We start from the raw sequence: 70,655 nt of genomic DNA, 5'->3' as shown, positions 1-70,655 counted from the left end.
AAATAGAACCGAGAAAAAAAAACTTAACCGATTAGAAAACCCAAAAGAATTTTCGATTCGGTTTGGTTTTAAATGCCTAAAACCGATTGAACCGGAATAAATCGAACCGGTTCAACCACATAACTGACTAAAAAAAATAATATAAATAGTCACTAACTAAACCCTAAAGCAACACACACTCGCAGCCCCCCCTCTCTTTGCCTTCCTGCATCTTAATTATTTCTCCATCGCATATTCAGCAGCCCCTCGACCCTCATTTTTTCTCTTTACCTCCCTGCATCTTAATTATTTCTCCATCAAATTCTCTTCTCTCCCTAGCAGATCTATTTTTCTAAAACACTAATTTGAGCCCTCATTTGGATCCAACTCGCTCACTATGGACAAATCTGTTTTCCTTGCCATCTTGATTAATCTCTAGTTTCTATTTTTCTTGATATTTTGTGGGTTTTAGCTTTTTTTATTATGTTGTAATTTGCAACTTTGGTTGTAAACTGGAACAAGTTCTTTGAAGAACAAAAACAAGATTTGATTCTTGGTTTCACCGGTTTTTGAACAACAAAAACCAAACCAAAACCAGTAGGTTTGAACCGGTTTCGGTTCGGTTTTAAATTTTAAAAAATAATAATTTTGATTTGGTTAATTTTTTCAAGTGAAAACCGAACCGAACCGAAAATGATCACCCTTAGATCTAGTTGTAACGATTGACCCAAGAGTAATATTTATAATATTAATAATAATATTAAACTTACATTACTCAAGTTTAAGTGAGTCTGGCTGCAACACTAGACCCAACAGCCTTGAATGTGGGTCTGACTGCAAGGTCGTGTAATAAAAGTATGATAATTAAATAGATTAATTAAAAAAAAAAAAGAAAAAAACCAACAAGAAGAAAAAAACCAATGAAGAAAAAGGAAAAAAATCTGAATTAACTATGTTAACCCTTCAAACCAGGTTAATCCGTCAAACCTGGAATTCGCATCATAGTCCATCCACGATTAATGCCTAACACAACAGACACATCAATGAAAAAAAACAAAAAGAAGAAGCTCTGCTAATCCACCATCCCTCTCTCAAGGAGGGGAAAAGAAACAAAGCAAGACACTTCTAATTAATATTCCTTGTTTCTCTGGCAACCTTTGAAGGATGACAGGCATTGATGCTGAGGAAATGAACGCAAGCAAGGGTCTTGTGGCTAGCAGCCTTGTTGAGTGTAGAAGTGTAAGCAAACGCAAGGTTTATTCCCTCTTCAATCTTTTCGAAAAGCCAAGGTTATTGGTTTGCGTTTAGAGTTCGTGGTTCAGAAGAAATGGACGGCTCCCGGGCTTTCCTAGAAAAGAGGTAAAGTGAAGCCAGTTAGAACCACAAGATGGTAGCCTGAATGTGTGGCTATCCGTTCTTCATGCACTGAAAAAATGATAGCACAGGCGCAGAGAATGATACACCGCGTATGAAACAACACTTTTGTTTTTTTTATTTTAAAAGTATTTTAAAAAAAATTAAATTATTTATTTATTTATTTTATTACTTATAAATCATTTTGAGATGCTAATTTCATAAATAATTTTTTTAAAATAAATAATAAATATTATTTTAATATATTTCAGAACAAAAACTACATTAAAAAACAACAACTAGCATAATCTTAAACATTTCTAATCTAATTTTTATTTTTTTAACACATGGACAAGGTCATCAATATTGGATGGGCACTAAATTCAGCATGATTTGATACGTCAATTTGGTAACTCGTTGATCTAACCCTTAAATCACATTGATTTTCAAATTAAACTGGTAGGAGTTGATAAGTATAACTCAGTTAACTTAATGAGTTAATCTGCGATCTAATTAAAACTTAATTTGTTTTTTTTTTTAAGTGAGTATGCTTTATTATTTTTTAATTAAAAATTCTTCTTAAAATAATAGTTTTTTGAATCGAGTCATCAATTTATGTTAACATGAATAATTTGTTTTCTAAGTATTGCACTATACTTAGATTTAATAACTTTACTTTAAACATTTAATTTGGGGGGTTTTCAAGAGATTTAATTCTGGAAAAAGTTCTCTCTCTCTCTCTCTCTCTCTAAAAAAAAAAAAAAAGAGGATGAATGGTTGATTGAATTTGTCTCGCCGCATGTTGAATTCTACGAGGGATTGTGAGAGCTTGAAAATCACGTGATTGCGGAATCTCAACTTTAAGGCCTTGACTCCCATTATTATTTTTTAGCTTGTCGTAATTTTATTTTTTTCCAAGAAAGTTACCAGAAGGAAATTCTAAATCTATTTTATTCATGTTGCATACCTCAACTTCAAAGCTTCAATTTAGTACGTGAGATTATACTAGTGATTATTTTAAAATATTTTTATTTAAAAATATATTAAAATAATATATTTTTATTTTTTAAAATTTATTTTTATTATCAACACATCAAAACAATCCATAATTATATAAAAAAAAATTAATTTGAAGCAATAAAAAAATTTAAAAATTTTCATTTTTATTAAATATAAAAACAAATACATTCTTAAAAATTGTAGTATTGCTTTTGTCATGAAAATTGATGTGTCTTAGGATCATTACCAATTTTGTCTCCCCTCCTCAAGCTCCTTGTAATACTGAACCAAAATACCTATTTGCTGACCCGGTATGATCCGGGATAATTTCATGTCAAATCCCAGTATTAGTTTTTTTATATATACATATACATATTTTTTTTATTCTTACTGTGTATTTATTTGTGTATTTAGATTACTATAAAAAATTAGTCCATGGTACACAAGGATCTTGATATTTTTTTGCTATATTTTTTTTATGTATTAATAATCATATACTTATGTAATTTAACATTATAAAACAAATGTTTTTTTTTAATTATTTTATTATCAACAACATTTTCAACAACAAATTTAATCATATATTTTTAAACTATAATTTTAATTATACATATATTTTAATCCAATTAATAACAATTAAAAATATTTTTTAAAAACTGTAACCATAAAAGCTACGGCATATATAATCAACAATCTTGAAAGGGATAATGCTGTTCAGCCTCGGTTGGATCTAAGCTGGACTTTCGCATAATAAGAGAACAGACATCAATCAGCCCAGGTCAGCCCAAAATCCGGCCCGATCTATAAGGAGGAACCCAAGCATCGCCTGAGCCCCGATATTTTTAATCTTGGTTTCCGAAAATGAAGTGATTTTCTTTGAAAATCTTAAAAGAGAAATGAGAAAGGCGCGTCACTAGTAATAGTTTATTTTTAGAATATTTTTTATTTAAAAATATATATTTGAGTTTGTGGATATAATTTATTTTTAAAATATTTTTTATTTAAAAATATTTTAAAGTAATATTTTTTTATTTTTTCAAAAAATTAATTTTGCTTGTCAATTTGAAATCATAAAAAAATAATTTAAAAAAATAAAAAAATTAAATTTTTTAAAAAAATTTTTGAAATATAAAAATAAATAATTTTTAAACCACGCTATTACATGATTTTTAAAAAATAAATAATTTTTGAAAATATTTTCTTTCAGTGGAAACATGGTAAACATAGGAGCGCCAAGATAGCCTAAGCAAAATTTTTTATACGGAGCAATTGAATTTTTCATAATGATTTAATAACTTTATATTTTATAGAAAAGAAAGGATTAACAATGACTGCCGAAAGGAAGAAAAGAAAGTAAAGAGAATATGCGAGGATTTAATAACCCGGACCGACCCGGCGGGTCGACCCAGTACCTAGACCGGTCCGGGCAACATAAAAGACTGGTACAAGAAAAAACCCAGCCTGACCCGGTCTGAGCCGGCCTAACCCGAGTGAGACCCGGAATATATATATTAACTCACCTGTCTCGAGGAATTTGGGAAAGCAAAAGGAAAGCTAAAGTTTTTGCCCTAATTTCTTTCTTTGCAGTTCGAACAATCAAGTTATCTTCTTTTGCTGGTATCTTCTATTGGTAGCTCTGCTGGATTTCTCTGTTTTTTTTTTTTTGTCTTTGAATCTTCTAGCCCCTTACTGGATCTTGTTATGATCTTGTAGAACTATGCACTAGTGGTCCGAAAGAGAAGCTAAATTCCATTGTTATAAGCTAAGTACTTTCTCTTTCTGCTTTGCAATGTTTTATTTCGGGTTTAATTTTGTTGGCAATAATCTACCATTTTTGCTTCTGCAAGTTGATGTTCTATAATTTTATTACCGAAGTGGTTCTTTTGCAATATTGCAGCTGCCACTACTAAAAAATGTAGTAATTTGCAACGGACTACTCCGTTGCAAATAATACTAAAATCCGTTGCTAACACAATTTAGCAACGGAATCAGCAATGGCAAATCTCGGATGCAGATTTGTCGTTGCTGATTTTTGAGCAACGAAAATTCCATTGCTTACAATTAGCAACGGATAATCCGTTGCAAATAATACTAAAATCCGTTGCTAACACAATTTAGCAACGGAATCAGCAATGACAAATCTCGGATGCAGATTTGTCGTTGCTGATTTTTGAGCAACGAAAATTCCATTGCTTACAATTAGCAACGGATAATCCGTTGCAATTTTAGCAACGGATTTTTCATTGCAATTTTAGCAACGAAAATTCCGTTGCTAATTTTGGGGATCAGCAACGGAATATCCGTTGCTGAGTATATTATTTTTATTAAATTAATTTTTATTTATTTATTAAAATGACTTTTAATTTTTTTAATTAATTATTTATGGATATTTTAAAAGTTGTAGAATATATATAACCAACATAAATTAATATTAAAAATAATTGTATAACTAATAAAAAATGAAATAAAAATAATATTCATATTATAAAAATTTAGTCAAACTTGCATTAATACAATTAAGTCGAAATATAATAAAAAAAACGACAAAAGATACAATCATGGTGTTGGTTGCGAAGACGAACCATGATATTGTGGATCGACACAAGATTGATCAGTATATAGTGATCGAGGTGTAGGTCGATAAAGTGGTTGAGATGTGGGACCCATAGGTGTCATTATCTGGGGAGCCATAGGTGAAGGCATACCTTGGCCAATATTTGATGTCCCACCATGATATCCAAGATTGTTCACAAGATATTCTTGCATGGAATCCATTTGCCGTTTCATTTTAAGAATAAAATCATCTTTTTTCTTTATCTCCTCTTCTTTATCCTTTATCTCCTGTTGCAATGCTCGATACGATGAACTAGGATATGATGACTCCACCGAGTAGGAATGTGATGAAGAACTTGTACTAACTATAGATTTTGGCATACGAGGTGCACCATATACCCTACCCTTTGTAACTCCTCCTGAAGCCACACACCAAGTTGCTCCATCAAATGAAGGATGATTTTCCCGATTAGTTCCATACTTTGAAATCATCTCCATTTTATAATTTTCCTACAAATAAAATACATGCAACAATAAATTCATTTGAATGTTAAATAATACTTAAGTTATATTAAGAAATAATCAAATAAAAATACATACAACCACTTTTTTAGACTTGTTGTCGATGAAGCTACCAGACTGCTTAGTACTCTGATGCAAAGCTAAAAAGACATCATCCCATGGAGGTTCTTTTCCACCAGCTTCCTCTTGCTTTTAAGATTAATAAATATTATAAAAGATAAATATATAAAATTTAATTCATTATCTTAAGCATAATAACAAAAAAATCCTTACCATGTTAGCTCGATATGATGCAAATGACACTGTTCCTTCAGAATGAGTGCTTATTTTACCATCTGTTTTGGTTAATCGATTCCTCCTAGCAGATTCAGACCTCCTTTGAAATTCAGGGGTGAACCAAACATCTTTGATCATTTGATTCTAGTCATCATTGTTTATCCAAGCAGGACCTTTATCAAGGCAATCTATAATATTTATAGTGTTTTCTTTTGACATGGCTTTCTTGCGAGCTCGTGTCAATTGTTGATTCAAAGCTATCCTAGCCTTATCTTCAAAAATTTTACGAACAATCGACTCATCTTCCTCAGGAAAGGAATATTTTTTCTACCAAATAATATATATACCAAGTAAAAAGAGTGCACAAAATTTCAAATTATATAAATAATTAATCATATTGTGTTATTTTGTTCCGAATTTACAAGATGATGTAATAACTAAAGAAATTAAATGATATTAAAGAGTAAACAAGAAATAAGAACAAATTAGAACACAAATCAGTACTTGCTATTCAGTTAATAATTTATGGTTACAAATAACAAGACAATGACCAGCACACTTCTATAGCTATTCAGTTCATAATTTTCATAATGCTATATTAAAGTGATCAAAATTGAAAAGAATATGGCAATTAGTGTTGGTTCTTACCTTAAACTCTTTAAAGAGTTCATCGGCACATTGAATCTACTTTTTCTCAAGAGTGCCATGCTCCCTTAAAATTGGACCTCAAAATATCTCCGATTGCATGTCCACACGATGCGTTATTGAACCTGAAAATATATAATAACAAACTTATAGGAAAAAAATAATTACACTGTTGTGCCATACAAACAAAGCTCTTTTTTTCTTGTAATTGGATCTATTGGTGTGTCAAAACCCTTTCTTTTAACATTTTGATTATAATTGTATGGAGAAGATGTTGAACCGTGGATTGATGGCACACCATCTGGATCCTCATCACATACACCTCTCTCATTACTACCGTCTCCCTCATCTTCATCTCTAATGTTCACATCATTATCATCACCATCATCACCATCAACTCTCCCATAACTCCTATATGAATTATGTCCTCCATAAATAAGTTGGTTATCTCGAGGGAAACCTCCTTGAGTTTGAAGCAAATCTTGAAAGCGAAAGCCCTCACAATATTGATATGCTTCAACCCTCCCATAATCATGTTGAGGAGGATGTGTACTCCCCAAAGTAGGTATATAATACTCATTTGTGTTTTGATACACAGGTTGATGAAATGTGGATCCTTTGTTATTATGCCTTGATGTAGTTTGAAATGATTTGGATGAAGTGGACCTGTCACTCCTTGAAGTGGACCTATCACTCCTAGAATCTAATATGGATCCTCGTCGAAGCATGCTAAAAACCAGAAAAAACATATACATTATCATATGAATATATACGGCATAACAATAAATTAGCTCATAGTTAAACTATCATGAACAAAAAATTCACAGATATTTTTCCAAGACTGCCATAACTAGAATGAAAACAAACTGTTAAATCTCATTTGTTTTCCAATTCATTACAAACAATATCCAGTTTATGATGTTCAAAATCAGTATGGATTGTCCACTTAATAGCCATAACTTCAAAAAATATTATACTTCAAATAAAATAATTATTGTAACAACAACAAATATATAAATAACATCAAGACCATTTCATTAAGCATTCCTTGCAATAATAAAAATCAGCCATGAAGTTTATATTGTCAAAAGCCAATTAACATAAACAATAATAAAAATAAAAATCTAAATAATTAATTAAGCAGAAATCAAAATTATGGGTGTGCTTACCTTAATGTTTGTTCCTATAAATCAAAACATTGAGTAGAAAGAACCTTTTCATTCATGCTCCAGCATCTATCAGCAAGAAGACAAATCACAAAATAAACTATAACATCAGAATCACAATTTAAAGATTGATACTTGAAAGGTTAGAAATGGTTTCAAAAGTCAATGAAAATGATATATGTAATGTCATCCATAACACACACTTCAATAAAATAATAAAGAAAAAACATTGAAAGCCTAAACATTGTCAAATAATATGAAATCATCCATACATATATATAAAAAAATTCATTACATATACTACGAAATATAATTAACTTGTGCTACTCATTATTATCATCACTCCTTGTTGTAACCCATTTTTAGGTACCCAATAAATAAAATAAAATAAAATAAAAACCAAAACAGTTTAGCCTCTCTCTCTCTGCATGCTGCCCCCAAAACCTAAAGCCCCACGCCCCCATTGGAGACCTCACCCGACTTCCCCTTCTCCCCATGCGCGATAGCAGGCCGCTCCCCTGCTCCCCACGCACAACAGCAGAGATTGCCTTATAAATACTGCTCTCAACACTAGCATAAAAAAAAAGGAGAATGAAAGAGAGGGGCGGTTTTTGTTTGGAACGAGAGACAGGGGAAGGAAAGATAGTGAGAACAGGGGGAAAATTTTTGAACAAAAGGGAGAACAGAGGGAAGACGGGGGAAGCTTGAAACAGAGGGGGCAATTTAAGAGAACGTAAATAAGGAGTGTAGAAAGGGAAGAGGCTTGATAATGAAGAGAAGAGAAAGCAAAATGAAATACTAAGGGGAGTGAACAATCGAGTCTCGCCACTGCTTGGAGCTGTCGTCCGTGAGCCACTACACCGTCACCGGCCTCCACTGCCAGTGAAGCAGTCAGAACAGCAAGGCACCGCCTACCTTCCTCTTAGAACCACCACTTGGAAGAAGAAGCAGGGAAGCAAAGTGACAGAAATAGTGAAGCAAAGCAAACAGAAGCAAACCAAGAAGAAAAAAGCAGAGACTAGGGTCTCTGCAAGGAGGAGAAGAAGAAACATGCCTTACCCCTTGGAACCTCCGCCATTCCACCACCATCAGCGCTGCCAACAATAGCAGAACCGCCGTGAGAGGGAAGAACACCATCGAAGGAAAGGGCAGGAACTTGCGCCACGGTACAGATGGGAAAAACAACAGCAAAACACTGCCCGCCACTGTAGGGAAGAGCCACCGTCGCTCTGTCATCATCACCACCTCCAGCTGCCACCATTCTCTCAGTCGGCAACAGCACCATGAGAAATAAAAGGAGAAGACAGAAACAGAGGGAAACAGAGTAGAAGAAAAAAACACAGTGAAGAAAAGGAAGAAAAGCTAACCACTGTCCAAGCCATTCTCCGGTTAGCAACCGCCAGCAGCACTGCCTTCAGAGCCACCACAGGTCAGCCCTCTGCCCCCTATCTCGTTTTACTGTTCATCTTCTTACATGCAGAACGTGCACTGTGCACGTTCTGCAAGCAAGAAAATAATTACCCGGTATACTGTGCATGTATATAGTAACCAGCTAATTAATTAACTGGTTACTGTGCAGGTGCACAGTACCAGTCCATGCTTGTTTTGGGCTGGAACCCCAGCCCCTGCTGCTGGGCTAAGTCCAGCCCTGTAGAAATCAGGCCCCAATTTATTTTGGGCTGATTGCGGCCTAGTTTCCTTTTGGGCTGGGTCTGGCCCGTTCGAAAAAATTTTCTTCAAAGAATTATTTCAAAAAATCCGTGATTTTCCGCAAATATGTTACTGCATTTTGATCAATATCGCTTGTATTTTTATACTGTAAAGATACAAGTTCGGTATTAAAATACTCGGTTTTCGTCAAGTCATCAAAAAAATAAAATAAAAATAAAAATGTTTTGTTTTCATGCATATGGCCTAGTCTCTCCAATATATATATATATATATATATATATATATATATATATATATATTGTAACATCATATTTTCATACAACAAAGGAAATTTCAAAACAATATATGTATTAACATGCATTTTGGCTTTAATAACCAGTTTATTCAAGCCATGAGAACTAGGCCAATATTTTAAAAATTCTAAAAAAATTATTTTATTTTCTTTTATTATCTGGGGTTACGATCTTATACGTAAGACGTATTCCGGATATTAAATTCTCTTGTTAATGTCAGAATTACCCAATAAGATAAGGATCTCCTTACCGAGGAGATCCTTTTCTGGAACCATACCAACAACTAGGAAACACACACAACTAGGAAACACGAAAAGACCTTAGATTTTATCAGACAATAAAACAATGCAGCTTACCTTAGGTAGGGCGTATTTGGGGTGCTAATACCTTCCCTTTACACAACCAGTCCCCGTACCCGATCTCTGAGACCAGTTAGGGTTCCTAGTGACCAAAATACTAGGTGGCGACTCCCATTCCATTTTTCACCAATAAAAGACTAGATTTTCTTGTCCCCCATATTTGCCAAATAAAGATAGATAAGTAGGGACACACATCACATTTAGATTGAAGTGGAATCTTCGCCGCGACGTGCGGGTGACGTGCGACACTCCTAACCATGTCATCATCATCACACAAAACCATGTTTTCGTCGTCGTCATCACCACCACCATAAGAATCATCCTCATCGCCATCGCCATCGCCATCATTATCATCATCTTCTTGTTCTTCTTCTTTTTCATTGTTTCCCTAATTTATGTCAAGTTGAAGCAATTCATGTTGACTGATTTCTTCATAATAAGATGATTCAACAATTATATTTTGATCATCAAGTGTTTGGGTAGGAAGGACACGACATGGTTGATAAATCTCATCTGATTGATCAACATCAAATGATCTCACATTGTTGGCATCTTCAATAAATTCACCCATGTCAACATTAGAACGACTTCTAGCAATTGTCTTAATAACCGTCCACCATTCAGATGATTTATTACTAGGCGGATATGTATAGTAGACTTGTTGACATTGTTGTGCTAACACAAAATCTTCATTTCCGTGTAGTCGAGATGTATGCTTGATTTCAACCAAACTATTCGAACGATGCACTCTAATCCCTCGTTTTGTATCATACCAATTACATTTAAACATAAATAACTTGCACTTACTCCCCAAGTATTTGAGCCGAACAACTTCTTTAAGCATTCCATAATAATCACGTTCATTATCATCATAGCAACTTCCCTTCACACAAACTCCATACAATAAGGACAAGACAGATTTCCATGAGTACTCCACCCCGATAACATGCCATATGCTGGAAAGTCACTAATGGTCCACATCAAAGCTGCCCTTAATTGGAAATTTTCCTTTCTGTATACATCATATGTTTCAACACCAACAGACCACAAATTCTTTAACTCATCAATCAAAGGTCTTAGGAAAACATCAAGCTTTTCCCCCGGATTCTTTGGCCTAGGAATCATCATTGTCAAAAACATGAATGGTCTAGTCATGCACTTCCACGGAGGCAAATTATAAACAGTAACAATTACTGGCCAACAAGAGTATGTATTTGAAGACATGTCAAATGGACAAAACCCATCAGTGCATAACCCTAACCAAACATTTCTCGGATCTGATGCAAAGCTTAAGTGGACACGATTAAACTCCTTCCATGCCTCCCCATCAGATGGGTGCACCATAACCCCATTATCTGACGTATGAAAATGATGTCATGTCATATCTTTGGCATGATATGGAGACATGAACAGTCTCTGAAGCCTTGGTGTCAAGGGAAAGTATCGAAGTTGCCTCTCTACCTTATTGTTGCCTCTCTACCTTATTGGAACCTTTACTAGTTGGATTTCTAGGTTTGTATCGTGAACTTCCGCAAAAATCACAATTTATTTTCATAGCATCTACTCCATAGTATAGCATACAGTAATTAGGACACACATCATATTTCTCATAACCAAGTCCAAGTGGCCGCATAAATTTCTTGGCATCATAAAAATTGGATACCAAATTTTCATCATTGGGCATGCAACTTTTTGTAAAATCAATAAACTTGTTGAAAGCAGTCTGAGTCAAATTTAAAGTTGACTTCATATTAAGCAATTGTACACAAGCAGATAATTTGGATTGCTTGGTACACCTATCCCACAAAGGCTCCTCCGCAGCTTTCAAAAGCTGAAAAAATTTAGTTGCCTCCGGATTTGGAAGTTCCTCTGCTACCACAGGACTAGACATATTATCATTATAGTATGCATCACCATCCCCCCATTGCATCCATTACTAGATTCCTATATGGATTTTCTAGACAAACATCATTTACAACATGACTAATTTCAACCGATGAAGCTCCAACCAATATTGGTTGTGCGACATAAGGCTCCCCATGTACAGTCCAATTTTCATAACAAGGTAAAAAACCTTTTATCAATAGATGCTTACAAACATCATCTTTCTTTAAAAACTTTTGATTTTTGCACCTCACACAAGGACATCTAATTTCCCCCCCAGATATATTTTTATCAATTGAAAAGGCAAAATTGATAAATCTTCTAACACCTGTAATGTATTCAGGACGAAGACGACCATTCATAAGACGACGATACATCCACGATCGATCATCCATGTTAATCTAATTAACATGATAACACCAATAAGTATTTTTATAAATAAACATACTTCTTTAACTACTAGTACTTAAACAATCATTTAAAATAAAATATGTACCACTTAGCTATATGTAATTGGTATTTTATAAACATTTTCTTTTAGGGTAAGCTAGAAGATGGACAAGAAATTGCTATGAAGAGGCTGTCAAGGAATTCTAGACAAGGATTAAATGAGTTCAAAAATTTATTTGAAATATAAGAATTCTAATAGGTTATTAATTGAATCCAAATTTAAACAATATTGTTATTTATCCATTTCCTTTTTAATTATTGGAGTAAACTATTAATTTAATTTAATTTCAGATTTTTTTAATATATAAACACTATAATATTATATTTTAATTACAATGGTTTTGCCGCTAAAAAATACAGTATAAGTTTCAAAAAGCATTAATTATTATTTTTTTGGACAACCCATTAATCAGCCTTAAAAATAATTAAAGTTGGTTTTAACATGAAAGGGCTTTTTTTGAACTACCCACCCAAAGTTCTAAAATACCTTGTCATTGATTTATATTGTCTAACCAAATAATCAAAATGCGATTTGGGCCTCTAAATGCCTTCATGGTTTTGAAATTAAATAAAGAAGACAGTGGCTTATTCTTATTCTTCTTAAGAGGAAAATTACCAAAAACATGAACTTCAGGAAGCAATATGTAAAAGCAGAAATAAAAAGGACAGTACTATGCCTAGAAAAGTTAATTGAATATAATCCCAGCATCATGTTCACATAAACCTCAAAAACTAGGATCTACAAGGAAAATAAATTTAAATATGAATAATCTTATCCCAATGCAAAGCAGAGTTCCAATTAATTGAAAAGATTACAATAGGCATGCCCAGCAGACAAATTAAACATAATCTAATTAAGCAACAATAAAAAAATGGAGCAAAATAGACTTACCTAAGCCCTAATAATTAATGGCCCAAGGTGGAGATTTCCTTGTTGCAACCCAATCAGACTTAGCCAACTCTAATGATTTATATTGTGATCCAATAAGCCATTCATATTGTTGGAAAAATAAAAAACATAAACAGTATGTTAAACCCATCCAGCTATATCAATTGCTAGTCTTTAAAACAAATCTAAGTTAAACTATGAAAAACAGAAAGAATATCCAAGTTAAAGTACTGTTTAGTTTTTATATTTTCATGGCAATTGTCTTCTCATAACAATTTTTTTTCTTCTAAAATCTAACCTAAAATTTTTCAATCTTGAACAAGATTACAAAGTTATTTTGAAGTTTCAAAATAACTAACATTTAATTTATAACAAGGAACCATGAATAGACCTCACCCACTTAGCAACATTATGAAAGATACGAGAATAAATTTCATCTCAGCATATATGGTTTAGTATTGTTAAAGATCACATCATTTCTTGCTAACCAAATAGACCCCAAATTAGCATCTCATCACACTGTAAGACCTCCACTCCTGAAAGAGCACATCAATAAAGCATAGAACTACCCAAGAAACACCCACCAGCACATAATGTTAGATTTTTTTTTTTAAAAAAAAAAACATGGTTAAAAGAGCATATTTCAGAACAGATTTGAAGTGAGTTTCAGATGAAAATTAATTTTCAACATAAATCCTTTAATATGAAATATTATATCTTATGGTTTTCAAAAACATAATGACTTATAAAATCATAAAAAAAATGCATAGACTAAATTATAATTTACTCTAATTATTATTTCTTAAAACCTATAACTTAATAGGAATCTATATGGTTAGGACATAATTTTTCTACAAAACCGAGCCTTTGCATAAAATGAAATTCCAATGAGATGCTTTTAGTTCAAAGAGTAGAACAACAAGGTACAAAAAGCATAGCATAAATAACTTAGCTATAAATAAACCTAGCTAACCAAAAGTCAGATCAATAGAAAATCAATACAGGTCCAAGAATTCACAGCAAGGAACTACTGACTTCCCACCAACAATCAAAATAAATTTATAGTTAATTGATATATTATTTAGTCATCTCCAGGTTTCATTTTGGTCTCATAATTTCCATCTAAAAAGAAATTTAATATCAGATTTAATGAAAGAAAATCATTCAATTAATTTTTTTATATACAAACTAGAATTGAATAGGGAAAGGAAAAAAAAGTCTTGTGCCCTGAAAAGTTAATTGAATATAACCAATATACAAACTGGAATTGAATAAGGAAAAAAAAAACAGTCCTATGCCCTGAAAATTTAAATATGCATATTTAAATTTTGATACAAGAGAATCAATACACACCACTTAATCCGGTCTTTGGTAGCTATTGCAATATCTGAATTTTGTTTGCTAAAAACAAGAACTTCATCAACCCTCCTGCTCCCATAGCTATGTGGAATAGTCTTGAGAAGTTGGTGTGCTGCCTTGACCTGTGAGAGCATAAATCAGATAAACAAAATTATGAATCTATCACAATAAATACAACTTTGTGAATACAATGTGGTCTGAACAAATAGTACCTGCTTTTAATTTGGAACAAACTGAAATAGTTGAGGTTTCTCCTGCATAACACAACAAAATAAAAGGTGGATTATTCCAGCAAAATTTGAATTTTGTCAAGGAAAATAAGTGCGTATAAGTTTTGCAACTAAAACTAATAATTGCATATTTTGAAAAAATATCCACACGAATTAGCAACCACCACATCCTAGTAAGTTGGATTGGCTGTGACTAAAAGGCAGCACTAAAACTTTGCAAGCATGCTCAATCAAATCACAGCAAGAAAAAAAGAAACACTTTGACTGCTACAGAAGAAGAAAATGCATCACAGGTTAACCAGTTGCTAGACTCTCTAGATTTTAACAGCATCCATACGCTGCTGTAACACTAAAAAATTATAGAAGTAGAGCATTACAAGGAAAAAAGTTGAAGCAACAGGGTAGCAAGTTATAACAGCATGAAACATCTCAGTGAAAGTGAAGAAATTGAACTGATGCATAATTTCCATCGATCACTCTCTTCCAGACACATGAATTACCAGCATTAGTCCAGTAGCCTAAAGTCATTCAATTTATAAACCGTAACCCTAAAAATTAAATTGGGGGTTTTGATAAATTTTCAATTAAACATGCATAATTAGGTTATAGATCATGGTAAAAACATTTCATAAACCCTTATATTATCGAATTAATAGCCTAAAACCAATATTCAAAGTATCGAAAAAAAATGTTACCTGTGTTCTTGAGTAACAGGTGACCGAGATGGATCTACAGGACAAAAAAAGCCCTGAGATTGGGAAAGTTAGGTGAAAATTTTTTAGTGTAAGTTAAATTGCAACAAAGAAAAACAAAAACCCTAAATTAATTAACTGAACTATTGAAGAAAAACGTGAAAAACCCAACCCGTTTACAAGGAGAAGGGGTAAATCAGCATGTTCGATGGTGATAATGATGGGTCTGTGTTTTTGGTGGTTTATAGAGAAAGATTGAAACTGTTCAGATGAAGGAGAAGAAGATGAAGAAAAAAAATTAGGGCTGCTGAAGATGCGAAGAAGATGAAATGTTTGGGATAAAGGAAAATCAAATCGATGAAGAGAGGGTGATTTTTCTACAGTTATGGATCGATGTTATTAGGGACGAAGGAGACTAGGGACGAAGGAGAATGGAAGATCATTAATTTTCATCTGTTGGTTTTGTTAATTGGTCTCTGTTTGCATTTCGGTGTGGGGGGAGAGTACTGATGTAGATTTACAAAAGCCAGCGAAAAATAAACGGTTGAGATTTTATCCTAATAAGTGTAATCAACGATGTTCGTAATTTTGGTTTTATATTAAAATTTAAATAATTATTTTTTCAATTAGCAACGGAAAATCCGTTGCTAAATTCAATGTAAATTTTGCAACGGATTTTCCGTTGCTAATATTAAAAAATAATACATGTGTAATCCGTTGCAAATCTATTACTGAATTTAGCAATGGAATTATCCGTTGCTAAATTCAGATGCTAATTACCCCTGTTTTTAGTAGTCTGCTAAATTGAGAACCTACCTGCCATTTAGAATATTTGGAATTCGCTCAAGTTGTCTTTTACTATATGCTTCAAGTTTGATTAGTTATGGCCTTCGAAATTCGAGTGCTCTAGTGATTTGATCTGAATACCACTCATTGAAATTTATTCGGGAGTCGATGGTTTCTGGCTTTGTGTTAGTTTACTTTTCAACAGTTAACTCTTATGATCAGCCCCCTAACTGGTTCTTCATCTTGTTTCATGCATCATCATTAGGTTAGTGTTTTTTTTTCACACTCGGATCAATATAAAAATATAGTCAGATTCAATTACAGGATTTGTTAGAACTTGGCAAAAAACACTTTTATATTTAGCTTATAGTGGTGTATGGATAACACTACATGGCAAAACATGGACGACCCTGTCTTTCCATATGTTTCTTTCTATTTTTATTTACACTAGTTACATGACCTGCATGATACCGCGGGTTAATTGTTTTTGCATAAAAAATATGAAAAAAAACTAAAATCTAAAAGTGTTAGATCTTTTTACAAAGCTATACCCAAGAGTTTTGGTTTTGGCTGCAACGTCTGACCTAGGAGTAATATTTATAATATTAATAATAACATTAAACTTGCATGACCCAAGTTTAAGTGGGTTTGTCTACAATACCAGACCTAATAACCTTGGAAAATTATATGTAGAAAAACTGTTGCAATCCACAATGTTTTCAAGGAAAAAGCTACAAAGCTAAATTCTCAACCAGATTAATATTTAAAAAATTAAATGAACAAAGAAAATTTTGAAAAAAATCATAAAAAAAAACCGAAAGGGAAAAAAAACATGCATGGAAACACTGTAGCAATCTATAGTGTTTCATGAGAAAATCTACAGTTGTAATTCTCAATCAGCTCAATATTAAAAATAATAAAATCGATAAAGATAATTTTGAAAAAAATCATAACAAAAAAAATCATGTGGGGGAACACTATAGCAATCCACAGTGTTTTTAATAAAAAAACCACGAAGCTAAATTCTCAACCAGCTCAATATGAAAAAAAATAGAATCGACAAAGACTATTCTGGAAAAAAAAGAAAAAAATCATAAAAAAAGAAAAAAAAAACCATATGGGAAAACACTGTAGCAATCTACAATGTTTTAAAGAAAAAACTACAAAGATAAATTCTCAACTAGCTCGATATTAAAAAAATATAATAAAAAAAACAATTCTAAAAAAACACAAAAAAGAAGAAGACGACAATTTTGGGAAAAAATAAAAAAAATGAAAAAAATAGAAAAAAAACATGCGGAGAAAATTAAAGCTGAATTCTCAACCAGCTCAATATTAAAAAAACAATTCGACAAAGATAATTTTTTAAAAAAATATGAGGGGAAACACTGTAGTAAAACAAAAACAATATGGGGAAATATTATAATAATCCACAGTGTTTTAAAGAAAAAAACTACGAAGCAAAATCAACAAAGACTATTTTGGAAAAAAAAAAGAAGAAGAAAAATTCATAAAAAAGCCATGTATAGAAACATTGTAGTAATCCATAAGTTTTTCTTTAAAAAAACTAATGAAGAAAAGGAACAAAAATCTGAATGAATTGGGTTAACTTTTCAAAGCAGGTTAACCCGTCAAACCTTGGATTCGTATCGTGAAAGTTTAATAACTAAATCAGAAAAAAAAATTGATGGGTTACCCATAATTAATTGGGCTAACCCGTCAAACCAGGTTAACCCGTCAAACCTGGAATCCGTGTCATGAAAGTTTGATAACTAAATAAAAAAAATTGAACATTAACAAACTAAATTAAACGAAAAAAATTAATTAAAAAGGAAAAAAACTAAAACAAACAAAAGACATCAGCTTTTTCACTTTGGATTGCATTGTGCAGTCCACAGTCAAAGGCATAAAAATGGCAAAAATGTAAAAAAAAAAAATTCTTTCATTAGCCAAACCTAAGATAACTAAATAAAACAAAGACATCAACCAATAACTAAATAGAAAAAAATTTCATATTAATAAACTAAATTAAATAAAAAAAATATTAATTCAAAAGAAAAAATAATAGAAAAAAACTTATAAAAAGAAAAAAACTAATGAAGAAAAAGAAAAAAAAATCTAAATTAACTGGGTAACCCATAAAACCTAAGATTCGTGTCATGAAAGTTTGATAACTAAATAGAAAAACATTTAATATCAACAAACAAAATAAAAAATTAATTAAAAAAAAGAAAGGCATTAGCCTTTTCACCGTGTACTGCACTGTGCAGTCCACAGTGAAAGGCATAAAAAGAAAAAAAAGAAAAAAATAAATAAAAGCATCATCCTTTTCACTGTTGACTGCATGCAATATTAAAAGATGAAATCGGAAGAAAAAAACTAATGAGGAAAAAGAAAAAAAATCTGAATCAACTGGGTTAACCCGTCAAACCTGGGATCCGTGTCATGAAAGTGTGATAACTAAATAGAAAAAATATTTAATATTAATGAACTAAATTAAAAAAAAAAGATTAATTAAAAAAGGAAAAAGCAAAGAGAGAAAAAAAAACCTACAGGAAGAAAAAAACTAATGAAGAAAAAGAAAAAAAAATTTAAATCAACTGGGCTAAACTAATGAAGAAAAAATTTAATATTAAGAAACTATAGAAAATAAAAATAAACTAAAGGCATAAGCCTGTTTACTGTGAACTGCACTGTGCAGTCCACAATAAAAGGCTTAAAAAGGAAAAGAAAAGAAAAAACCAAAGGCATATGCCACGGGTTAATTTTTTTTTCGTGTATAAAAAATATCAAAAAGGCTAAGATCTAAGAGTGTTAGGTCTTTTTGCAAAGATATACCCAAAAGCCTTGGGTTTAGCTGCAACGCTTGACCCAAGAGTAATATTTATAATATTAATAATAATATTAAACTTACATGACTTAAGTTTAAGTGAGTGTGGCTGCAACACCGGACCCAAGAGCATTGGATGTGGGTCTGGCTATAAGGTCGTGTCATAAAAGTCTGATAACTAAATAAAAAAAATTAACATTAACAAACTAAATTAAATAAAAAAAATTCATTAAAAAAAATTAAAAACAAAAAAAAGACAGCTACATTACTTGCTAGGATATGTTATAATAGAATAGAATAATATAATATAATAATAATTATAATATAATAATTATAATAATATAATATATTAATAATGAGGAAAGTTAAAAGGCGTGGGGAAGCTGGGAAGCAACAGTGCTTTCCCCACGCCGTTTAGAATATTACTTAATTAATAATTGCTTGCACTTGGAGCAATATTATCTTCCTGTATGCAGTTTCGGTTTGATGAGATTACATGAGTAATATTTCTGCAAGTACCACTTCCAACACATAACCTTTTTATTCAATAATGTTTGTTTGTGTCAATACTCATGTGATAGATTAATTGTTCTGAAACTATTATTTTTAAATTTGGATTATTAGTTGAACATGATTAATGTATTTTTTCTTCTGAAATATGCTGTCAAGTTACTAAATATTTGTTTATTTAAAAATAAATGCACCTTCTAATCTATTAATACTAATTAATTATGCTAGTATATATGTTAATATGATATTTTCTTATTAATTATGCTAGTATATATATTAATGTGATATTTTATGTTAAAAGAACCATATTAATATATGTTTTTGTTTTTAACTCGGATTAACCCACAAAACCTGTGACCTATTAATTTTACATGTCAATTACCAAGTCACGTTATATAACTATGTAAAAAACAATTACAATCATACTCACAATCAGGCTCTAAATTCTCCATCACATGTTAGGATATGTTATAATAGAGGACAAAAAACAAAATAATATAATAGAATAGAATAATATAATATAATATAATAATTATAATATAATAATTATAATAATATAATATATTAATAATGAGGAAAGTTAAAAGGCGTGGGGAAGCTATAGTGCTTTCCCCACGCCTTTTAGAATATTACTAGATATATGACCCGCGCGATGCCGCGGGTTATTTTTTTGTATAAAAAATATTAAAAAAAATAAAAATTTAAAAATCTTGGGTTTTTCTGCAAAGCTATACTCAAGAATCTCGGGTATGGCTGCAACGCCTGACCTAAGAGTAATATTGAATTATTTTGTGTTCAACAAATAATAATTGAGATAGCCACTATCATATTTGAAGTTCAGTTTTTTAATTGTGATATGCCTTGATATCTCTGAAGAGTTTTTGAAGAACATGGCGACGATGAAAATAAAAAAGGATGCACCACTAAACTTCATAATCAAACACAAAAGGCAAAGATACTTGATGTTCAACGAAATAAAAATGTTCTTGTCAGGTGACAAATTTATGTAAACGTCGAAAATGATTGGGCATAGCCCATGCACAATAATTTAAGATGCAGACAACAACATGAACATATTTATTTGTCATAACAGAGTCTTAAAAAGCAACAGACAAAAAAATAATTTAACCTTGAAGTCATCCTCTCCTGAAAGATGATATGATAAAGGAAAAACCGAACTGCAGAGAAAAGCATAACAAATTATGGCTAGTATACACTGACAAAAACAAAAGTATATCCCACTGGAACCCTCAACAAATAAAAGTTGCACAAAAATACACCTTCAAATATTATAAGAGAGCTGGGAGCCGAGAGAATTAAATTGCTAAATAACCATTTTTGAAGAGCACTATTGCATGTAATAAAACAATTAGAAGTGCCTGCCAACTACACTAACCAAAATAGAAATGCCAACTAAAACAGAACAGGAAATAATGAAAACACAAGGGCAAGTATGTGTGCATAATGATGCCAACGTTACATTCATTTAATGCACTGTTAAAAAGACTGGCTGGCTTGACTTTGTCTAAATGAAACTTGAAGACGTGAAAGTTTATTGCCTCTTTGCATGTCCTTTTAATTATCTTGAAGCTGATGACATGTTAGATAAATCAATATTCCCTTAATTTTATAAACTTTATAGAAGGAAAAGAAGACGCAATTATAGAGAAAGAAAAAAATAACAGCGTAGTTTTTCAAAGTATTTAAAATATCAAAATCATGATGTCGCTTTTTTGAAATCTGAAAAGAAAAGTGAGATAGTTGAGAAAGCAAGCAAGGGATATGCATAATATAATAACATGTATATATATATATATACACACACCTCACTTGCTTTCCAAACTGTCTCATGATGTCGTTTTTTTGAAATCTGAAAAGAAAAGTGAGATAGTTGAGAAAGCAAGCAAGGGATATGCATAATATAATAACATATATAAAGAAAAGTGAGATAGTCCCTTGCTTGCTTTCTCAACTATCTCACTTTTCTTTATATATGTTATTATATTATGCATATCCCTTGCTTGCTTTCTCAACTATCTCACTTTTCTTTTTAGATTTCAAAAAAGCGACATCATGAGATAGTTTGGAAAGCAAGTGAGATATATGTATAATATAATAATATAATCATATATATATATATACAGGGAAAGTTTAAAAGGCGTGGGGAAAGCTACAGTGCTTTCCCACGCGTTTTAGAGTTCTTTAACTTAATAATTGCTTGCACTTGGAGCAATATTATCTTCCTGTATGCAGTTTCGGTTTGATAAGATTACATGAGCAATATTTCTGCAAGTACCACTTCCAACACATAACCTTTTTATTCAATAATGTTTGTTTGTGTCAATACTAGCTATTCATCATGTGATAGATTAATTGTTCTGGAACTGTTATTTTTAAATCTGGATTATTAGTTGAACATGATGAATGCATCCTTTCTTCTGAAATATGTTATCACGTTTGTTTATTTGAAGATAAATGCATCTTATGCACCTTCTAATCTATTGATGCTAATTAATTATGCTAGCATATATATTAATGTGATATTTTCTTATTAATTATGCTAGCATATATATTAATGTGATGTTTTATATCAAAAGAACCATATTAATATGTGTTTTTGTTTTTGATCCGGGTTAACCCACAAAAATTATGAACTAATTATTTTACCAAGTTAATTACCAAGTCATGTAAGATAACTATATTAAAAACAATTACAATCATACTCACAGTCAAGGCTCTAAATTCTCCATCACATGGGCATCAGCATTCATCCACCAGACAATATGTGCTCCAGGCGAGCTTTGCTTCAGTTATGCCAGAATAAGCATCTTACACCTGGCATCAAGAGCGATTCTCCTGTAAAATATTGGTGCCACCTTTTTCAGCCAATCAAAGCGAGGGCAACAATCCCCTGCCAACCAGTTCTGCGGAAACGTGCAGATTTTTGCTGATGTGATTGACTTCAACTTTTATTTATCCAAATATGACGTAAATAGCCCACCACCAACTAATGAAAAGTGCCTGGTCAAAATTCGATACCTCTTTGACATTTGAATATGTGGCACGCTCATGTATGATTTGTCCAAAGGGCAATTGGCCAGACAATTATAATTATTATAAGAAACTCTATTCGGTGATTCTTTTTTCATCTTGATTATCGAACCTTTTTCTCATCTATTACTTTATTTATGGCCAAATTGAACAACAATTGTTTTCATTAATTGCATTATTTTATGGCCACATTGAACATTTATTTATTTATTTATTCTTGAACTAATTTTTAATTTTTTTTATTCGAGAAAACTCCACCTCCAGAAAGCGCACTTTGTGGATCCAGGTGAGCAAGTAAAATTTCTGCTGTTCAAGGCTTTTAGAAGAGATGCATGCCCTAACTCAAACTCGAGATATGCTATACAGATCTTAAATTCTTTACCATCACACTACGTCCCTTAGGGCTAATAATTTTTAAATTATCTATAAGGCATTATCAAGTTTTTTTAAATCTTTAAGACGATAGATATAGGGTGAAAAAAATGAGTTTTCTTTGTATAAAACACCACTTCTGCTAATTTTTTCTCATTAATAATCAAATAAGCTTGTAATTAGGTCTTTGATGATTTTTCTTGCTTGTAAGGCATTATCAGTTTCTTATTTTATGATTGTGATTTTTTATGTAAAAAATATATTGAAAAAGCTGGTATATTATTTTTTAAAAAAATAATTATTTGATTGCCTGTGATATACGGGTCAAATAGCTGGTAATAATCAAACGATGAGAGGAAAAGTTAGAAATAATAAACATAAACAAAACTTATAAATTTAGTTTTTATTAAGTAGAAATATATATATATATATATATATATATATATATATATATATATATTAAAAAACATGAATAGATAGCAGCAGTACACGAGAAAATAGAATGGTCTTGTTTGTGTCCGGTCTCTCTTTCCTATATTGGCTCTATAAATAACACAAGCCCCCTGCCTCTCTCAACCCAGCCCCTTTCTCTCTCAACCAGCCCCTTTTCTTTCTCCCCACATTATTTTAATTAGCAAAGCGACGAAGCCTCAAATTTCCAAGAACTCAGGTAAGAAAATCTGAACTTGGTCTTTGTTGCTCTGTTTTCTCACTCAAAATGCCTTTGTTTTTTTTTATATATATATCAATTTAGATTAATTTATATATTAATTTAGACTAAATTCTTTGATCGAATCATTTTAAAAACACACATCCAACGTTAGTTTTATACCATTTTTTTAAATTAAATACAAAAAAATTAAAAACAAATAAAAACTCGTTAATCAATAGATGAATCTCTCGTGTCAATGAAATAAAACAAATTTGAGTATTTCACAACGTTTGGAAGAAAAAAAAAAACTAAAATTAGGGTTTGACTTGTAGGTTGGTCAACAAAATAAAATAGGGAAAAAATATCGGTATTAACTCATGGTAATTGGAATGGAATATTCAATCAAGTGAAGGTTTAATTTTCAATAAGACTAAACAACGGCGAAGGCATTTCATAAATCTAAAATTGATCGTCTACGATTAACATTCTCTCCATCCTTCATTTCAGTATTTTTTTCCCTTTATTTCTCTGCACTTCCGTTTCAATTATTGGGTATTACTTTGATCACCTGCGTGATTTGATCGTTCGATTGAGTAGTTTTTGATCAATTCTTCATTTAGTCAAAACCTAAACCTTTTTTGATTCATTGACTGACTGTGTAGGTGATTGATTGCTCGCCATGGTTTTCTTTCGAAGCGTTCCTCTTCTTTCCAGGCTTCGTTCTCATGCTGTAACTTCTGCTGTTCTCTCTCTTTACAAGCCTCCATTTTTTTATTTTTTGATAGAAGGATGATTTGATTTGATTAGATTGGATTAATGCAGCAGCATCAGGTTCAGAAACAGTCAAACCTCAGCAATTCTTTCAGATGGATTCAAACGCAGACCATCTCTTCTGATCTTGTACTCATCTTTTCTTCTCTCTCCTCCATATCTTAAAAATCATCGGGATGGTGTTTAGGGTTTTGATGTTTTTGACGCGGACCAATGTGGTTTCTGTTGCAATTTGTTATTTGATCTGCTTCGTTTTCTTTTATAGTGATTCTTTTCCTCTCTCTCTCTCTCTCTCTTGAATTTTTAGGACCTTCATTCTCAGCTGAAGGAATTGATCCCAGAACAACAGGTATGTATTTCCTCGTTTAAAAAGCAATGATAATTTCTCTTATGTCTTAACTTTTTGGTGCTTGCACCTTACACTCAATTAACTTTGTCGCAACAAGTTTTTGTACAAAATCTGATGAAGCTAGTTCTTGCAGATTGCTACAAGTATTCATAGTTTCTTATTTTTCATTTCGTTGCAGGAGCGCCTGAAGAAGCTTAAGTCAGAGTATGGAAAAGTTCAATTGGGAAATATTACTGTTGACATGGTAATTATAGTTCTGAGCTTTTGCTGTTTGTTTTTAGATCAATAAGTCACAATTCTGTTTAATTTCTATTAATATAACAGTTGTTATTTGTTGTGTAACTTCTGATTGAATTATTTGTTCACTGAATTGGTAAGGTGCTTGGGGGGATGAGAGGAATGACTGGATTACTGTGGGAGACTTCATTACTTGATCCAGATGAGGTATGGATAAATATTAATTAATCAATCATCATAAACTATTCTATTTCTCTTATTTTAAACAATTTGATTACAGCGGGTGCCGAATTGATTTAGGATGAGAGAAAAATCATCAAAACAAGAAAATTGATGTAGAATAGAAACAAAAAAATCACAAATAAGAGAGACAATCTTGATCTTAAAGGACTAAATCAAGAGCACGCCCAATCTTGTAAACAATCCAAGTCATTATTTCCAATTGAAAACTAATTGTCTCCTTAGGGTACTCATTTACTGACACCCAATAAAATAAGTCATAATAGAAATAGGAAACTAGAATAATAAGATTAAGCCCAATTTTTTTTTTCCCAAAATAAGTAGACTTGAAAAAATCTACTATAGGCCTGCATCACATTTCAGTTATTGTGCATTGTTTCTCAGGGAATTCGCTTTAGGGGCATGTCAATTCCTGAATGCCAAAAATTGTTGCCAGCTGCAAAGCCTGGTGGAGAACCTTTGCCAGAGGGTCTTCTTTGGCTTCTTTTAACAGGAAAGGTACACAACATCATAAGTTATCTTAATCTCTTGTCTCTGGAAAATTTTCTCTCACCATCATTTAGCATTTCTTCTCTTCTTTTGTTTTAGGTACCAACCAAAGAGCAAGTCGGTGCCTTATCGAAGGAATTGCGTGACCGTGCCTCTGTTCCAGGTCCATAGTTTTTTTTTTTTATGAGAAACTGCGCCGCTAATAAGTTTTTTAGCAGCTGGATGGCACAGTATATTTCTTGTGGCAGCTGGTCCTGTTTAATGCATCCCTCTCATTGATTTTCAACTGTTTATTGACCTGGAAGTATTAATTCTTTTGTTTGCATTCGTGATTAGCATGGCGAATGACCTCTTGTTCTTGGTTGCAGATTATGTCTTTAAGGCCATTGATGCCTTACCTGTCACTGCTCATCCAATGACTCAGTTTGCAACTGGTGTTATGGCCCTACAGGTAGAGAAATGCTCTGACACCCTTATATATATGTGGCCCACCTTCTGTCCTCTTTTATCATAGCTTAGATTGTATTTATCATCACAGTTCAGCTAATTCAAAATGACCATTATTGTTTTTGATTTTCTAATATGACTTTTTGAGAGCTTTTCTGTGTCATGCGTGACCAATTGAGGCTCTAAGAGATAAAATTGTGGAGTGGGGAAAGATTAACTGAATAATTTAACATATTATCTGGAAGAAGACAGATTAAATAGTGTTAGTTGACTTGTATTTTTGTATTTTTGTATTTGTTGATGGTCTTTCAGGTTCAGAGTGAATTTCAAAAAGCCTATGAAAAAGGGATTCATAAATCAAAGTAAGGTTTTTAGGATTTTTCTCCTCATTTATTAGTGTTATATGTGTTATGCTGGTGTTATAACAATGTAAATTCATAGGTACTGGGAGCCAACATATGAGGATTCTCTTAGTCTGATTGCTCGTGTGCCAATAGTAGCTTCATATATTTATCGAAGGTCAGTGAGCATTTTATACAGCATTCAACCTTGCATATTGTGCCTGATAGCATCAGAAAAGGCTGGGGCATGGTGTTGAATGTAGTGTTTTGAAAACTTTCGCTACTCCTGTATTGTGGGGATAATTTTTTTTCTTGAGCAAGAACTCTCTGTGAATATTTTCATCCTTAAGCCACTTTTACAAATCTATGAGCGTGCAAAATCTCTCTCTCTCTCTCTCTCTCTCTCTCTCTCACACACACACACACACACACACAAACACAAATTTCTGGTAGTTGGGTGTTTTATGCGGGACTTAATTCACTGTGCTTATAATATTACATTTCATGAAATTGATTTTGATTTCCTTGATCTTTTCGTGTTTCTTGAAGGATTTACAAAGATGGGAAAGTTATTCCTATGAATGACTCTTTGGATTATGGTGGAAATTTTTCACACATGTTGGGATTTGATAGTCCTGAAATGCAAGAGCTTATGAGGCTTTATGTTACAATCCATAGGTTTGTATATCTTGTTCTTTTCTTGGATTGAAGAAAATTCTAGTGACTTTCATGTGATGCATGTGGTAAACAGAGAAGCATTTTATCATGCTAATTTTTCTTTCTTTTCTTAATGTGATGCAGTGACCATGAAGGTGGGAATGTCAGTGCTCATACTGGTCACCTGGTAAGTTACTCAAGTTATGCATTTCCAGGACTTCACCTACTCACCCCCCTTTTTTTTGGTGGGAAGGGAGGGGTATTGTGTATGGCTTCTTATCCAGTTAAATGCTAATGCATATGGTTTTCCTTGAATCAATGTTGTGCTGTGTTCAGGTTGCTAGTGCACTTTCAGATCCTTATCTTTCATTTGCAGCTGCATTGAATGGTTTAGCTGGGCCACTCCATGGCTTGGCAAATCAGGTATGGCAGCTTAAGTCCTATCTTCTGATCCAGCTTACTCTCTATTCTCTCTCTCACCTAATTCTTCGTTGATGTCCTTTCTTCTTCTGTTCTGGGGCTTTGGAGTAGGATCAACATTTTAGTTTGTGCTGAAGAAGATATATTAAGAACAAGGACCAAAGGTCTTAGGTTGTCCCTTTCTGTGGGCGCTATCATATTACCCTAAAGATTTCTAATTGTTGACACTTGACAATGAGCTTGATTTCTAAATATGCAACTTGAAAGTTATGGATCTCTTAGATTATAAGGTACCCAACTTGCGTTGTATTTTTGAACTAAAGACAAGCAAAAATCTGGACTCAAGAATGCTCTCTAGAAGTTCTGATTGTTTTGGTATTGGCTATAGACACTCAAACTGTCACGTATCCTTAGTAACTGCAAAAGCAAAGATGCCCGAACATTGTCACATATCTATGCAAATGGGTGGGAAACCATGTCTGGCAATAAGAGTTTCTCATTTATAGGCAATACTTCACTGAAAACCATTGAATGGAGCAATTCATATATAAAAATAGAAATAAAAAAAACCTTTTTGCAAATTGTGAGTACAAAGTCCATGAGTGATATTGAGACTAAATCACTTGTTAATATAAAAATGAGGAGATCTTATAAAACTTAACCAATATATCAGGCATTTGTTGCTCTTGTTTGCCCCTCTTTTCTTTGTACCATAAATAGATTTATAAACCAAAATGTTTCTCTTGCTATCTGTGTAGGGTTTTTCACATTTATTTCTAACATCAAGATCACCAACTGTGTAATCTATTACAAAAAACAAGTTCCTTTGAATGCTGGCATCACTTTCTTTCTGCCGTAGATGATTGTTATTGCTTCTCTTCTTGCTCATCAGAATTTTGTGGTTGCAGGAAGTTCTCCTTTGGATCAAATCCGTGGTAGAAGAGTGTGGAGAGAATATAACCACAGAACAACTTAAAGACTATGTTTGGAAAACATTAAATAGCGGAAAGGTAGTTTATGACTTTATGTCATTTTGAAATAAGAACAGTTGGCTGATGCTTTTCAAAATCTATAAATATCTTAGTTCCTCTCACATTGTTACTTCACAATAGTCCTGCTTCTGCTTTTGTTGTGTTTAATTCACACATTTCTCTTCATTCACCACTCCCTTATTTTGCAGGTTGTTCCTGGATTTGGTCATGGAGTTCTACGCAAAACTGATCCAAGATATACATGTCAAAGGGAGTTTGCATTGAAGCATTTACCTGATGATCCATTGTTCCAGCTGGTTGTCACTTTATCCTGATCATGTTACATTAACAAGGCCATGCCTTTTTAATACACATGGTTTTTTTTAATCCCGTGGACAATTCTTTCACTAGCTAACCTAGTTTTGACCTTACAGGTCTCTAAGCTATATGAAGTTGTACCTCCAGTTCTTACCCAGCTGGGCAAGGCAAGTTGTTTATCCTTTTGCTCTAGGCTGAAAACATAAATAACATAGAATAATGCTCGTCTTTTAGGTAGTAAAAATATCGTCTGTATTTTTGTCCATGGATCCAATTGCTTGCAAATTCTGATGGTCCTGCAATCCTATCTGGGAGTGGCTTCTTATTCTAATATGGATTTTATTTCTGCTTTTAGGTTAAAAACCCATGGCCTAATGTTGATGCTCACAGTGGGGTGTTGCTGAACTACTACGGTTTAACTGAAGCTAGGTATTCCATTTATGTTTCTTTGAATAATATATTACCACATTGACTTTTCAATAGCAACTACATAACTTATGAGGAAAGATGATAACACTCCTTTAAATTGCTTTTTGATAGGTACTATACTGTACTTTTCGGTGTATCAAGGAGTATTGGCATTTGCTCTCAGGTTTGTTCTACAGTCATTATCATTTTCTGTGATCCTGTTTGATGCCTTAGATTTTACTGATACACTTTTGTTCATTCAGCTGATATGGGATCGAGCTCTTGGATTGCCGCTGGAGAGGCCAAAGAGTGTTACAATGGAATTGCTTGAGAATCACTGCAAGAAAGCTCCTGCCAACTGAAGAAGAATGCCATACTGTTTTCCTCAGTAATAATTTATCAGAAACACGAGTTTCGTGTTGGATAGAGGACTGGTGTAAAGTTAATGAGTTCCATTGTAGTCAAATTTCCAGGCGTTTTCAAACTCAGGTGTTGAGTTTTTTCCGCAAAATTTGCAGTGACAACTAGGTGACAACCCCAAATTTCATTTTGATCGATACCAACTTTTTATAGTGAAGCTTGTTGAGAGTAAAGTTATGAACATGAATCAAAGCTTCATGGAGCCCATTGAATAAAATAGTGCTGTGTTGCTCATTTCCTTTTGACTCACATGACACTCCTTTTCGTCCTAGTTTTCCGTGTCCGCTCACCTGGCCTTCTGGCTGGATTTGTTGTTAGCCTAATCCTATCTATTTTCGATTTTAAATCAGCCCCCACAGATTCAAGCCTCTTTCGTCAACACCTTTTTTGGATTTTTGGACGTGATAAAATCTGACTTTCTCATTTCTCCTGATATGATCGTTGGTCATTTCATGTCTCTGATCGTGTTGAAGCTTTTGCTTAATATATAATGCTGGTGCACTTGAAACACAATCAAAGAGGAGAAATGGAGAAATGAGTTGCGTTGGTTCTCATGTCGATCTAATGCAAGCTACCATGTTTAGAACTATCTGCAATCATCTGCATGGGTTCCTCATGAAATATGAACCTGTCCTTTCGAGGTTTCTATTAGCAGTCATGTATTAGGTGGAATGCTCTCCTTGGTTAAAAGGTGTAATGGGGAAACACTTTGCCAGTGTAGATTAGAACTAATGGAAAGGACAGGAGTGCTCAACATCGAGCCATAACCTCTCCGCCGCCACATTTCATGACCCATTCAAGACGGTGAAAAAAAATCCCCTGCTTTTGAGCTGATTGGCAACTCTTACCCTCCTACATACATCAAGTTAGCTGGCCATGGAGACTCTAACATTGATGCACACCTCATCAATGGTTGGAATCCAGCCTGTGTTTTGCTGCAAGTTGAATAAAATAATAATAATAATAATATTCAGTCGACAAAATCACATCTTAAAGAATAATAATATTCAGTCGACAAAACCACATCTTAAAGCAAAAAAATAACAGTGTCGAACAATGAAAACAAAAAGAAAAATAAGTAAAAAAATTATGTTGAAGGATTAAATTTGAAAAAAATTAAACATATAAAAAAATAGTAATTATAAGTTAAAAAAAAATGAAACTACTCGGGTCAACCCGTTTAACCTATAAATCAGGTTATGAGACCGAAATAATCTGACAAAAAGTAAAATGAAGAAAATAATGAGATCTATTTTTAAAAAAAATAAAAAAACAATGCTGAATGTTGAATCATGACATGGAAAAGATTAGAAAAATAGCAATTATAACTTATAAGCCAAAAAAAACTTGAGCCCATCTCGGGTCAAGTTATGAGATCGAGATAACACTACAGTGAAACGAAAATAAAAAAAATCATGAAACCTAATTTTAAAAAAAACCAATGTCAAATTATGATATGGGATAAAAATAAGTAAAAAAAAAAAACACGATGCCAACCCTTGTTAGCTTATAAAACCCGTGTCTCGGGCTATTTGATCGAAAACACTAGATATGAGAAAACCACAAAGATCAATTCTCAATAAATTAAATATTGAAAGATGAAATAAAAAATTAATAACACAAAATGATCCAAAAAAAATAGTTATTAAAAGGCAAAAAAAAAAAGAGCGTGAACCACCTAGGTTAACTCGTCAAACCAACGGGCCAGCTCATAAGATCCGGATAAATCTATAAAAAAGATAAAGAAGAATACCATGAAGCCTATTCTTTTTAAAACCAACATCGAGTAATGATACTAAAAAAGAAAAAAAGTCTATAAGAAAATATGGGAACCATGTCAATTTACAAAACTCATGACCCGGGTTATATGATTGGAACTTGGAAGTATCATATTCGAAAAAATCACAATTCTTAATTTAAAAAAAACTAATTGTTAAAGGGTAAAATTAAAAAGAAAATCAATCACAAAAAAATTCAAAGGAAAATAGAACGATACAATAAGTTCCAAGATAAAGGTTAATTTTGTGATTTTACTATGCTAAGAATAATGAAAACACACAAATGCCCCTGCAGCAAGGATTAATTAATTATGACATAAAGTGTAAGGTAGTAATTAAATTATGCAAAAAACATGAAATCTCAAAAAGCCTCCTCTGAGAACGAAATATGTGAGTGTTTTCTTTTAAAAGCAGAGAAGGTTTTTTACTTTTAAGAAAAAAAGATAAAATACGTTTGTATTCTCATTAAAAATAAGAACAACAAATGAATCACATGGAAAATATTATTTAACCCATGAACTTAATCTTCTGACTTGATTTGGGGAAGGACAAAAAAATATATAATTTTACTATTACAATCCATCCACAGTAAATTATCTCTTGTACTGTCGCGTGATATCTCATCAGCATCCCCTGTATATTTTTTATATCTACTATGAACTCCAAGCAACAGAAGCAACAAAAGCCACGAGATCCAATCAGACCAAATTAATTGATATATAGCATCTCATGACGCCTTAATCAGCACATTCTCAGTCCTCAATCTCAGCACGATGATTTGTTAACGTATAAGAGCATCACCTTCAAAACCATAATTTCTTTGCCCTGCCCTGTTAAGAACAACGGTTGTCCAGAACCTCAGTCAGCTTATCGGTTATGGTAAGCGCATCAGCACTCGATCCTCCGTTAATCTGCCAAGCAATTCAAAGTACATTCGCAACATAAGCAGACCAAGTTAAATTTCATAATAACAATAAATGCAGTTATGGCAAATTAATGTTCGTCCAGACCTTGGTTTTCAACTGAAAACAATAGTTATCGCAGCCAATGTAGTGACCGGAAACAAACCGGAGATCTAAATGAAGCTTATCAAGAACCTTGGACGCAGACAGCAAGCAACTTCTTCTTCTTTCGGTGAAGGACTAAATGATAACTTCATCAACTATATAATGTGAACATCGATCTATCTCTGTATCGTCAGTAAGCTTCTTAGAAAATGATATTGATCCATTATTAATATTATTGCACGAGTGATTATACCGTGATCCAAGAACAGTAGGCTTTGTATTAACGTCGACAACCCCACATTTCTTCATTTTCGTTCTCCCCACCAGTTGTTTGAGTTCATCGGCTGTTCGGACAAGTTGTTTGATGTAATAAACAGCGTCTCCGGCCACAGCTGCTCTATCCTTCTGTATAGTAAAATAAATAAACGAGTCAAGTCTAATTCAAACAAGAATATTTAATGATATGGCATGGCAAGAACCTTTCTGGAACGATTTTCAATAAAATTGCTGTCTTCTTTGACCCTCCGTAGGAAAGGAGATGAGCAAAGTAGGGTCTTGTATCAGATCGGAAGACAACGTCAATCCAAGTCGAGGATCAGGTACTTCTTCCATGGAGGGCTTAATTTGCTGTTAAGTATCTGTTCAAGCTAGGAAGAGGAAAATATTGAAAACCAAGATATAGAACTTAGTTAATCATTCAACTTATAAAAAATCAAAAGAATAAATTAGAGAGTGATTAGGAGTTGCATGCATTCATATGCATGAGATTGTGGCAGCTGATTTACTAGTACTCCCCCATTGATCACACTTTCAGTTTAACGGGCATCCTAAGCTTCATTAATCAATTGAGTGTCAATTTTATTTTTATTTTTTTTATCTTTGTGTATTTTAATTCAATCAATTATTATTTTTTATTTTTTTCTTAAATTCTTTAATTTATCTCTTGTGCTCTTAAAATTGTTTAATCAACCCAGTAAATAATATTTATTAAATCTGAATGTTAACTATATATGCTATTTAAATAGCATTATTAAATATTATTTTTATTTATTTATGAGAAGAGTTTTTGTATTTGTGTTATCTAGGAAGATCTATAAAAAAAAAACTAGAGGAAATAAAAGTCTATGAGTACATTATTTTTTAACCAATTTGGCTTAGTTTCATAAGAAATATAGTTATGGGTTTGCAAATATGAGGTAGTAAGATATAATCACACTTGAAATATAGGGACTAAAGAATAATTTATTCTACCTTCATCAAATCTCTCGAATATTTTTTTTTATGGCACTGAATAATTCCATTATCATATTTCCATCGGAAATAGTAAGAAGAGAAGAAAAATGGCTTCTTCCTTTTCTTCTCCCAAACTGATTCATGGGTTTCATGGTCCAAATAGTTGCAGTTGCATACCTCATTTTCACTCTATCAAACTTGGCAGCAACCGCTCTCAAACCCCTCTCAGTTTCAGGTGTTCATAATCTCCAAAAGTTTGCTTCTTTTTTTGTTTCGTTCTTTTATTAGTCATCATGCCTATCAATGCTTTTGCAGCTGTTTCTTTGTTTTATAGTATTTTATATTTCCTGGGTTTTCTTCTTTTGCTCATTAGATAAATAAGAGAGTGAGTAGTTTGGTGCTTCTGAAGTAGAAACCCACTTGTGGGCATGCATTATTTCTTGGATTTAGGCACTTGGTTTAAGCAGTGAAGAGTTATATTCTGTATATCAGTTTATATCCTGGTGGTTCAAAAAAAGAAAAAAAAAAAGGAACATGATTTCATTTTCAGGGACGAAAGCTCAGATCTTTGAAATTTATATTGGTGCTTTCGAATGACAACATTGTCATTTTCTAAAGCTACACTGAATGTTTTGCAAGTGCTTATAAAGGATTTGGGAATGGTGAGTGCTGGATTATAAAAAAGGAATGGTAGTGAAAAGTACTAGTTCTTATTGATTGAGTTTGAAAGGTAGCATTGGAATCAATGTGATTTTGATGACTCATTTTGTTGAACAATTATTGAATGAATTGCGAATACACAATTCATTTCTGTAAGTGTGAGATCTGATCCTGGTACTTTTAGAGGTGCATTTAACCATTTGAAATTGATAGGAAATGTTAGCAATTTAGGACACATACATTGGCAGCATGAGTGGATCAGATCTTGGCTTCCTTATTCTTTTGCTTTTTTTTATATATATATATATAATTGATTAATTAGTGGTGTTCTTAAAATACAAATACATATTGCTAAATAAGCAAGTAATGCTCTGAACAATTTCTTTTCCCCATTACAATTTGAAATCTAATATTATTAGCAATTGGAAGAGAATTTCAGAAAGTTGGATGTGTTTACTACCATAGTTTGAATATTGAAAAAAATCATTCGAAAACCTCAAAGATTTGGTCATGTACTCTTGCAAGATGTCGATCAGGGCAAAGCATGAACAGAGCATAGTCGCAATGTCAGATCCAAATTGTCCTTTGACAGAGGTAGCTCAACTTTGTTTGATTCTCGATGATTAGAGCTTGAAGCTACGTCACAGTCCTTCTCTGGTGGTTTTTTATTCAGATCAAAAGCTTTTCCTTTCTTACTTTTAGGACATATGTTGGCACATTTCTTGCTGTCATTAGCATTAATCAGACTGATAAAATCTTTCGTCATTGGTTCCTTCAATTCTTCCCACATTCGAATTTTGGTTGCAATCATTTGGGGTTGCTTACCTCGTGCACGCTGATACTAACAATAAGCAAAACATATTAAGAAGTAGCAAACTCTATTGAGGATTCTGAAAATTATTTAAATTTCATTTAGGCATAGTAATCACTTACCTTGAAAAGGGCGCTCTCATGTTGTTTCTTTTCCATTGAGAAAGAAGCAAATGTCTAGGATGAAAATGGAACAAGGTGCGTTTGGTGGCCTTGAGCGAGAGCTTATATAGAAAACTTATTTGAAGGTTTATGATTATTATTTTGACATCTCTAGAGATTACAAAATCTTGCATCTTTGGAAAGGTGATCCTAGAAAATCACGCATTCAACCCCGTGGATTGAATGTGTATTTATCACAAACTCTGGATTTAGTTTTATATTTTATTTGAAAATTGCATAATAGATTAATTAATGTTACTATAAGCATACTTCTTTTAGGCATCTCGCCTAGTATTATTTGGAGCAACTGATAATTATCACAATATAATGCTGATTCTAAGATGCATGAGAAGAAAATTTTCAAGTAAATTTATTTGTTAACTGTTGTGGAATTACTATGCTTTGTGTCAATTCATGGATGATGTGCTTGTGAACATGAAATCCACATCATGGCTCTAAATGTCCCAATAAATTGTTACACCACCCTTCCTCTACACTTTTTCTCCTAAATACGTGTCGAATAATTAATATTTTTTTATGTATAATGTTTGCTATGGTCATGGATAACTTTCCATATGAGTTTCTCCACCTACTCTTTCCACGTTATTAGTTGTGCGGTGGCTAAATTGTGGGGCCAAATGGCCGCGTAAACTCTTGGATTGTATATCCTTGCTTGGTATGAGAATGATATTTGTCACTGTCTCCTCTGCATTGATACCATGTATTAGGCTAACTCATTAGTTCTTGTTATCAAGTATGTGCTTCAGCTGATACCGATTAAATTTGGCACTGATTAAGTGCTGAGGTCTTCAATGGCCCTTATATCTCTGTGCTTGCTGGGTTATACGTTTGTGTTGAATATTGTAACAATACTAATGTGCTCTTTTGGCTTGCTCTTTACAACATTACAAATTTCTCAAGCTCCTCCGAAGTTCTATTTGATTATACTTTTTTGTTCCGTATGCTAATTATGCTTTGGGTTAACCAATAGAGTTGGTTTATAGTCACACAGTTTGGTTGCCGGAAGATACAGTAAAGAGAAGAAAAATGGAAGTGTTGATTGGATTGCGTCTATATCTCTGACCTTTTGGATGTTGTCTATGTGGATATAGTTTTTTTTTTTTAATGGCATGTTAACTCCTTTTGGAGAAGGCCTATTTGGTTGATCAAGGGGTATGAACTCATTTGTTAAAATGCCCAATGACATTTGATTATTTTAATATCTTCATGAAGACTTACTTTGATATGGTTTGGTATGTTGTTGAATGGATTATATCATCATCCCATATGTATGAAGTGATGAATTTCAAATTCATTTGGATTAGTGTTTAATTACAAAATGATGGAACCACATGGTAGCTGCATAAAGAAAGCAGCAGTGAGGCTAAAGATGTTGATTATAGCTTGAAAAGTTAGCAAACTGTCCGAATTGTATCCAAGACTTGATATCTTATGCTCGTAGCTTTTTCAAATGAGATATTTGTTTTACATGTTTGTGTACACATCTGTTGGTGAAGTACTTGTGTGCTGTTGCTCAAACCAATGCCTTTGCACTTTATATCAAGTATTTTAATTTCTTTTGGGTCCAGGTTCAGAAATGCCGCAAGATTGCAGTTAAGGACAAGGTTATATACTGTGTTTGCTTCAAACTCCAGCCCTTCTGATGGAGATTCCAGCGAAGAGAAATCCGGCGGGACAATATCCAGCGATGATGCCCAAGGTCCTCCATTCCTAACTATTTTGGCAGGATTCCTAGTTTTTTCCCTCTTATGTTGGGTTTTTGGGTCTATCATCATGTGGCTGTTTGGTCTAATTGTTAAGGTGCCGCTTTCCAAGTAGATCGAATATTGTACTGTTCATTTTCGGAGTAGAAGCTTGACCTCTACTCAACAAGGACACAAGAAACCACGTATGTCAGATGTCTGGACATGTAAATGGAGAACTAGGTTGACCCAAAAAAGTTTGTACTTGTAACTGCAAGTCTGCAATCACTCCACCTGGATTCAAACAACCGCTCTAGTTTTTTTTTTTTTTTTTTAAAGCAAACAATTAGTTGAAACTTGAAAAAAAACCCCAATAACAGAATAATACAGTCGATGCATTTAGTGCCAATTAGCTGTTAAGAACTAGCCTGAGACTTCTTTTTCCTCCTGTCAAGGCACTAGCTTGCAACCCCAGCTAAGTTGATGTACAGAGAACAATCAATGAGAAGCTTTAATTTATCTAGCATCTTATATAGGGGCCTCATGTTGAGACACAATGGACTTATAGGAGAACAAAAGAGAAACGGGTGTCATGGCACCGATTTAAGGAGGAAGACGACCAAGCAACAAGACGATATTTCTGCACAATGTGATAATCCAGAGAGCTAACTTGTCCTTCCGGTACCAGTGACCTGCTCCACGGTACATTAGCTAATGCATGGTATTTTATTGTTAAAAGGGAAGGTTAAGCGAGTATTTAAAAATGTGTTAGTTTTTGTTTTTTGTTTTTTTGTGTTTAAAAAGTATATTTTGATTAAAAAGATATCAAATTAATATTATTTTTTATTGTTTTTCAATGGTTTTGACATTAAAAATTAAAAAATATATTTTTTTAATACATTTTAAAACAAAAAATACTTTTGAAAAAATCTTCCACAAAAAATACAAAAATTATTACCAAAATGTATTAGAAATATTGGGAAGACATAAGAGGTTATACAACAGTGTCATTTCAGAACTCGAAGCAGAAACTAAATCATAAGAACAGGCCTGCAAGAATTATTTGGGATTTTCTCCTTTCTCTTCGGATTTATCATTGCCAACTGATGCAGTAAAATTCCGACGTTCATCAGCGTTAGCAGTAATAACTGGCATCCATACATCAGCAGTGTCACTTAAGAGTGACTGCACCTGTGGATCTGAAGCCAGAGCCGAGGATATCATTTCATCCACATCATCTAACTTGGCTGATAATTTATCCAACTCTCTCGCTATTTCCAGCTATTGATAAAATCAAAGCACCCACATTAAGCAAACTCTTGAAAGATTTATGGTTACACTCTGAAAGGGGAACATTGCTTTTGGGGGTGGGGGTTTTTAACATCTGAAAAAAGTAAAGCAAGGACTTTATTGTACCTCATCAAGATTATTTGTCGACTTTGATGGAAGTTTTGCAACCTCCAATCCAAGTGCTTCAATTTTGGAGCGCAGCTCAACTTCTTCCTCGTTTGATTGCGCTTCCACCTAGATTAACGAGACCAGTGAATGAAAAGAAACACTGACAAAAGATCAAAGATTCATAGGACCGAGAGATAAATATTAAGCAATTAAGTTATGCCCTGTGTCCTATTTGTAACTGGGGATCAGCCCATAGAGAGATTCCCCTTCAGCCTGTCATGATTATGCATTGCGTCTTCAACTCCATCACAAAAACGAAGCTTCTCCTTATATAGGCATCTCTCGAATTAACAAGAGAAAACAATGCCAAGTTGCATGAGGAAAATTGGACTTTCTGATCAGTTAACTTAAATAAGACAGCTGGTCCTTCGAGGAGAATTTCAGAGCCAAAAACTTTTCAGCTGCAGGTGGAAGGGGTAAGACAGTCATGCTCAATGAGGCTAATAAAGCACGCTTCCCACCACAATACAACCCACACAGTGTGTGCAAAATACAAACTCCTGAATTGCAAAAACAAGTTCACATCATTGGTACATTCCATGGAGCATATCAAATGCAGCTTCTTATTGCATAATAAGCATCAACTGCTGCTACCCCATGTACTTATGAACATTCCACGGAATCCTGCTCCTATGTAAGGCTTCGTTCTATGACGTTCCTTGAGCACTTTTTTGCTCTCTGAAGGCAATTCAGTTGCGTAAACCTCCAAGAGATCCTTGGATAAAAGCATATTTGTAACTATAATAACACGATTTACAGATCATTTCTTCAAGTACATGTACAAAACTAAACCAAAATCAAATTTTGCACATGTCTCTAAAACGAGAACTTGGGATAATTCTCAAATAATTCCTGAATCCAATAGGTGAGAAATGTAATGAGATTAACAATATTTAGTGATTTTCTTCTTCTTTTTCGTAATCAAGAATTAGAATACACCTTGTGAATGTCAACAAACTCAAGCAAATACCATCAAATCAGAAAAAAAAGACATAACTTGAGAAAACCCAGATCAGAAATTTCACTAGATCATAAAAAAAAACCCAATTTCATTGGTCCCCAGATGCTCAATCATATGTCAAATTCCCATTCTTCAACACCCCAAATCAAACAATTATCAACACAAGACTTAAGAAAAGTAAAACATATAATTAAATTAATTAATAGAAGAAATAAGGAAAAAAATCACTGTGAAAAAGAAAAGAAACCTACTTGTTGGAGGAGATTGGAGAGGAGCTGAAAGAGCTGTGCATCTGATTTCCCTTCTTCTGCCATCTTTTGGATTTCTTCTATCTCTCTCTCTCTCTCTCTCTGCTTTCTTCAGTATAATTTGTTTTTTTTTTTTGGGAAACCTCAAATTTAGTACCTGATGTATACAATAATTATCAATTAGGTCCGAAAGCAATAGGGTTGTGTTCGGTTATTATTTCTACACTGAAGAGACCGAAGCAGTTTGGTATTGTGGCTGCGGGTGAGGTTCACCCGCAGCCACATAAATTGTTGTTTGGTTAAGCAAAAAAATATAATTTTATTATTAATAGGATCCACATAAATTATAACTATGCCGCAAGTTTACAAAAGCATAATTTTGATCCTTCTTGCGCGGAAGAATCACTGAACAGTGTAGCCATACTCTAGTATTCACATGAACAATGAAGACATTTTCTACTGTTCCGGTCGGACTAGGTCCAGTCCAAAGCTAAAAATACATTGAATCGGGTCCGACCCAGTAAAATAAATAAATAAAATATTTTTATTTTTAATTGTGTTTTATTCGAAAAACTCGTGTTAAACATTATTCAATGACACTACATAAACTGTAGTCCTTGTCGGATGTATTTCATACGTGATAGAATTGTAGATAGTTTAATGGAACAATAAAAAACATTTTATATAAAGTATTATTTATTTCATGATATAATAGCAATAATTAAATCTACAATATTTCAATTAAAAACCATCAATATTAATATATATTTTTAAAAAAATTATTTTATAATCTCAATTTTAAAAGCATTCTTAACCAAACACATTAAATTACTTTTTGTTCAACCTCAATTTCAACCACAGTTTTAACCAAACATGCATAAATATCAAATCAACCTTAATCAAAAGTATTTTTTATAAAATAATTTTTTTCAAACTACAACCATAAAAGTTATCATCTATCACAATACCAAACAGACTGATGGACTTAAATTAAATTTTTATATAGAAGAGATTTCGTTTTATTGGATAAAATACACATTAAATAAAATTAAAAGAGAACCGTTGCAGTGGTGGAGCATGCATGAAAGCGTCCCCCGCCCAATCGAATTAATGAAACTAATTACTGTTAATACAAATTGATAAAAGGATCCAATTGAAAAATATAAAAAACGTATTTAGAAGATAATGCGACAAAGCTTTTAGATAAAGCAATGAATGTTTTTCAAGTAGGCTGATGAGGACAGGACAGTGATTTAATTAATTAAATCATGTGTCGGTTGCGTTAGACATCGATCAATGAATCTAGGATAAATTCATTGAAACAATTTATATTCTTTTAGATAAGATATATATATATATATATATATATATATTCTTTTCGAGATCTTAGATTAAGCATATTAATCATCTTTATATATGATCGAGAACAATATTAAATTGATGCTGACCCCTCTTAAAATCCCGTTTGTGTTAATTGATTGCTTTATTTTCAAATTAAAATATGTCTTGGAGGTTTCCTTGTGACACAAGCTTAGCTATTTTTATTTATTTTTTATTAATGTTGGTGTCTGGATTAGCTTGCGTATATCTCGATTAATCTCACAGGTCCTAAAGTTAGCGACCATGAAAATCTTCAGTGGCCCTGAAGTTTGTGAGACTCGAACTGGTGATCTCTAATAAGTAAAACTAAGATCTGATCAGATGAGTTATATATTTCAGAGTTAAGTTTAGCTATTCTAGTTAGATAATTATGGCATATTTTCAGAAAAACATAAATAACTCAAAGTATTGAAAGTTTTTAGGTTTGAAAGTAGCAACTTTTATAATTAATACAATCATCCTTAAAAAAAATACTAGTATGGTGCTATACTGTGTTGGTCCACGTCGATGTGGTTAGCCTGTCTATTATGCCATTGCCTTCTTCCGGGTCAACTGATCCACCTGTCCAAACTTAAAAAGACAAAAGGACCCCGCCCAAACTCTCAGCTGCTCTGGTTTTAGCAGAATACCTCAACCTCACACCTGACCTTGGCATATTATTCTGTGGTAGCGTACGAGCTAGAGTATTTTAAAATTTTATTTATTTAAAAAATTATTTTTATATATTTTTATTGTATTTAATGTGTTGATATTAAAATAAATTTTAAAAAATAAAATAAAAAATATTATTTTAATATATTTTCAAACAAAAAATACATGAAAAAAATATTAAATAAAAAGCCAAAAATTTTATTATTTTAACTTTTTAATGTTTATTTTACATGTTCCAGCAAAACTGCTGAACAAAATATCATTTTACCATTTTTCCTATAAAATTATTCTTTCTACGTATCTAATAAATATATCAAAATACTATTTATTAAAATAATATTTTTCTTAACTAGTTTTTCCTTTATTTTTTTAATTTATATTTTTAATTTATTTTTTATAAAATTATTATAATCTCATTATTTATATTGCAAGTTTAACAAGATATGCCGTGTCGTGGATGATTTTTTACTTTTATCTTAGTGACTGTTTGGAAACGTGATCCAACCAGTTTAAAAATTTTAATTTTTTTTATTTAAAATTAAAATATGTTGATATAAAAAATAATTTTAAAAAAATAAAAATATATTATTTTAATATATTTTAAAATAAAAAATATTTTATAAAACAATTACAACTACACTTCTAAATAATCCAAATAATACGATAAAGATGTCGGTGGAATGGGTCCTCTGGTGTCGAAGAACAGGGGGCTTCGTGGACACGTGTCCTTTTGGAGGGGGCTGTGAGGAAGAGGAAGGGAAGCAGATTCTAAAGGTAGCAGATTTCTGAAAAATTGATTTTTTGGCTGTGATCATGCGTATGCTTACATCAGCGAGGATTCCAAAAACAGCCTCTTTTCTTTCCACAACTTTCCAACCCAGCAAGAAAGACATGATGAGATATCTCGGGCCATGAGAGTGTCACTGTGCGAGGTCTATTCTTAAAAGTAGCTGTTACCTTAATCAGCACTCATCATCAAATATCTTTTACTGCTTTCACTTTGTTTTCCTCGTGCTGTGCTGGCCGTTTGCCTTTTCTTCTTTCCCACCGGTTCCACCCTTTTATTTTCTGTTCGGAACCCATGTTGTTTTTGTTCTCCAATGTTTTTTTTTTAATAATTAAATTAATATTTTTTAGTATTAGTTTTAATATATTAATATTAAAAATAAGAACTATTTTCAAATAAAAAAACACTTATTTTCCGCATCACAATGCTAAATACAGGTAAACTTTAGCATTGATCAACTTGTGAACGTATTGAGAGATAAGACGAGAAACATTTTATTATTTAAATGCATGAAAATAATAGAAGAAAACAATGTGAAAGATGTATTTATTTTTTAAAAAAATCTTTTTTAATAATATTTTGTTTTGATCCATGCGTAAACCCGATCCAAAAACACCATTGATCAAACTAAATAAATAATCTACCTCCAAGTTAAATCTTGTAAGATTAAAGCTCAATACCGGACTTGACATTGAAACTTTTTTTTTTTTGTTACACGATATTATTTTTTTTTTCCTCATGGGAGAAGATAGCTTTCACATTCGGCTGTGAACAGATGAAGTTATTGATGTAATTGAACTTTGATGTAGCATTAAACCTAACTTTCTTACCTGCGTATTTCTGTCCAGCCTCTTTTTTTATATATAATTAAAGTAGATATCTGAATTAGTTTATACATATCTTGATTAATCTTATAAACTCTAAAATTAACGATCATATAAATATTTAATAATTATAAAATTTAAAAAACTCGATCTAATTTTTTTTAATTTAACCAGTTAAAAAATATTCCTCAGCTACCCTCCTTTCCGTTTCTTTTTTTTTTAGTTTAACGTGGATATCCGGGCCAGCTTACACGCATCTTGACTAATCCCACGGGCCATGAAGTTAATGATCATATAAGCTTCCAGTGACTATCATATAAGCAACCACATAATTCAAACATGAAACCACAAAAAACTTTTATATTATACCATCACCTAGATGTTTCCTTTCCGTTTCTTGCTTTGCTTTAAAGAGAGTTGACAGCACTGGAAAATAAGTGTAGTTTATTGCATCAAGAATATGTTGTGGTAGTCTCAGTGCTCTCCTGTCGTCGTCTTTGATAAATTCCAATTTGTCAGCTACTCTTGTCTTCGTTCGGAGCTGTCCAATCAGTCTTGCCTTCAATAATTGAGGGTATGAGAACACCATGGGATATATATATTGCTAAGGTAACGCCACGTAAAGCCATGGATAAAATTATTTAGGAAAAAAAATAAGTTGTGGAAGAGAAAAATTATAGTTACCTATGCATATATGTTGGTTGTGCTTGTGAGATGGAGGATAGGCTATAAGTAGGGTACATTGCGGATATTTGGAAATGTCTTCCAACTAATGTTTCCTAAATTTTATTTAAATTTATATATATATATATATATATATATATATATTTATACTATTTTGATGTGCTAATATTAAAAATATTTTTTTAAAAATAAAAAATTATTTTAATATATTTTTGAGTAAAATGCACATTGAAAAATAATTATATCACATTCACAAACATACCCTGAAAGGATAAAGAGACAGAGGTTAATGATATTGTTTTTTTAAATATTTTTAGTGCAGGTTAAACCGATCTGGTTCAATTAATTTTAAATTTTTAAAATCAAAATCGGGCTAGAATTTTTTTGGGCTCTCTAAACAGCTAATTAGGTTTTTTTTTCTCAAGTTTATATTTTTAGTTAATTTCTTATGGTTTTCTTTGTTTAAAACAATTGGACTACTTAGAATAACATAATGAAAAAAAATGCTTAGGAAAACAATTTAATAAAATTAAAGAATTTTTTGAAGCAGGGCTATATATATAAAGAATGTTTCCTAATATTAAAAAAAGATACTAAAATTTTATTCGTCAACAAAGTAAAAATTAAACCATTTCACATTAAAAAACATCATAAAAAATTGTTGAAAATGTGTTAAAATTAAAAAACAAAGAGTAATAAAAAATTTCATTAAAAGCCAACATTGAAGAATGAGATAGAAAAAAAAAAAACAATGACCTCCTCTCCCCCCCTTAAATTATAAAATAAAAAAATAAAAAAAATAAAATTTCGAATCAAAATTGAAATTTTAAAAAACAAGGGGTTGAAAAAAAAGTATAAGGACCAAGCTGAATATTTTTACATAACTTTGATGCGGGACAACAAACAAAAAAATTAAAGCCAGAAAAAGAAAGAAGCCTAGGAGAAAAAGAAAGCCAAAAAACAGAAGAGAGAAGAGTAGGGAGATGCAAAATCTGCAATTTTCATTAAACTTGAAGCAACCACCTATTTCCCTGCCTTTACTACTTTCATCCTCCATCTTTAAATTATGTATTTGTTTAGCAAATCAAAGTTAATCAGCCGTAAATTTGACCATAAAAAGGCTTAACCAAGGAGAAAAAAACTTGATTGACCACAGAATTTTTTTTTTCATGGCGAACAATGTTAATGACTGTGTGGACCGTGGTGTTGAGAGTAATATTTCACCCATTTTAGTATTTTTTATAATTTATAATAATATAATAACCATAACTTATAATACTTGCACGGTACAACCTTACCAAGAGAACACTCACACGCGTACACACACGCGCTTGACTTGGAAGGTATAATCATATGCATTCAGTCTCACAATAAAATAAACAAAGCTAGTTTTTTAAAAATATATCAAAATATTTTTCATGTTTTTTTTTTAAATATAAAAAATTACTAAAAAATATTATTTGATATTTTTTTAAAATAAATATACTTTTAAAACGCAGTTTCAATCGTAACACCAATAAATCATAATAATAATTATTTTTTTTAAAATATCAAAAATCATTAAAAAACTATTATTTAATATTTTTTTTAAAATAAACACAGTTTCAACAGTAACACCAATAAAAATCAGACTTTAAGACAAAACTTGAGTGGATTAATCCCTATATTGTTTTTTAATGTGGTCCTTGCATCACTTTATTTTTCAATGCCATCCCTGTACACCCTGTTCTTCTTTTGTTAGTATTTAATAGGGTTCCTCCCTATGCAGTGTAGTTAGTGATTCAAGCCTTGACATATTCGCAGAAATGTGTAAGAGATTTTTAGGAAACAAAAAAAATTAAAATTTAAAAGCATAACTAAATAAAACTAAGCAAAAACACAAGGACTAGATTGAGAAATAAATTAGTATAGGGATAAGATCCAGCCAAAAAAATATTACAGGGACAAATCTCACGTTTAACCCACCGAAACTTAAAAAAAGCAATTCTCTACCGGCTGCTTGTATTATTTTACTCTTCTCACGTCTTTTCTTTTTCTAAATTATGATCAAGTCGATTTCACTCTTTAATGAAAGAGAGAAGATAGCTACAGAAATGGCGGGGTGGCATTTTCTTATTGGAAAAAGAAAGTAGAAAAAAAGTGCCTGTACAGACTAAAGTCACTCGACTTGTTGCAGTTGCTTTCTTTCTTCTTCTCTTCTTCCCTTATCCCTCCCACGTTCGTAGTTTCCAACTCTCTGTCATAACTTAATATTTTGCTGCAGTTTCTATCCTTCCTTTTCTTTTTCTTGCTGGACTGTTCTGTGCAGATACATATACGTGTTTGTAAAGCAATCAGTTTAAGAAAATGAAGTCCTGGGGTTGATGATCATGCAGAATTCTTGAAGTGTTTTTTTGGTTCTTTATGGTAATCTTTCTCTTTCTTTCCCTTTCTTGTTTCTTTTACTGCCCAGTATCTAGTTGTTGTGAAATTTTTTTTTTTTTGCTCTAGTGGGTTGGATTTCTTGGAAAAGTCAAGAAGGTAAAAGAGAGTGAGATCTTTGGCTTGATGATCATCAAGTAGACTTGCTGAGGTTCTCGGTTCTTTCTGTTAATAAAGTGGTAATCTTTCTCTTTCTCTGATTTTCTTGTTTCTTTTACTGCCTAGCAAGGAACTTGTTCTTGGAAGGAGTCGAGCTATTGAAGTTCTTGTTTCTTTTGTTGTGTTTTTTTTCCCTGCTTCTGGTTCATAAAACATATTTAAAGTGGTAATCTTTATCTGCTTTTGTTGTTCTTTCTTTACTTTCAAGAACAAGAATTCAGTTCTTGTTTTGTTTGTTCTGTTGGGCTGGTTGGGTTTTACTTAGCATCTCATGCTTTATAAATTGCATATTTTACAACAGACACGAATAGAGAAGAAAACTGATTCCCAATTCAGCCTATGCTTCACTCATCTGTATTTGAATTTTCTTGGTTTTATCACCAACTAAATAGAGGGCCGGCTTGATTTTGCCAGGGTGAAACCATATCTATGGTTAAGGAAGAGTTTTTTTTTTTTTAACAACTTTCTCATTGTCTATGGTTTGATTGCTGCAAAAGTAGAACAAGTAACAAGGAATTGACTGGATTCCTATTTTGCTAAACATAACACTTGGTGGGTGTTGGGTTGTGGGTGGTGTTGTGTGGTGGTTTTAGTTAGTATTTGGTGGATCTGATTTATTTAGTTAGTGAGTTTGGTTCCAGGCTCTGTGAACTTGCGAAGGATTCTTGATTGTTCGAGTCTGTGGTGGGGGGTCCTCTGTTTTTGGTATCTCTGATGTTTTATTTATCGTTGCTCTCATTCGGTGCTAAACATTTTTATGCTTTTCTATGGAGATTTGCACTATCCCGTGATTTTGGTTGATGTGGTGCTGCTTTGGGGATGCTTATGCTGTTTGGATTTTCCGGGTCTTTTGCTCTTTTTCATGTGTCCCACTCAGGTGTTCTTTGCAAAGGTGCTTGGCTGCATTCATGATTGGCTTGGTTTTTCTGTGACCAAGTTTCCTTGCTAGTTTCTCTGAATATACGTGTGTTAAGAAAGTACGTTTGGTTGTTACCTTGGAAGCCTTGTCTTGAAATTTGTCCTGTTGACATCCACTTTTCCTCCTGGCTCCTGGAGTATGTGATTCTGCACTTTATTTGGGTTCTTCCAGTAATCAGGCTAGGTTTTGCTCTCAGCTGGTCTGAAGATTTGTTCATGTCCTACCTTTTGCTTTTTCTTTGTTTGTTTCTGGCATTATCTGTTTGTTTGCTTCTTTAGATAGCAGTCCATTATATTTGTTTCCTTTCTCCATACTGGTCTACTGGTCTCATGGTGCTTTTGTCTAATTCAATCTGGCTTATCAAAAGATAATGATAATTTGCTAGATAAACAGATGAACAGAAAAGGAATAAAGCAAAACTGTGGGCATTGTCTCTTATTTTCTTGTTTTAGAAAGGGAAACGTAAAACATATTTAGCCAAGTCTAATAATTGAATTAAGTTTTATGTGAATGATGGAATTTCCTAGGTTCAAAGTTTTGATTTGGCAAGTAACAAAGAAACCAAACAGGGTGAGCTGTTTTAGCCCCCTTTCTCTCCTTCTCTCCCCTCCTCTTGTTGATGTTTGATGGGTTATGGCAGGTAAGCAAAGACATTTTAAGTTGATCTTTACTACGCATCAGAGATGTCAAATAGAAGGGGGTCTGATCAGCAACCACCGCAGAAGCGGATTCTGCGGACTCAGACTGCTGGTAATCTAGGAGAGTCCATGTTGGATAGTGAGGTGGTGCCTTCTTCTCTGGTTGAGATTGCTCCAATTCTCCGTGTTGCTAATCAAGTTGAGGGAAGCAACCCTAGAGTTGCTTATCTCTGTAAGTTATTAATTATTATTTTTGTTTGGTGCATGTTAGCATGCTCATTTGCGTTTTAAGCATGAATAAAATCATCTCTCATCATTGGAATCCTCTTGTTCGTATAGGATCTTTTATCCAACTGGAGGATTTTCTTTTTGTTTTTCTTCTAATGATTCTGTAGACATATTTGTGAAATAGAAGCTTCAAAATGTGGATGTGTTCAAAGAAGGAAATGAGAACTTCATATTGAATAGAGTTAACAAGTTCCTAGAGTTCTGGCTTTTCAGCATTTCCTTATCCACACACGTATATGTATCTATTTGGTACTAGGTAGATAAGTAGTGTTATTTACTCATATACCGTTTATCATTTTTGAATAGGTCGGTTCTATGCCTTTGAGAAAGCTCACAGACTAGATCCCACATCTAGTGGGCGTGGTGTTCGGCAGTTTAAAACTGCACTTCTACAACGTTTGGAAAGGGTAAACTCTCATTTCACACGCTTATCAGGTCTAATTTTCATTAAGACAGATTTGGCTTAGTATTTTCCTCCTAAGGATAAGAAATGTAATCTTGTGAAGGACAATTCCTTGAGCATGTATGTAATATCAAGACAGATTTCTCTCAACCAAGCACCTTGTAGATTTCTTTTGTCACATGGACTTCAAGTTACAGTTTACAATTCTTGGTTTGCTTTATTTGAAAGTGTTCCTATTGATTCAAAAAGATTTATTAATGTTTCCAGCAGCCATTGTTTGTGGTCTTTCATCTCCATGCCATCCTCCCTAATTTGGAGCCTTCCAACTGCTTTTTAAATTTACACCATTTTGATATTTTGTGGAGGATCCATTTGGAATTACTTGAAATTATATTTATGCTTTTGGTCTAACAGGAAAATGACACCACCATGCAAGGAAAAACGATAAGTGATGCTCGAGAAATGCAGAGATTTTATCTAGATTACTATCAGAAGTATATACAAGCCTTACGAGATGCCGCTGATAAAGCTGATCGGTAAGTTTTTTTGGTACAGACCTGATTTATTGGTAAATTAACTTGCCTTGGATGTACTTTTTTTGATTTCTCATATCAATTTCACCTTCCTAGTTCAGTGCCCAACTTACAAAAGCTTATCAAACTGCTGCTGTCCTATTTGAGGTTTTGAGGGCTGTCAACACGACAGAGGCTGTGAAAGTAGATGATGAGGTTAGGCTGATAATTTTTCCTTATGAGGCATTTAATATCCGTCCATCTTTTTTAGAAAAATATACTTGAATCTGGAAACATTCATTTATTGAATAGTTGTATCATATATTGGAAATTTTGTATAAGGGCTTTCTTCTTTCCTTGTTTTCTATTGTAGGTTTTGGAAGCTCAGACTGAAGTTGAAGAAAAGAACCGAATTTATGTACCCTATAATATTCTTCCTCTTGATCCTGAAAGTGAACATCAAGTTATCATGAGATATCCTGAGGTCAATTCCATCTTCCTTGTCTGAAATCTTTTGTTTTATATTTTTCTGCTACTCTTTTTTGAGTACTGATGAAAACTCTTGGTTGGTTATGTTACAGATTAAAGCTACTGTTATTGCACTTCGAAACACCAGGGGTCTTCCATGGCCAAAGGGGCACAAGAAGAGAGTAAATGAAGACATTTTAGATTGGCTTCAGGCTATGTTTGGCTTTCAGGTGAGTGACTAACTTGGTTGCTTCCTGTTATATCCAAGAGTTCTTTGGTTGGCTGTAATAAAGTGATGATATGTAGAAAGATAATGTGGAAAATCAAAGGGAGCACTTGATTCTGTTGCTTGCGAATGTGCATATACGGCAATTTCCAAAGCCTGATCAGCAACCCAAGGTTGTTTACTTCTCATTTAAGGTTTATTTTCCTTACTTTGGAAATATTCTCATGCATCAATCAACTTTCTGTACGTTTTTTTCTTGTTAGTTGGATGACATGGCCGTGACAGATATTATGAAGAAACTGTTTAAGAACTACAAAAAATGGTGCAAGTATTTAGGACGCAAAAGTAGCCTTTGGTGAGTTTTCCACCTTTAAAATCACATAATTCATTTTCATTATCATCATTATTCTAGAAATGCTGAGTGGGAAATTGAAGTCTTCTTATAACCAGTATGGATTTGGTGCTCTTATTTTTTTCTTCAGTTCACTTACAGGAAGTGCAGAGCACCTCATTCTTATGTTCTCTTTTGTTCTTACTTTCATTTTCATTCCTACCGTTTTCATTAGTTGTGCTGCTATTTTGAATGGTAGGCTGCCGACTATTCAACAAGAAGTGCTACAGAGAAAACTACTCTATATGGGTCTGTATCTTCTTATATGGGGAGAAGCAGCAAACTTGAGATTCATGCCAGAATGCCTTTGCTATATATATCATCATGTATGCAAGAGATTTGGCTTTCAACTTCTTATGATGACACACCTAAATGAAGAATGTTTCAGTATATTTTTCTATTTCATGTTTGATTTTCTTTTTTAAACCTGTCAGACCTAAACAGCTCCCTAAATTTTCCCTGTTAGGCTATTTTTTATTCAGTTTGCAAGCTACTGGATGTGAAGTTGGCAAAAAAAGAAGTTATCCTAGATCACCTATATTTTGTATAATAACCAGGTTCTCTCAAGAACAGTCTTAATATTTGCTTGGAATGCTGATTGTGTTGCTGAGATAAGAAGCAATAAATAGGTTTCAAGGATTTGACTTGTTTAGAGATTACAAGCGTACATCCATAGATGAGGGATGTGTCAGAATAGGCAGTACAATCTTCTTATTATACTTTCGTTGGAAATCCTATTTACATGTGAAGAAGAATGTAGAATGTTTGCATGCAATGTATTTATCTATTTATTTCCTGCAGTGTTACTTAAAAGATTAATCTTTTAGACAGTTTCTTCAGTTTAGGAAATATTCTCATTGGCAAATCATGAGAAGCTGGAAGAGTTATAATCAGAAAATAATGTACTTTTCAAGACTTGTATAGACTACAGATAAGTAGATAATGAAGGGAGAAGAAACTTATTAATTTGTTGCTTTGTTCTCTGTTTTTGAGTTTTGGGGAAGCTGGAAGGTGCTAGATAGAGATACCTATTCAATGCATTTTTTATGTGACTATAAGAGTTCTTCAATTTGCAGTTAATTGAAGTAACAAATATTAATCAAAAAGGGATTTCTTCTTTCGGGTATTCATGTAGTAAAAGTAATAAAAAAACATTGTAAGGCTCAACAACATGACAAGTAGACTGAGTAGATAGCAAATTTTCATGATTTGATGTGCATTTGGAGACAAACAGTATGTCTCATTGATTTGTGAATAAATTTTGATTCTTTATACTTGATTTTTCTTTTATGAGTTTTGAGTTTCTTTTTGAATAGTGGAATATTTAAAGGTTAAGGATGCTTTGACTTATTGAACTCAATATTTATAGATGGCATTTGAACTGTATGGAATGTTGGCTGGGAGTGTCAGTCCAATGACGGGTGAGCATATAAAGCCAGCCTATGGTGGTGAAAATGAGGCTTTTCTAAGGAAAGTAGTAAAACCTATATATGACACGATAGCAAGGGAAGCAAAAATGAGCAAAGATGGAAGTTCAAAGCATTCTCAATGGAGAAACTATGATGATTTGAATGAATACTTTTGGTATAATGCTTTATTCTCTTGCTCAGGCTTTCCAATCTGTGAATGCTGTAAGCTGTAAATTGTGAGCTGGTTTGGAATTGTAGGTCAGCTGATTGTTTCCGATTAGGATGGCCTATGCGTGCTGATGCTGATTTTTTTTGCCCCTCTGCATTGGGGCTTCGAGCTGAAAAAGATGAGGTAGGCTATAATTTTGGGCCTATGTTTTTTGTTTGTTTGCCTTTCTTCATCTCCCCTGCTTTCAATTCATGACTGCAGTAAATACTGTGGGATTAGCTCTGCAATTTGGTAACCCATATTCCTTCTTCATGTTAGCACTTTACAATTAAAGATGGTGAAATGATCCATATGTTTGGCCACCATTTAAACCTTTAGGGCTTGAGCCTTGCCTAATGTGCGTTTCAACACAATGCCTCTAGCTTCAATTTCAGGGCTTGGTATGTGGTGCACACCCATGAGTAATGTTTCGTCTAATACTTGAAATCTGCAACACTTGAACATGCTTTACATATTATCCATTACCAACACCGAGAGATGCAGTTTGCATATTGGTAGCAATTTCATCTGACTTGGCGTCATTCCTAGACACGATTGTGCAAAAGGCAAATTGTAATGATTTAACAACCATCTATGCCGCGTGTGCCTCCGAGATGTTTTCCCTTTCTTTATCCTTCATGATGGGGGAGGTCACAGCTGGCAAACCTCATTGGTAAGGCTATGATGGAGAGACAGTGGGCTAAATAAGCTTCAGAATATCCAATTTGGCTCTTCTTCTTCTTCTATTTTTTTTGTTGAAAGCTCCCGCATCTTTTAGGAGCATGATTTGCATCTCTGGTCTAGCCTCTGAGAGGAGTAACATGGATGAGAGATCAGGAATGCGAAGAACAGTAGAGTATGTGTCTCTGAGTGCTGACACCCATTTATGACATATATCCTTGGATGGACAGATTTTTGAAGTTATATTTACTCTTTGATTCCTTTCTCTCTCTTCTAAAATTACATATACCGCACTTGTTGAACTATATTCTAGGTTCTAAGCACTTAATTACTGATTAGCTCAATTCATTGGATATACCGCATTCTTTCACTTCAAAAAGTCAATCCTTGGCAGCATTCTGAAAGTGGAGCATATTTGTATTGAATTTGTGATTCAAAGAAATTATCTCTTACAAATTAAAACTTTGCAAACATAATGACTATTGCCATGTCAGAAAAATTTTGGTCCTGATATATAACTTCTCTATTTCTGATTATCAGGTTAAGAAACCAGTTACAGGGGATCGATGGATTGGAAAAGTTAATTTTGTTGAAATAAGATCATTTTGGCATATTTTCAGAAGTTTTGATAGAATGTGGAGCTTCTTTATTCTGTGTTTACAGGTAAACCTCTCTGCTTTTTGGCTGTTATATAATGAATATTTTTAGAATTTTCTTTTCTGATGATATATTGAACAAATGATTTTTTTTGGCATGTTCCCTTCAATTAAGGCGATGATCATCATTGCTTGGAATGGATCAGGAAAGTTGAGTTCTATATTTGAGGGTGACGTTTTCAAGAAAGTTTTGAGCATCTTCATCACTTCTACGATACTAAATTTTGGACAAGGTAGAGAAAAAAGTTCTCTTAAAGACTTTGTGTTCGAGCATTGCTCATTATTTTGTTGAGCTTACAGACCTTTTCATTTATCTCATGTCCAATTAGTTACAGAAACAGAGGCATTGGTGCCAATTGAGCTAGAAGCTCATTGGCATGTCCAGTTAGTTTTAAGTATAGCTTATATATCACCATTCACCAATTCTAATTCTCTTTGGAAGATGTCACACTACCCCAATTTGAAATACCAGATTGATGAATAGCACGAGTTACACAGAATATTTAATACGACTGCATACTGGTTGAAGGTTTGACAGTTTTCCGTGAAAGTTCAATTGGTCATTTGATTCCAATTTGGATGGCACAGTTAAAATTTTGAGTAAGTTTCTTAGAGGTGAATGTGATGATCTAGACATTTATATAGAAGCTTGTCTTGCAGAGTTGTGAACTCGCACTTTCCTCGTATCCATATTGTGGAAACCTCCTTTTTGAAACCTCTGTTTTTTCTGATGAAAACACAAAACTAAAAATCATATAAGCAAAATATTAAATACAGGTTGAAAAGAGTTATAATGATGTTTAGAAAGAAGAATAAAAATGAAAGCCAGTAACAGAGTTTTTCCCAACTCTTTCTGTCCTTAAATGATAAGCCATCTAGACCATGTTGACGGTATGTGCCTTAATTTTGCGAATTCCAAGAATTTAAGCATCTGGTGTTACTAGTCAATACATAGCCTTTTTTATTAAAGATTATAGCTTATAATTCCATGGTAATCAGAAAACACTGCTACATTCTGTACCATGCACTTATGCATTTATCAATACAAATTGATGATTCTATTTTATTTTCAGCTGTCATTGATATCATTCTGATGTGGAAGGCAAGGAAGACTATGCCATTTTACGTGAAAATAAGATATGTTTTAAAGGTTCTTTCAGCTGCAGCATGGGTCATAATTCTACCGGTAACTTATGCGTATAGTTGGAAAAATCCTCCTGGACTTGGACAGACCATTAAGAAATGGTTTGGCAGTAGTCCAAGTTCGCCTTCTTTGTTCATCATGGCTATCCTAATTTACTTGTCTCCAAATATCCTCTCTGTGTTATTGTTTGTGTTCCCATTAATTCGGAGGGTTCTTGAACGTTCAAACAATAAGATTGTGTTGTTCCTGATGTGGTGGTCACAGGTATGCAAAATCTTGCTTTAAAACTTCCTTGATAATTGCATTCTATGGAAGTTTTACATATACGAACATACCTGCAACCTCTCGCATGTAATCTGATTTCTTGCAGCCTCGGCTTTATGTTGGAAGGGGAATGCATGAGAGTTCTGTTTCACTGATCAAGTAAGTGTTAATATCTGGACTTGTGGATGCTTGTGGCTTCCATGACTACTGAGTTATTATCTCCTCTTACTGGAACTTTTATTTGCTTTAATTCTCTAGGTACACCATGTTTTGGGTTCTCCTACTAGTGTCAAAATTAGCATTCAGTTTTTTCGTAGAGGTAAATCTCTTGCTCATTATACTCTTTTCCATCCTACTTAATGAACGTTAAATCAACCTCCTTAAGCAAGTGAATCTAGGTTGCCATTTTCACCAGCAACAGCATCGAATGTTGAAGTTAATGCAACATTAGTATTTTCATCTATTGTGTACTTAATAATTTCTTTCTTAAAAAACAAAGCTAAAGCAAAAGAAAAGAAGTCTTGCCTGGACTTAATGAATTGATGAAAACCAATAATTGCTTCACATTTAATGAAGGAGTTTAATGATGGTTGTTTTAAACCTCAATATTACCTAAAAAATAGATCAGAGTTGAAGAAGAAAAATGTAATCCAGTTTGATTTTGTGTTTGGGGGCCTTTTTAGCGTTTTTTTTTAGGTTTTTAGGGGTTGTGAGGGTGTTTAAAAAACAAAAATGAGATGTTTTGTTTTTTGGTTAAAATGGGTAACAAAATGGGATTTTTTGACAAATTTAGGCATGCCTTGATTTTTCGGCCACCATTGTGGTGGCCGGAATCTTAAAGACAGATGACATGTTGTCTGATTTTTTTTTAAAAAAAACTTGTCGTCCAGCCTTTAAAAAGATAAAAAAAATATAAGGCCCAAGTGTGTGGGCCTAAGCGACCCAGATGAGCTGGGCCACCAGGCTCGTGTGCCTGGGCTCTTTTGGCAGGTTTTTTTTATATTTTTTTTCAATTATTTTTATTCTTTGTTTAGGTGCAAGAAAAAATTAAGAAAAAAAATTATTAGACCTGGTTGAGTCCTTGGCATGGATTGCAGATTCAATGGGTTAATTCATAACATCTAGAGCTTTTTTTTTAATGCATTTTCCCTTATTTTTTTTTTTAAATACATTTTAAGTATTTGTTATCATTGAATTTTTTTTATTTAACTTAAAATAAAAAATGCAATTACATCTTTTTTCATCGCTTAGCTTAAAAAATTATGCCTAATTGATATTATGTTTTGATTTGGGTTCTAAATTTTGTCCGTTAATTCAAGTTGACCGAGGTCAATACAATGTGATATTTTTTAAAATTTTAGCTTCGATTCTTTTATAACTTTTCAATTTACTTTCATATTTAATCCAATTTGTGGTCAATTAAGACCCTACTAAAGCTTAACCGGGAAGAGAATAAAGGAAGGAAAAAAAGAGACAGATTATCCAACCAAGTTAACTCATTATGGTCATGTCTATTACTTGGGTTGTAAATTTCACGTGTTAATCCTAGTCAATATAGTGTATTGTCGTCTTTTCATTTCAATGCCTCATTTTTTTTTCCCGATTTAATCCTTTGATAGTTTTTTATTTCACATTTAAGTTAGGGTTAGACAAGACTAAAATGACTGCGATGTTACTTTTTTTAAACCAAATCACAATTTGAACGAGGCAGCCAATTCATTGTTGGCCCGTTTGGTCAAACAAGCCACACTTTTTTTTTCCTTCTATTTATTAACTTTTATGGTGGTCGATTAACTTGGTCTAATACACATCGGGTTTTTAATCCCCATTTCAAATATTTCATCGCACGCAGACAAAAATAACAACATTCATATTTTTTTTTTTGCAATTATAGGCTTTTTATCCTACCCGCAACGAAGTCTATTTGACAAAAAATGGAAAGAGATAAGAACGAATTTTGGGAGGCAAGTAATGGGTTTCTACAAACAAACCTTCTTTTTTGCAGATTAAGCCACTTGTTGGTCCAACAAAAGCTGTCATGAAGGCTCGCATACATGACTACCAGTGGCATGAGTTTTTTCCTCAAGGTAATAGCATGAGTGAAATACATTCTTCTTAGTTCTTGTATGATGAAAATGTTTTATAATGCCATCATTATCTGTTTGCAGCCAAGAGTAATATTGGTGTCGTGATTTCTTTGTGGGCTCCTGTTGTTCTTGTACGTTTGTTCCATTGGCATCTCTCTGCAATTGTTTTTTAACTGTCAAGCTTACTGTTTGATCTAAGTGATTCCTTTTTAGGTCTATTTTATGGATACTCAGATTTGGTATGCCATCTACTCAACTATATTTGGAGGCATATATGGCGCGTTTCGCCGTCTTGGAGAGGTTGGTAAAGATAGCTTTGCTCTATAGATCGTATTTATATTTGAACTTTTGGCTGTATGCCTATGTCCAAGTATGTGCAGCAAATTATTTCTTGATCATGAAGGCAAGGATTGTTTGATACCCATTTAAAGCATATTGATGGGATCTTATCTCTAATAGGTTGTTTGGAACGAATTCTCTACTGCAATTGAATTCAATTATAGTGTTTGATTTGATTTCTATTGATAAATAATTTGAATTCACATGTTTGGAAAATATAAAACTCAATTCATTTTATTTTCTATATTACTCATTACCTTTATTTTATTTCTTCAAATGTCTTTAAAAATAAGAGGGCTAGATGAGTATTTTGAGAAAGTTAGTTTTAATATTAAATTTCTCTACTTTGAAATTGTGAATCAGAGGGGTTGGTCTCTGATTTACTTTTGTAGTATTTTTAGAGATTAATTTGTATTTGAAATTCAATTCTTAACACTCAAAAGGATTCCAAACCTAAAATTTCATTAAAACCTCTGAATTTAATTAAATTCAGAGGGTTCCAAACATGCTGCAAATGTTGTTTGTTTGAAAATTTGACTCAAAGAAAATATATAGGCACTCATGGATCGGTAGATAAATTGATTCACTGGTATTTAAACCGATATTAGGAATGCTTAATAGTTTATTAGCCTACACAACTAAACAAAAGGTATTTTGACTTCTATAGCTATCACTGCATGGTTATGTTAACAAGTGAGCTGAGAGAAGTCACTTTCTCATTCATCCAAATGATTGAAAATCACCTAAAAAAAGCTTCAAATTGATGCCTTAAAACCCAAATGCACTTTGAAAAGCATTTCTCAAAAGCACCCGACGTGCAATACCAAATGGTGCCTTAATCCCATGGGTGTTTAGTCAGTTCACTATGAAGAAAAGGTGTTGGAAACATTTGTTTAGCATATATGAAAAATACTCTTTGATCATACTTTTTAGTAAAATTCCATAATTATTGTTTCTGTTTCATTTGCAGATTCGTACATTAGGAATGTTGAGGTCTCGATTCGAATCATTACCAGGTGCCTTTAATGCCTGCTTGATTCCTCCTGAAAAGGTTGAGACTATCAAGAAGAGAGGACTGAATGCTATTTTCTCTCGTAGAAATACTGGGATTGTAGGTGCTAGAGACCCACATCTTCAATGTCTTTCGCCATTTTATTATCTGAAATGCCCATCTTAGAGTCTTAACCAATTGGCTTGTTAGTTCAGACCGAATCCAACAAAGAGAAGGAGGAAGCAAGGTTTGCACAAATGTGGAATAAAATAATCACTAGCTTCTGGGAGGAGGATTTGATAGATAATAGGTATCGTAAGGACTTGCAAGTGGAATATTTTGCTGCCTTCTTAGAATTAGGGTGAATGTTATTATAGATTCTAATAACTGTCAAATCTGCAGGGAAATGAATTTGATGCTTGTTCCCTATTGGGCTGATCGTGACCTAGACCTCATTCAATGGCCTCCATTTTTGCTTGCTAGCAAGGTTTATTTGTTCCTGAATTATTTTAGTTTTCTAGCCTCACTCAGACGAATAAATCTAACCTACATACCATACAGATCCCAATAGCATTGGATATGGCAAAAGACAGCAATCGAAATGACCGTGAACTGAAAAATAGGTTGGCTTCAGACAATTATATGCACTGTGCAGTTCGTGAGTGCTATGCTTCTTTTAAAAGTATCATCAATTTTTTGGTTCAAGGAGATGGGGAAAAACAGTGAGTTCAATGCTATGTATATTATTAGTCAAAATTGGAAGGAGGACTTGTGTTTTTCAGTCAAGATAAATTTGGTTATCATCTTAACTGTTTGCTATGTTCAGGGTTATAGAAGATATCTTCGCCAGAGTTGATGAATATATAGAAAAGGACACCCTGATACAAGAATTAAATATGAGTGCCCTACCAATTCTCAATGAACAATTTGTGAAGCTAATTGACTTTTTGGTATCATTTTCTGACAAAAACTGGTGTGTATATCTGTTGGGTCAAGCTATACCCCTCCTAACTGAAACAGTATATATTACAGATAATCAATAACAAAGAAGACAAGAATCGTGTTGTCATCCTCTTGCTTGACATGCTAGAGGTCGTGACCAGGGACATACTGGAGGATGATATTCCTAGGTATATTATTTGAATGCAACTGTTTCTTCTATACATTGTTAACTTTTGTATAATTGTGCTATGCATTTATTATTTCCGGCTGTAGTTTGATGGATTCAAACCATGGTGGATCTTATGGAAATGATGAGGGAATGACACCAATTGATCAGCAACATACGTTTCTCGGCAAACTCGGGTTTCCAGTTCCAGAGACAGAAGATTGGAAAGAAAGAGTAAGCCCCTTTTGCTAGTATGTCCACCATGTGGCTGCTCTTGTTTTCTCTAGTTTTTAGCTTGTAAATATCACTCAGGTTCATTTGACCTAATTCCTTTCTTCCATTTTCAATTTGGCAAGTCAACTATAGTAGCGTGTTATTATTGTCTGAATGGTTTCTCACTCTTTCTTCTAGAGCCGCCTTTCTTTTCCTCTCTCTTTCTATGACTACGCGACACAATTGGAGATGACATTCTAATCTCATGTGTATAATTTGATATTTCCAATAGATCAGAAGGCTTCATCTATTGCTTACTGTGAAGGAGTCTGCTATGGATGTTCCATCTAACTTGGAAGCTAGAAGGCGCATTTCTTTCTTCTCCAATTCATTGTTCATGGAAATGCCTAGTGCACCTAAAGTTCGAAATATGCTTTCGTTCACGTAAGCTGTCTTCACATCCATCTTCTTTACAGCATAAATTAAACTTCTGTTTTCATGATCGCATATACATTAGCAATGTCAAATGCAAAGTTTTAGCTAGACTTGGATTGGCACCGTGATTACCTGAATCTTCTTCTTCTCTTTCCCCTCTTTATTTAATTTTTTTTTATGAACTTTGTACCTACCACTGATATGAAACCCAACCTTGCCTGGTGGGTTGACCCAGTGACCTGCCGACCCAGGTCTTGGTCTGGGCTGGGTTTCCTTTTGGACCAGCTATGTAGCTGACCTGATGGGTCAATCCATGACCCGACAAACTTGGGTGAGACTTGTGGAATTTTTTTTTGATTCAAAACAAAGTCATCTGTAACCTTTGTTTTTTAAATTGTTTCGAAACAATGACGTTTAAGACAAAAAAAAATTAAAATGTCTTTTTGCTTTTGACTTGGGTTTCCTTGGCCTGGCTGGGTCTCTTAACTATGGTACCTGCTGTGAAACCTGAAGCACTATAGAGCCAAGTTTTACCATTGCCGTATTGTTCTTTGCATTATTGCACGGTTGCTTGCAGATGACTGTTACTACTTGCATGTGTAATGTGATACATTTTTCTTCTGTTTTAGTGTCCTAACTCCTTATTACCGCGAAGAGGTTAATTACTCTATAAATCTTCTGGAAAAGCAAAATGATGATGGTGTTTCTATCCTTTTTTACTTGCAAAAGATCTTTCCAGGTTAACATCATCCATTCTTTTTCCTAATCTTATTTCCTTTTCAACTGATTGTCCTTGGTAAAATTTTGTACAGAAAAATAATATATTTTATCATGTATTTATGATTCAACACAGATGAATGGAAAAACTTCCTCGAGCGGGTCGGATGTAACAGCGAGGAAGAACTCCGTGCAAATGATGTATTGGAGGAAGAACTCCGTTTGTGGGCATCATATAGAAGCCAAACATTAACAAAAACAGGTAGGAACCTCTCTCCTGCCACCCTGACCTGCAGCATTTGTGTATCTTTTTGAGAAATCATAGAGCAGAATTCTTATTTTGACAATATATTGACAATAAGCATTCTATGCTTTTCTGCTTGATATCTTTGACAAATAAGTACGAGGAATGATGTATTACCGAAAAGCTTTGGAACTTCAAGCATTCCTTGATATGGCAAATGATGAAGGTACCTGGCCAAAGCTTGATTGTAAATGTCAGATTATGTCATCCCTTTTACATTGAATCAAATCCTATTTAATGTTGCTTGTATCAGAACTAATGAGGGGCTACAAGGCTGCTGAATTAAATAGTGAGGGACCATCCAAGAGTGATAACTCAACTTGGCAACAATGTCAAGCAATAGCTGACTTGAAATTTACATATGTCGTGTCATGCCAAGAATATGGCAAGCACAAACGTGCAGGTCATCCTCTTGCCAAAGACATTTTGAGGCTCATGACAACGTAGGTTTCCCAATTTTTCTTTGCCTATTTTCTGACACTATCCTTTTGACTTCTTTTGGCATTTGTGAGGAACTGGTTGTATCATTTCATTGTTTTCCTGGAGGCAGATATCCATCACTTCGCGTGGCTTATATTGACGAAGTTGAAGAAACTGGAAAAGATAAATCCAAAAAGATGGTTGAGAAGGTTTATTATTCAACTCTCGTGAAAGTTGCTCCTCCAACCAAACCTATTGATTCTTCCGAGCCAATTCAAAATCTAGACCAGGTACCAGTCTTAGTGTGTTTTACAGCTTGTTCAGATTTTATAATATTCAGGAATCTAATTTAATTTAATTGTTTGAGAAAGTTACTGCTGGCTTTATTCTTAAATGAAATAATGCATGAAATGCTTGATAGACATTTGATTTACTGTCACACTATTATCTATTGATTAAGTATTCACTGTATGCTAAACTCTATGATCAAGGAAGAAAACGGAAAAATGTTTGATGCAGTGTCAGTGAGGCAAGTAATGTTTTCAAATCCATGCACTGTTCTTTGCAATTGATTTATTGAACATGATTGTCTAATATAACATAGTAAGGGGAAAGGATTACTACATCCTCATAAGTCCTGTCTTATTCTATTCATCAAGTATTATTGTGAACTTTAATCGGTTGAAGTCATTTAAGCTGCTTCTGTTTTCAGAAGGTTTGATGTAAAAGTTTATTGAAAAGGACTATTAATACATGGGGATTTTTACGATTTCTTCTCCTCTCACCCCCACCCCAAACACTTGAAGACTAAACCTACTATGACATGCATTTTGAGTGTCATCGATAAGAAAACTCATATAACTGGTGTATGTGTGTCCATGAACATTTGTGGCGTGGAGTGTGAGAATCATGCGATTCTTCTTTACTTAACTGAAGGCATTTTATTATTATTAGCATGATTCCTGCAATTACTCTGTTGAATTTCATTCTGCAGGTAATTTATCGGATAAAACTTCCAGGGCCAGCAATGTTAGGTGAGGGAAAGCCAGAAAATCAGAACCATGCCATTATTTTCACTCGCGGGGAAGCCTTGCAAACAATAGACATGAACCAGGTACTCCATTCAGTGAAAAGCAAATAGATTATGGAAAAGTCAATCTGTAGAGAAACTCAACTGATACGTATCCATGCGATAGGATAACTACATGGAAGAAGCCTTCAAAGTGAGGAACTTGCTTCAAGAATTTCTTAAAAAGCATGACGGTGTGAGATATCCGACAATTCTTGGGCTTAGGGAGCACATATTCACTGGCAGGTACTGTGCTGTTTTTTCTTGGAAAATGAACTATAGTAGCTGTGCTGCTGCAATATTAAGATTCAATTTCTGCATTCACTAAAGGTTTTGGTTGATCTGTGCAGTGTTTCATCTCTAGCATGGTTTATGTCAAATCAGGAGACTAGTTTTGTGACTATTGGTCAGAGATTGTTGGCTAGCCCTTTGAAGTAAGATTCCAGCTTCAATTCAGAAAATCTCATGTTTATGGTTTATATACTAATTAAATTAATGGACAATATCATGTCAATGCAGCAAAAGAACTTTATCCGTGTATTGACCACTGTATGGTTTGCAGTTTGAAGGAAGTACCTGAAACACCCTATTATTAACTCCCAAACATATATATTGCTAGAGCTATAATAGGTTTTTTTTATTTTTTTTTAATTTTTGGTGGGAGATTGGGTTGGATATGGTGCAGTCTTTGTGCTTTGTTAACACAGCGATGATTGGGCTCTAAATTTTCAGGCTGGCAGATATCTGCTGCTAGCATGTGTTTATATATGTGCCACATTTTTAATTTCATCTGTAAAAGAGAGGGCAATAGCATTCTGGTGTTACACTCTCTCTTTTCATTACTTTACATACATAACTATTAGTCTTGTATGTATGACTTTTGCTGTCTGTTTTGTTTCTTAGCTTTATAATTAATGATATCTGTTCCTCATCCAGAGTACGGTTCCATTATGGTCACCCGGATGTTTTTGATAGACTATTTCACTTGACGAGAGGGGGTGTCAGCAAAGCTTCTAAAGTCATCAATTTAAGCGAGGACATATTTGCAGGCATTGTGATATTTTATGTACTTTACACTGATGAGTATATGTTTTTTTTGGCTTTGCAACCCATTATTTTCTTTTTTCAATTGTCATCAGGTTTCAATTCTACATTACGTGAAGGCAATGTTACTCATCATGAATATATCCAAGTTGGTAAAGGGAGGGATGTGGGCCTTAACCAGATATCTATGTTCGAGGCAAAGATAGCCAATGGGAATGGTGAGCAGACATTGAGTCGCGACATATATAGGCTTGGACATCGATTTGATTTTTTCCGAATGTTGTCATGCTACTTCACCACAATTGGTTTCTATTTTAGTACTATGGTATGTCTGAAATGCACATTCTTTCGCACTTGGTATATGCATTACCATTCTCTATACTAATCCAAAAGTCCCTGATTCTTCTTTGGCAGTTAACTGTACTCACTGTCTATGTGTTTCTATATGGCCGCCTATATCTCGTTCTCAGTGGACTCGAAAAAGGCTTAAGTACTCAGCGAGCTATTAGAGACAACAAGGCTCTTCAAGTAGCTCTTGCTTCTCAGTCTTTTGTGCAAATTGGATTTTTGATGGCTTTGCCTATGATGATGGAAATTGGTCTGGAGAAAGGATTTCGTAATGCATTAAGTGATTTCATATTGATGCAGTTACAATTGGCCCCTGTATTTTTCACATTTTCTCTTGGAACAAAGACTCACTATTATGGAAGGACATTGCTGCATGGAGGTTCAGCATACAGAGCTACTGGCCGTGGCTTCGTAGTGTTCCATGCTAAGTTTGCTGATAACTACAGGTTGTATTCTCGCAGCCATTTCGTCAAAGGGATTGAATTGATGATTCTGCTTCTTGTATTCCATATATTTGGGCGTTCATACAGAGGTGTAGTTGCATATGTTTTAATCACTATATCAATGTGGTTCATGGTGGGGACATGGCTTTTTGCTCCTTTCCTTTTCAATCCATCAGGGTTTGAGTGGCAAAAGATTCTTGATGACTATACAGATTGGAATAAGTGGATAAATAACCGTGGAGGGATTGGTGTTCATCCAGATAAAAGTTGGGAATCCTGGTGGGAAAAGGAGCAGGAGCATCTCCGCTTTTCTGGGAAGCGAGGCATCATTGTGGAGATACTGTTGTCACTGCGCTTTTTCATCTTTCAGTATGGCCTTGTGTACCATCTCAGTATTGTTGACAAGACCAAAAGTTTTCTGGTATACTGTTTATCATCATTTTTCTTCTTCATGTCTCTGTGTGTTCGATATAATTATGATGTTTAAGAAGAAAGAATTAAAATTATTCTGAACTTAAATTTCCTCTGGCTTACAGGTTTATGGTGTTTCATGGATTGTGATCATTCTAGTATTGTTTTTAATGAAGGTTAGTCACAAAGATCTTCAGCCTGCTATTATGCATCTCAGAATAGCTTTTTATTATTATTATTATGATTATTATTATTATTATGTCCTTTTTCTCACTTGGATCATTTTCCTATGGTACCTGTCTGCGCAAATCCTCCGCCTTGAATATCTGCAGTGTTAGAACCAAATATCCTGATGCTAATCGTATTTGCACGTCATAAGTTGTTCAGTTGATTGTAAAGTTGGTTTGCTGGACGTTAGTTATTCAAAGATTTTGTTTTTCTATTTACTGCACCCCAATTTTACTGGCTCTGTTTAGGGCTTCACATTTAACTATAAAATTAAGCAAATTAAATTCCCCGAGCTGGCTAGTACTGATAATTCTGTTGAATTATTTTACAGGCTGTAGCTGTAGGAAGAAGACAGCTCAGTGCAAACTTCCAACTCTTGTTTCGGCTCATTAAGGGTCTCATATTCATAACTTTTATTTCCGTATTCATCACCTTGATAGCACTCCCTCACATGACAATACGGGATGTTATAGTCTGCATTCTTGCATTCTTGCCTTCTGGATGGGGACTGCTGCTGGTTAGTAAATCATGGTGCCTTGTAAGAAATCGCTTTAGTTGGATACTGTTCTGAAAAAGATACTTATTTTTCACAGCTTTTTTTGGTCGATCATTTTATTACAGATTGCACAGGCCTGCAAGCCACTTATACAGCACGCTGGCTTTTGGGGATCGGTCCGGACACTTGCTCGTGGTTATGAAATAGTCATGGGTTTGCTTCTATTCACACCCGTTGCATTCTTGGCTTGGTTCCCATTTGTTTCCGAGTTCCAAACTCGAATGCTGTTCAACCAAGCTTTCAGTCGAGGTCTTCAGATCTCCCGTATTCTTGGTGGGCCGAGAAAAGACCGCACTTCTAGAAACAAGGAGTAATGCATCTCTAAGATCTCATCAGCGGACGTGTATCTACATCTCCATACTACTTGCATGATCACATCTAAGAGAAAATATGCTACATTTCAAATAGGTCTTGTCTAGAATTTCTACTGTAGATCAGAAATGGTTGTTAAATATTAACACGCAGTATGTATCAGTGTGGCTAGATACCAAGACAGTACAGAATTATGCCTAATAGTGTTTTGTGTCTTGTTCGTAGGGTCTTTTGGAGCTGATAGAGCTTTCATGAGTTGTAAAAGTGTTATATTTGTTCTGTCAAAAGTTGTAAATCCTACCACGAAGATTATTGAAACATAATGTGAATTGCATTTGTTAAATTTCGTTACCAAATCTACTCTTCAACTATTACATTGCAATGGTCAACATAGGTTGAGGGACAGATGGCACATATGAGATCCACTGCTCTAGATAAGGGCTGGCGTGAAGGTCCTGGAGGATGAGAAGTGTATTGATGCATTCGTCATGGAAGTCGTACCTGGTAATAGTGTAATTTAAACTGGCATCAGCGGACTGTGGGATGGATATTTTTATTTTACATGGTTTTTGTGTATCTTTGGATTATAAGCCACAAAATGTAAATCATCGTTCGAAGCCAGAAAATAAGGAAAAAAACAATCAAATAAAATAAATATCAAGCCAAATATGTAAAGGGTTAATAAAGATAAGCACAGAACAATCCAAGCACATCAACAAAAAAGCTGAGGCGGAGAAAAAAAAACAGCAGCATCTAGTTTTCAAGCATGATCTAGAGCTTCCTGTTGGCTTCTCTTCAACACTCAGACGGAGTTGTGCAATGTAGGTCAGTACCATAATCGCAATCTAGACAATAGTAGACCCAGCTGGTCTGAGAAACTTCTTTCCTGCAGACATCACAGGTGAAGACTAGGCCCTCCTTGTCCAGAAAATTAGTGGAATACGAAAGAGTAAGTGGGTGATTGTGGTCTACATGCTTCATGGTTTTGGGCAAGAAAGCACACCCAACATGGAGGTTGAATTGGCAAGTAGCGCAATGATAAGCAAAAGAAGTACCATAATCACCACAAGCATTACAAGTGAACTTGGAATCATCACCAGGAGGGGAAGAAAGAAGGACAAGTAAATGTTGAGGGTGAGAGGTGTGTTCGAGCTCTCGCGGCAATTCAAAGCAGGACTTGTGAAGGAAGAAATCGCATGTGGACTTTGTGCACTTGTAAGCAGAACCTGAAAGGTCTAGCTCACAACCTGAACAAATACTTTCCTCTTCTTCTTTCACATCAACCGGACGTAATGGATGTGAATGGCTGAAATGCTTCACACATGGACGCAGAGAATTCTTGCGACCGATCAATGGTTTTGCTGCCATTATATCTCCTCTTTTCTGAAGGTTACCTTCTGATGATCCATCATTCACAAACCTATGTATATATGGTAGTTGGAGGAGAGTAAGCAAGTTATTTTTTTCTCGGTTTACTTTGTTGATCTCTAGGCAAACATTTAAGATCCCTTTAATGGATGCACCTTTTTTTAATTTCCAAGTCTTCTTTTTTCCTTTTCCTTTTAGGTCTGCCACCATTTCAAGCCAAGCAATTTGAGGCTCAAACATTAGTTTATAATAACTTGTAAGTTCTTAGCTGGCTTTCATTTTTCTTTGAGTTGACTCCCCTGAAATTGAGCTTGCACCTTTACTGTAGACACGCTCCTTCAAGAATATCTGACCAAAACTTAATGCATGCAAGATCATGAAATCTTGGAATACTGCCATTATTTTTCAAAAGAAAAATGTATTGATCTGCAATCCAGCTTTTTTGCTTGTAAAGGAAGTAAGATTGATGCAATCCCATCTCTCTCTCTCTCTCTCTCTCTTCATATCAGAACAAATAGAATGTATTAAATCCAGTAATTTCGTAAGGGCCGATAAAAACATGTTTGCCCTCTCTACATAATTAATTGTGGAGAACTGTTTCCAGATATAATTAAATTTGCATAAATTCATACTGTATTATATTTTAATTTAAAAATCTATTAAGTGATTTTTAAAATGATTTAACTCTTCAGCAACACCAATATATCACCTTTTCACTTAGTATTGAATATCAAGAAATTTATATGGCGCCAGCAAAGCAAAAAGAAAAGGAGAAAGAGAAAAGAGAGCAAAGATTGACAAATGAGAGAATAAAGAGAGCGTAATCGATCAGAAATGAAGTTAATTCCTATACATCACCGACCAAGAAAGGAATCAAAACACTTAGGCTTAGGCAAAGAAAATATAAAGAATTTTACTTAGACTCTCTAAGTAGAGGAAAGTATCAAATATTATTCTCCAGTGGACACGCATATGTTTCATTCAAGTTTCTCTTAGTGTATAAACTATATAGTTGTGCTATGCTTTAGGTCAAATATTTTTTTTTAATGTAAAAAAGTATTAAAGTGTTGTTAATGATTTTCTTATATATAAAAAAATTAAATCATATGAAAATTAATCATATTAACTTGATAGGTTCTAAGACAAATTAGATGATTATTAAAAATATAGTTTGATTAAGAAATTCACGACGATATCTTTTCTTTAATATTGAAACAATAAAGATTTTAATGTAAAGAAATATTAAGGTGTTGTTAATGGTTTTCTTGTAAAAAAAAATTAAATTATATGAGAATTAACCCTATTGACTTGACGGGTTCTAAGATAATCTGGATAATTATTAAAAATATAGTTTGACTAAGAAATTCACGTTGATATTTTTTTTTTTAATATTGAAACAATAAAGTATTGGATTAACTCAGGTCACCCGTGATAACTTGCCAAATTTGCGACCCGATCTATGAGATCATGATAATCCCATATAGAGAAAAACTAAAACAAATTATGAAATCCAGTTCCTAATTAACCAAATGTTGAAGCATGTAATTGAAAAAAAAAAAACAACGCGAGTCAACCCGAGTTAACCTGCCAAAATCCATAACTTGGGTCTGAGACCAAGATAACTGCATAGAAAATAAATCAAAATAAATTAGGAATCCTAATTTCCAAACAACTCAATGTTGAAGGTTGGAATTGAAAAAAAATCAATTAAAAAAAAACACGAAAGAACGACTTGAGTCAACTTGGGTTAACAAGCGAAACTCATGAGACTGGAATAACTTCATATAAAGTAAGTGAAAAAATGATCCAAGTCAACCCCGGTTAACCTGCCAAATCCGCAACCCATATTATGAGACTGAGATAACCCTATATAAAGTAAATTGAAATACATTATAAAGCCTAATTCCAAATAAACTCGTTCTTGAAAAAAAATTGAAAAAAAAAATCAATATAGAAAAAGGATACAATAAAAGAGCTCAGTCTAAATGGGTCATGGGTCTACCCCGTTAACTTGCAAAACTTGTGATTCGGGTCATGAGATCGGGATAACCTCTTAGAAAGCAAACCAAAACAAATCATAAAGCCTACTTTTTAGTCAATAAAATGTTGAAGGATGAAATTAAAAAAAAAATCAATAAAAAACAAAGAAAAAAATCGAGTCAATCCACCAAACTCGTGACAAGGGTTATGAGAATGAAATAACCACATGGAAAACAAACTGCAACAAATTATAAAGGCTGATTTTTAATAAATTAAATGTTAAATGATAAATTTTTTTAAAAAATATAAATTAAAAAAATGTTATTTATTTAATCAAATAATTATTTGTGTCAATAAAAGGTAAAACAAATTGTTAACAAAAACAAATTAAAAGGTAAAAAAAATCATCAATAAAAGTAAATTGAATAAAATTATAAAATTAATTATTAAACAATTCAATATTAACAATATTAAATAGCAAAGTTAAAAATTTTAAAAATAAAATAAAACCTGAATGAACCCGCTAAATCGGTGACATTGAGCACAGCATTGCCATAGCGCCGTCGAAAGTTTAATACTGCATTCCTTCACTATCTAAAACTGCATCAAGTCAGGGTTGGTTGTGCATATGTGTATCACAGAAGAAAGGATTAGTCTTTTCGTGTTCCTGATCTTAGAGTTTGTTCAAAGACTCTGTTGCTGATGCTCTGCATGTCTACTGGCTGGGATGGCTGCCTCATACTCTGTTTAGGATTTGAATGTCATTCGTAAGGAGGTGTGTTTCTTAATTTTGTGGTGGTAAAGCTTCAAGCATCGCAGCAACCATGCTGCCTCTTGTAAACACGTATATTGATTTATCCTTGTTTTGAAAAGCTTTGTTGTCTTTCTTTGTTTCACTTCTCTCTGATCATCTTCGACGAATCATCTCCTATGCTCAAGTTATAAATTGATGCTACGTTAATGTCAAGGTGTTGGTTGGTACTTCAAATGAGTTTCAGAAGGGTACAGGGTCAGCATGCTCATGCACCTTGTACCACTATAACTGTACTTGACATGAATCTGATCTTCCACCGTTCCTCTTCTTTCCCGTTGAGTCCCCGTAAACACACGACAGTTTTCTCAAGGGATGGGAAAATTGAAGCAGTTTAGTGGCCGAGAGAGGTGGCGGTGGATCCAGATCCCAGCTAAGGCAATAAGGAAAGCTCGTGTTCACAGAGAGATGAATTCTGGTGCATGCCGGATTCTTTTCCAGTAGTTCTTTGCTTGCATGTTTTGAATAGTCAGGTTGGAAATATGGTATTGTGAATTTGTAAATGTTGACTGAATTCTGTTGATTTGATCTCTTATTGCTTTTCATCAATAAATAAATAATAACGTACAGAAGGAAGAAGACATTGCCATCTGTGGCATTGATCTTGGCAGTGCATTTTGATGTGGGGAACGGTACTGCTTGAATGCTTTAACAAGCACACCTGGTTATATATATTGCTCCTATGGCTTCTACTGCAAGATTCAGGTTACAGCAGTATTTTCATATCTGCATCCTTTCCAAAAACCTGC

General features: G+C 33.5%; 6 protein-coding genes across 16 annotated transcripts; 3 read left to right on the top strand and 3 right to left on the bottom strand.

The window, feature by feature from the left end:
* Positions 1 to 4,887: 4,887 nt before the first annotated feature.
* On the bottom strand, positions 4,888 to 5,597 carry LOC127905769 (uncharacterized). The gene is made up of 2 exons (XM_052455801.1): positions 5,485 to 5,597; positions 4,888 to 5,394 (listed from the first exon to the last, which is right to left on the bottom strand). The coding sequence occupies exon 2, from the start codon at positions 5,380 to 5,382 to the stop codon at positions 4,888 to 4,890; it is 495 nt and encodes a 164-aa protein (XP_052311761.1). The 5' UTR covers positions 5,383 to 5,394; positions 5,485 to 5,597.
* Positions 5,598 to 23,381: 17,784 nt separating this feature from the next.
* LOC18094999 (citrate synthase, mitochondrial) lies at positions 23,382 to 29,823 on the top strand. Of its 7 annotated transcripts, none has more exons than XM_024592735.2 (20): positions 23,382 to 23,539; positions 24,184 to 24,251; positions 24,347 to 24,421; positions 24,600 to 24,641; positions 24,820 to 24,885; positions 25,020 to 25,085; positions 25,503 to 25,616; positions 25,707 to 25,770; positions 25,976 to 26,058; positions 26,367 to 26,416; positions 26,496 to 26,573; positions 26,945 to 27,073; positions 27,197 to 27,239; positions 27,389 to 27,475; positions 28,381 to 28,482; positions 28,653 to 28,760; positions 28,878 to 28,928; positions 29,117 to 29,190; positions 29,302 to 29,353; positions 29,433 to 29,823. In XM_024592735.2, exons 2-20 carry the CDS (start codon positions 24,201 to 24,203, stop codon positions 29,529 to 29,531), a joined length of 1,434 nt encoding a protein of 477 aa, XP_024448503.1. In that variant the 5' UTR covers positions 23,382 to 23,539; positions 24,184 to 24,200; the 3' UTR covers positions 29,532 to 29,823. The 7 variants fall into 7 exon arrangements, with proteins under 7 accessions (XP_024448503.1, XP_024448494.1, XP_024448478.1 ...); XM_024592726.2 differs by having other exon boundaries at positions 24,344 to 24,421; XM_024592710.2 differs by having other exon boundaries at positions 24,329 to 24,421.
* A 3,004-nt stretch (positions 29,824 to 32,827) lies between these two features.
* LOC112326267 (uncharacterized) lies at positions 32,828 to 37,250 on the top strand. 3 transcript variants are annotated; one of them, XM_052446884.1, is made up of 2 exons: positions 32,828 to 32,973; positions 36,829 to 37,250. In XM_052446884.1, exons 1-2 carry the CDS (start codon positions 32,843 to 32,845, stop codon positions 37,076 to 37,078), a joined length of 381 nt encoding a protein of 126 aa, XP_052302844.1. In that variant the 5' UTR covers positions 32,828 to 32,842; the 3' UTR covers positions 37,079 to 37,250. The 3 variants fall into 3 exon arrangements, 2 of the variants coding, with proteins under 2 accessions (XP_052302844.1, XP_024449402.1); XR_008057255.1 differs by lacking the exon at positions 32,828 to 32,973 and adding an exon at positions 33,574 to 33,842 and having other exon boundaries at positions 36,835 to 37,250; XM_024593634.2 differs by lacking the exon at positions 32,828 to 32,973 and adding an exon at positions 33,654 to 33,842.
* Positions 37,251 to 37,885: 635 nt separating this feature from the next.
* On the bottom strand, positions 37,886 to 39,807 carry LOC18094995 (uncharacterized). The gene is made up of 3 exons (XM_024593633.2): positions 39,613 to 39,807; positions 38,359 to 38,466; positions 37,886 to 38,223 (listed from the first exon to the last, which is right to left on the bottom strand). The coding sequence occupies exons 1-3, from the start codon at positions 39,673 to 39,675 to the stop codon at positions 38,002 to 38,004; spliced, it is 393 nt and encodes a 130-aa protein (XP_024449401.1). The 5' UTR covers positions 39,676 to 39,807; the 3' UTR covers positions 37,886 to 38,001.
* A 6,201-nt stretch (positions 39,808 to 46,008) lies between these two features.
* LOC18094994 (callose synthase 2) lies at positions 46,009 to 66,103 on the top strand. 3 transcript variants are annotated; one of them, XM_052454748.1, is made up of 43 exons: positions 46,009 to 46,341; positions 46,453 to 46,535; positions 48,075 to 48,304; positions 48,667 to 48,767; positions 49,178 to 49,299; positions 49,398 to 49,491; positions 49,649 to 49,759; positions 49,857 to 49,973; positions 50,050 to 50,142; positions 50,233 to 50,324; positions 50,560 to 50,686; positions 51,730 to 51,944; positions 52,028 to 52,121; positions 53,199 to 53,321; positions 53,430 to 53,547; positions 54,388 to 54,722; positions 54,829 to 54,881; positions 54,981 to 55,041; positions 56,728 to 56,809; positions 56,891 to 56,940; positions 57,023 to 57,109; positions 58,119 to 58,259; positions 58,355 to 58,449; positions 58,542 to 58,626; positions 58,701 to 58,861; positions 58,966 to 59,089; positions 59,172 to 59,269; positions 59,355 to 59,481; positions 59,753 to 59,904; positions 60,525 to 60,634; positions 60,749 to 60,874; positions 61,014 to 61,082; positions 61,170 to 61,359; positions 61,467 to 61,626; positions 62,331 to 62,450; positions 62,533 to 62,651; positions 62,756 to 62,839; positions 63,342 to 63,454; positions 63,545 to 63,774; positions 63,864 to 64,661; positions 64,777 to 64,827; positions 65,211 to 65,396; positions 65,501 to 66,103. In XM_052454748.1, the coding sequence occupies exons 3-43, from the start codon at positions 48,118 to 48,120 to the stop codon at positions 65,747 to 65,749; spliced, it is 5,850 nt and encodes a 1,949-aa protein (XP_052310708.1). In that variant the 5' UTR covers positions 46,009 to 46,341; positions 46,453 to 46,535; positions 48,075 to 48,117; the 3' UTR covers positions 65,750 to 66,103. The 3 variants fall into 3 exon arrangements, with proteins under 3 accessions (XP_052310708.1, XP_052310699.1, XP_024442400.2); XM_052454739.1 differs by having other exon boundaries at positions 46,448 to 46,535; XM_024586632.2 differs by having other exon boundaries at positions 46,426 to 46,535.
* A 270-nt stretch (positions 66,104 to 66,373) lies between these two features.
* LOC18094993 (uncharacterized) lies at positions 66,374 to 67,481 on the bottom strand. The gene has a single exon (XM_006369404.3). It carries the CDS (start codon positions 67,353 to 67,355, stop codon positions 66,543 to 66,545), a length of 813 nt encoding a protein of 270 aa, XP_006369466.2. The 5' UTR covers positions 67,356 to 67,481; the 3' UTR covers positions 66,374 to 66,542.
* Between the last annotated feature and the right edge of the window lie 3,174 nt (positions 67,482 to 70,655).

This window comes from Populus trichocarpa, chromosome 1 (genome assembly GCF_000002775.5).
Source record: "Populus trichocarpa isolate Nisqually-1 chromosome 1, P.trichocarpa_v4.1, whole genome shotgun sequence".
Lineage (NCBI taxonomy): Eukaryota > Viridiplantae > Streptophyta > Magnoliopsida > Malpighiales > Salicaceae > Populus > Populus trichocarpa.
This window is presented reverse-complemented; position numbering and strand designations above follow the sequence as displayed.

Bases quoted from the DNA above. Each gene is read 5' to 3' on its own strand.
- LOC18094993 (XM_006369404.3), bottom strand. From the start codon at position 67,355: ATGTTTGAGCCTCAAATTGCTTGGCTTGAAATGGTGGCAGACCTAAAA.
- LOC112326267 (XM_052446884.1), top strand. From the start codon at position 32,843: ATGGCAAGAACCTTTCTGGAACGATTTTCAATAAAATTGCTGTCTTCT. The intron at 32,974-36,828 runs GTACTTCTTCCA...TTTTGGGTCCAG, and splicing joins CAATCCAAGTCGAGGATCAG to GTTCAGAAATGCCGCAAGAT.
- LOC18094999 (XM_024592710.2), top strand. From the start codon at position 24,201: ATGGTTTTCTTTCGAAGCGTTCCTCTTCTTTCCAGGCTTCGTTCTCAT. The intron at 24,252-24,328 runs GTAACTTCTGCT...TGATTTGATTAG, and splicing joins CCAGGCTTCGTTCTCATGCT to ATTGGATTAATGCAGCAGCA. The intron at 27,074-27,196 runs GTTTGTATATCT...AATGTGATGCAG, and splicing joins CTTTATGTTACAATCCATAG to TGACCATGAAGGTGGGAATG.
- LOC18094995 (XM_024593633.2), bottom strand. From the start codon at position 39,675: ATGGCAGAAGAAGGGAAATCAGATGCACAGCTCTTTCAGCTCCTCTCC. The intron at 38,467-39,612 runs GTAGGTTTCTTT...TCGTTAATCTAG, and splicing joins TCTCCAATCTCCTCCAACAA to GTGGAAGCGCAATCAAACGA. The intron at 38,224-38,358 runs GTACAATAAAGT...TTTTATCAATAG, and splicing joins CGACAAATAATCTTGATGAG to CTGGAAATAGCGAGAGAGTT.
- LOC18094994 (XM_052454748.1), top strand. From the start codon at position 48,118: ATGTCAAATAGAAGGGGGTCTGATCAGCAACCACCGCAGAAGCGGATT. The intron at 55,042-56,727 runs GTAAATCTCTTG...TCTTTTTTGCAG, and splicing joins CATTCAGTTTTTTCGTAGAG to ATTAAGCCACTTGTTGGTCC. The intron at 64,828-65,210 runs GTTAGTCACAAA...ATTATTTTACAG, and splicing joins TAGTATTGTTTTTAATGAAG to GCTGTAGCTGTAGGAAGAAG.
- LOC127905769 (XM_052455801.1), bottom strand. From the start codon at position 5,382: ATGGAGATGATTTCAAAGTATGGAACTAATCGGGAAAATCATCCTTCA.